The sequence below is a fragment of the Phyllostomus discolor genome, chromosome 1 (assembly GCF_004126475.2).
Source record: "Phyllostomus discolor isolate MPI-MPIP mPhyDis1 chromosome 1, mPhyDis1.pri.v3, whole genome shotgun sequence".
NCBI lineage: Eukaryota > Metazoa > Chordata > Mammalia > Chiroptera > Phyllostomidae > Phyllostomus > Phyllostomus discolor.
In genome coordinates, this window is record NC_040903.2 from 125665093 (window position 1) to 125737181 (window position 72089).

The following is a 72089-nucleotide window of genomic DNA, read 5'->3' on the forward strand; positions in this document are numbered from 1 at the left end:
TCATGAAATATCTACCCAAAATGGGCAAAACTGTTAAAGTAATAGCAACATAAGACCTTTTGTTCTTATGGGTAGTTTGGTTCCAGTTTCTAATTGTATACATAATTAATGAAAAGTTTTCAGTCAATTGATTAAAAATACAATATTTAGTTTTTTACTCCACTCATTTACTATGGTACACTTACACACTGGAATACTGTGTAGCAGCAAGAAATAAGCATCCCTTATCCTTTGTGACAGCATGGATGGAACTGGAGAGCATTATGCTAAGTGAAATAGGCCTGGCAGTGAAAGACAAATGTCATATGATTTCACCTATAAGTGGAACCTAATCAACAAAACAAACAAACAAATGAGCAAAATGGAACCAGAGACTTGGAAATAAAGAACAAGCTGACAGTGACCAGAGGGGAGGAAGAAGGGGGGTTATGAAGGATAGAAGGAGAAGGATCAAGTCAAGGAACATGTATGTGTAAAGGACACATAGGCAAAGCCAAAAGAAGTAGGCTGAAGGGTGGTAGGGGGGAATGGGTGGGGCGGGGGCCATAGTGGGGTGAAAATGGAGACATCTGTACTTGAACAACAGTAAAAAACTATAAAATATACTAAGTCTTAAATGCTAGTTATCAGCACAAAGTTTTTAGTCATATTTGAGTTTTTACTTAGGTGCAATTAATTTGTATTGCAGTTTTTATAAACTGAAATAGGAGATTGCGTAAACATTAGACATTCTTGTTCAAGAAATATGGAAGTCATGGCATTGTGAACAAAACAGATTGAAAGATAATCATGAACTCTTAACATGCTCAAAACAATTGGTAACATTTGTTAATATTTATTTTGGCAATCAAAATAAACACAGAAAATAAGAAAGTATGGGCTATTGGTACATATCCTGAATATCTAAAGGTCAAACATAATGAGGAAAATACCTTTGTATATCTCTGAATATAATTGTTTTCTCTGGAACTTTAAAAGATCTTTAAACTTTTTCTGCATTCATTATGTGTGTGTATATATGTGTGTGTGTGTATTCTATATAGAGAGGATATATAGTTATATATATATATATCCTATTGTTCTTAAATGTTTCTTAAAAATGTAGTAACCTTAGATTGAATATGTTATTATATTTATTGTTCAAGTACAGTTACCAGGGGCTTGAGTGTGAGGAAAGCTGGGGGATTGGTCTGAGGTACGAAGGGCAGTTATGCAGGATGTGTAGGTCTAGAGATCTAATGTATAAAATGGTGACTATAGTTAATAATGCTATTGATAATATAGTTTAATACTGGAAATTTGCTAAGAGAATAGATTTCAGGTGTTCTCATCAAATCACATTATATATCCAAAGAGTATGTATATAATTATATACATAATTTATATATAATATATAATTTTTGTTAAAAAATAAATACATTGGTAGTGTTAAATATTTCTGTTTTGATAGACTTTTGAATCAGAGTAAAACAAAGTAAGAGGTCATAAAGCACATGTACTCACACACACATTTGATTAAATGGGTTTGGCTCTACTCTTTTTGAACAACAGTCTAAATTATGAATACACACTTATTTGCATTGCATAACATGTTTTGCCTTAATAGGTTGCCATTTTATTTGACAGATAATGTGAAAAAAGAATTGCTTATCCAGAATGCCACATTGATTGATTATTCAGTATTTTTAGCTTTAAGAAGTGAGTGATAAAAAAATGACTATAATTCAGACTCCAAACAGTGACAGATCTCAAGTGATTTACATGATTGTTTACATACATTGGTCAAATGAATGTCAATTATATTAACATGAGAAATAAGCAAGTCCTTTGTTTTGAATTGTGTCAATTTTTTGACAGCATACATTACATACAGTGGGTAGGTCCAAACATTTAATTAATTTGATTTTTGAAATACCAGATATGTGTCACATCAAAACAAAATTGACTTTACACTGTGCCAATGGTTCTTCATTATCTTAGCAAAACAAAAAATATCAAAGTTTGACAAATATCTTATTTATTTTCTTAAGCCAAGGAATTGTTTCAAGCATGTCTCTGATTCTGATGTATGAGAGAAGCCAGTTCAGTTCCTTTCTCTTCTTATTGAATGGATTTTCTCTTGTTGCATGGATTTGCTGACATGGAGTTGCTTTTTTCTGGAAGCAATATTTAAAATTATTTCCAATATTTAAAATTATGAAGTACAAGCTCACAGTAATGCAACCAAGTTTTCAATAAAACAACAACAAAAATATAAAGTGTAACAATGTGAACTTCTATTTGACTTTTCTGTGATTTCTTTTCCTAACATGATATTAAATTTACTGAGTTTTGCCTCATAATTATCTTTTGTTATAATTTCTTCCCTGTCTTCCCCAAAAATTTCCCATCTCTATACTAATTTAAAATCCCATCTCTCAAATCTAGCACTGGATGATTATGCAGCTTTCATTCTATTCTAGTCTGATATATAGAAAGAGGTGTCCTGGGTCACATAGCCAATACGTTCTGCCAATTCATACAAAGAAGAGAAAGGGTTATTTTACCTCTAGATAAATACAAATAATACTATGGAGATTATCTTTTTAAATATATCTTTTTACCTGCTAATGTTCTTAGAAAGGAATATATCATGTCCAGACCTGCCACTACTTTTTCTATGGGGTGGGAGGAAGAGGGAAGTAAGCTGAATTAGAGTATTTGGACATGCAATTTTACTAGAACCAAATTATCATTATAACTCTATATTTTTTCTGTAAGCTATTATTAAGTAGCAGCTAGGAGCCACCAGAGGGGACATAAAGGCAGGACTCTCACCATTGCAATCTAACAAAGAACTTAATACAGGGACTTCCAGCCAAGATGGAGGCATAGGTAGACACACTGTGCTTCCTTGCACAATCAAAATAAGGACAACAAAAATTTAGAAACAAAAAACAGCCTGTATTGAAAGAAAATTGAACTATATGGAAGTCCAACAACCAATGAGTTAAATAGACATATGCATTCAGACAGGTAGGGGAGTAGGAGTCAGGCAGCTGGGTGGAGAGGGGTCTTGACAGAAAAAGCAGTGGCTGGCAGACCCCATGCATGTGGTGGCAGCAGGCAAACTCACTGAGGCGGCAAATTGTCTATGGGCACAGCAGCTCAAGACGTCTGACTGACAGTGCAGTTCCACATTCACACACAGATAAACCAGGCAAAACTGGGGAGTGAGATAGACCTCGCAACCCAGGGCTCCAGCACAGGGAAAGAAAGCCTTCAAAACACCAGTTGAAAACACCTGTGGGGATTGAGGTGCTGGGAGAGACTCCCAGCCTCACAGGAGAGACCCACAGGATCCTAGAATGTACGCAAGCCCACCCACATGGAAATCAGTACCAGAGGGCCCAGTTTTCAGCAGCAGAAGGGACTGAAATCCATCAGAGAGCAGAGCAAGTGCCATTGTCTCTTCTCTGACCCCTCCCCACCATAGAGCAGCACAATGCAGCAATGTGGGTTACCGTGCCCTGGTGAACACCTGTGGCTCCACCCCTCACACATAAGAAGTATGTCAAGATCAAAAAAAAAATGGCTCAAACAGAAGAACAGATCAAAGCTCCACAGCAAATACAACTAAGCAACCAAGAGATAGCCAACCTATCAGATGAACAGTTCAAAGCACTGGTGATCAGGATGGAATAGATAGAATAGATAGAATAGAATAGATAGATAGATAGATAGATAGATAGATAGATAGATAGATAGATAGAATAGATGGAACAGGATAGAATTGGTTGAATTTGGTTGCAAATTAGATGAAAAAGTGAAGGCTATGCTAAATGAAATAAAGGAAAATGCACAGGGAACCAATAGTGATGGGAAGGAAACTGAGACTCCAATCAATGGAGTGGACTAGAAGGAAGAAAGAAACAACCAGACAGAAAAGAATGAAGCAATAAGAATTAAAAAAAATGAGGAGAAGCTTAGGAACCTCCAGGATATCTTTAAATGTTCCAATGTCTGAATTATAGGGGTACCAGAAGGGGAAGAGGAAGAGCAATAAGTGGAAAACTTATTTGAACAAATAATAAAGGAGAATTTTCCCAATCTGGCAAAGGAAATAGACTTCCAGGAAGTCAAGAGGAAGTTCAGAGAGTCCCAAAGAAGTTGGACCCAAGAAGGAACACACCAAGGTACATCATAATTACATTATCCAAAATTAAGATGAAGGATTGAATCCTAGAAGCAGCAAGAGGTAAGGAGACAATTACCTACCAAGGAGTGCCCATAAAACTGTCAGCTGATTTCTCAAAAGAGATCTTGCAGGCAAGAAGGGGCTGGAAAGAAGTATTCCAAGTCATGAAAGGCAAGGACCTACATCCAAGATTACTCTATCTAGCAAAGCTTTCATTTAGAATGGAAGGGCAGATAAAGTGTTTCTCAGATAAGGTCAAGTTAAAGGAGTTCGTCATCACCAAGCCCTTATTATATGAAATTTTAAAGGGACTTATCTAAGAAAAAGCAGATAAAAAACATGTATAGTAAAATGACAGCAAACTCACAGTTATTAACAACCACACCTAAAACAAAAACAACCTAAGCAAACAACTAGAACAACAGGAACAGAACCACAGAGATAGAGATCACACGGAGGGTTAGCAACAGGGGAGTGGGAAGAGGAGAGAGGGGGAAAAGGTACAGAGAATGAGTAGCATAGATGGTAGGTAGAAAATAAACAGGGGGAGGGCAAGAATAGTATAGGAAATGTAGAAGCTAAAAAACTTATAAGTATGACATATGGACATGAACTAGAGAGGGGGATGTGAGAGGAGGTGTGTAGGGTGGAGGGGACTGAAGTGGGAAAATGGGACAACTGTAATAGCATAATCAATAAAATATATTTTTTAAAAAACAACTTAATAAAGCAGGCTAGAAGCAAAAGGAGACACATCTCACCAATTAACTCAGCAGTCTTAAGCCTGGTTTGATAAGATTGCCAGGTGTCCTGAACATCACCAGCAGGAATAGCACAGAAGGAGGTGAGTCCTACAGATTGGGCCAGGAAAGGGGAGTGCTCAGTAACAATCTTACTAAGATTGCCGGTGTTCCAAACATCACAAGCGGGGATAGAGCAGGGAGAGGGGAGTCCTTGAAACTCTGTGCTGGGAAAGGGAGCCTCTGTAACAATTTCACTAAGACAGAGAGCCTTTCCTAACTGAGAAAGAAATGCTTTGTATCTGTGCATTAATTATTCCCAAGGTTTAGAAGAGAGAGGTGAAGGGGAAACCTAATGGCTAACTGAAGTGTATAACCCCTGAACCCCATTACCTGGAATACTTAGATTAGCTAAGTACCCATTTGTAACCTTGGCTCAAGTGTCCAGAACAAACTAACAACCTTATTTCTTCTATACATAGGACACTATGGTAGCTTTTTGCTCAAGTGTATTATTTAGTGGATAAACTTGCCATCTCATTTCTATTATATGTGTTTGTCTCTTGATTGAATTTTTCTCTGGTGGGCACAAGAACTGAGGGGGAGGGAAGGGAAGTTTCCTGACTCTGGTCTCTGTCTCTGTAACACTATCATGGCTTTTCTTTTTTAATATTCTTGAGACTACTGCTCTCTCCTCCTAGTCTCTATGCAATTTTTCTGTAACACAAAAGCACAGGGTGGTTGCAGAGCAAGTGAAGTGACAGATTTAGTAAGAAAATGTTAAATGGTAGTAGCTTGTGGTAAAATAATAAAGCAGTAGAGGAGAGTAAGAAGATAAAATATGGATGTAACACTCATGATAATAATTGTATAAAAGTGACTCCTCACTTAGGAGACACCTATGAGTTGCCAATAAATGTTGTTCCATCTTGTTCCAAAATCTCAGTTGAAGTCTAATTGGACATCATAGCTGGGAAATGAGAATAGAGCCACGTAATGGAAATTAAAGTTTTACCTAGAGTTTGACACATGTCATCTTTCCTCAAAGCTCGTTAGTGAAACTAGTCAATGGTTTTTCCTAACTGTAATGGATCTGGAGAGTGGAGTCTGCCATGTATCATGGAACTGGCATTGCAAGGTAAAACATAAGATGCTCATTTAAATTTGATACACACACACACAAACATTTTTAATATACAATAGGATGTGCAAGCATGTACACCATGACTCCACAGCAGGAAGACAAATAATCTAATTAAAAAATGGACAAAGGACCTGGACAGATAATTCTCCAAGGAGGACATACAGAAGACCCATAGACACATGAAAAAAAGCCATCACTATCCATCAGAGAGATGCAAATTAAAACCACAATCAGATACCATTTCATACCTGTCAGAATGGCCATTATTAACAAATCAACTAACAGTGAATGCTGTTGAGGATTTGGAGAGAAAGGAATCTTAGTATACTGTTCGTGGGAATGCAACTGGTGCAGCCAATGTAGAAAACAGTATGGAATTTCCTCAAAAAACTAAAACTGGAACTGCCTTTCAATCCAGTGATCCAACTGCTGGGACTATACCCTAAGAATTCTGAAACATCAATTCAAAAGGAACTATGAATCCTAATATTCATAGCAGCATTATTTACAATAGCCAAGTGCTGGAAGCAGGCTAAGTGCCCATCAGTAAATGAATGGATCAAAAAATGGTGGTACATTTACACAATGGAATACTATATAGCAGAAAGAAAGGAGGATCTCCCAACACTTCATGACAGCATGGATGGAACTGGAGAGCATTATGTTAAGTAAAGTAAGCTGGGCAGTGAAAGTCAAATACCATATGATCTCACATATAAATGGAACCTAATCAACAAAACAAACGAATGAGCAAAGCAGAACCAGAAACTTGGAAATAAAGAACAAATAGAGAGTGGACCAGAGTGGAGAGGGGAGGAGGATAACAAGGAAAGGAGGGGAAGGGGCAAAGAAAGAGCACCAATAGAGAACTCATAGTTGCACACAATGAGGGGGACTGACTGTGGGAGTGTGGGGGAAGGGGCAGGGGTGAGCAATGGGAAAAAGGCAGTACAACTGTAACCAAATAACAATAAAAAAATGAAATTCAAATTTAACAAGCTGCTAAATTTTGCTACCCCACTGAGAAATCAAGATTAACTTGATATTGACAATCACCATTAATGTCTACCACAATCCTTTTATTATTATCATTTTTAATAACAAAACATTTGGTTCACTTTCTTCTCACACGTCAAGTACACTCACTTCCCCACATGGCAGACAACCCACATCCTATCCAGTCACAGTTCAAAAGTCCTGGTTAGTAGAAATGCTGTACTGTCATCAGGTATATCAACCAGGCTTATGCACTAAATAAACAAACTTTTGGACCCTCACACACTCAGTGTACAATAATGGAATATGGATACACCAACTGCAAGAAAACCTTAGGTAGATAAGTAAGAATGGGTGACACAGTAATTACAGGTTCTGATATCACACCAGACAGAAAATATGAGGTTACCTGTCTTGGCATAGGGAGATTCATTAATCAGTTCCTGTCACTCACTGTTCAAGGAGCGGCCATTTGCATTGTTTTGATTTGTTAATCTGTTTCTTTTGACTCTTTCAGTCTTTTCAGTTTCCTCTTTCACCATTAACTTCATTTAAAATATGTGGAGCAAGGGACATAAAGGAAAAAATAAATGAACTGGATCTCATCAAAGTAAAAAGCTTCTGCATGGCTAAAAAATAAAACAGCATTAAAATGAAAAGAGAACCAACCATATGGGAAAACATATTTAACAATGATACCTCAGACAAGGGTTTGAGCTCCAAAATACATAAAGAACTCATCCCAACTCCACTCCAGAAAGAAAAAAAATTAAAATAAGAAATGGGCAAAGGACCTGAACAGACACTTCCCCAAGTAGGACATACAGAGGGCCCAGAGACAGATGAAAAGATGCTCAGCATCACTAGCCACCAGAGAAATGCAAATTAAAACCACGATGAGATATAATTTCACACTGGTCAGAATGGCCATCATAAACAAATCAACAAACAACAAGTATTAGAGAGGATGTGGATAATAGGGAACCCTAGTGCACTGTTGGTGGGAATGCAGACTGGTGCAGACACTATGGAAAACAGTATGGAATTTCCTCAAAAACTAAAAATGAAACTGCCTTTTAACTCAGCAATTCCACTGTTGGGATTATATCCTAAGAATCCTGAAACTTCAATTCAAAAGATCCCATGCACCCTAATCTTTATAGCAGCACAATTTACAATAGGCAAATGCTGGAAACAACCTAAGTGTCCACCTGTAAATGAGTGGATCAAAAAACTATGGTACATTTACACAATGAACTACTGCACAGCCCAAAGAAAGAAGGAGCCCCTAATCTTCTGTGACAGCATGGATGGAACTGGAGAGCATTACGTTAAGTGAAATAAGCCAGCTGGCGAAAAACAAATACCATATGATCTCACCTATAAGTTGAGCCTAATCAACAAAACAAACAAGCAAACAAAATATAACCAGAGACATTGAAATTAAGATCAAACTGACAATAACCAGAGGGGAGGTGGTAGGGGATTATGGGGGGGATTGGGGAAGAATTTTCAGGAACATGTACAAAAGACACATGGACAATACCCAAGAGGGGTAGGATCAGGGGTGGGGAGTGGGGATAGCTAGGGTAGCAGGGGAGTGGTGGAGGGAAAACGGAGACAACTGTACTTGAATAACAATTAAAAAAATAAAAGAAATAAAATATGTGATGAGTCTGTCCTTTGGGTGAGACTTCATAAAGTTAACAGTTATATTCATATACATTCAAATATTAAGAAATACACATATGCATTGTCTTCTGTTTGTGATTTGTAACTTAATGATGACCACATGAAGATCCTCAAAAATATTCAGTTTGGGTGCCAAAGTCCTGATCAAAACCTCTCAAAGTAATACAAAGTAACAGTCAAAGTGACACTTAGCTGAAGACACAAGAGTAATCAAAGCACAGCAACATTCTGACTCCTTCCATATAGCTACAGACTGAGTAGGTTCCTGAGAGCCTTCTAATTTGTTGAAGATGAAAGCTTTTGTTTTTGCTTTTGCCTTCAATCCTTCCTCCAGCTCTATATTTTAGAGGAAATTGCTTTGGAAATAAAATTATCCATTTTTCATGTGAGATAATGTCACAATCAGAAATTGTCTAAGAATATATATAAAATCTAATATATAAAACTACAAAAAAAGATAGAAGATTGAAAATTCCTGTTTCCTGAGACATTAATATTTCTCATGAATTAACCAATATTTTAAAAATTGTTCAGAAGAATTTTCTTTTTTTAAAGTTTTTTTTAAAGATTTTATTTATTTATTTTTAGAGTGGAAAGGGAGGGACAGAGAGAGAGAGAGAAACATCAATGTGCGGTTGCTGGGGGCTATAGCCTGCAAACCAGGCATATACTCTGGCTGGGAATTGAACCTGTGACACTTTGGTTCGCAGCCCAAGTTCAATCCACTAAGCTATGCCAGCCAGCCAGGGCTCAGAAGAATTTTCAATAAAAATATACCAAAAAATCAAAGGAATCATGCAACACTCTTTTAAAAAATATATGACAATAAAATATTTTTTTTACAATTAACTAATTGCATAGGGAATTAACCTGGCCGCATAAGGAGAACAGAAGTCTTTTAGATTTGACTCACTAAGATCATCATGCTTTTGTGATGGAAATTATATTGCAGAGCTTAAGTGCAGTTCTTAAGGGAAGGGCACATTTTACTGAACAATTTACTAATAACTCTTATACTATTAAATGTTTTCCCTCTGCAATTTAATTGTTCTTATTTAAATATATCTTCTCAGTTGTAAATAGAATGACACTATTGCAGGTGTCAGTGGAAGAGGCATATTTTATATGAATAAGTCACTAAATTTTAAATGAGAAATATTTGGAACAATTGTGATGAATATTTGTAAGAGTGTATGAATTTTTTTACATCTTAAAAATGCTGCTAAGAACCACAGGGCAAGAGTTTTACAATTGATGAAAGTACATTTAAGGTTATCTTTATAATGACTTTCAAATTATTTAAATGATAGGATTTATAATGTAGAAAATCCTGACAAATTCTGGTCACACTAGTTTTTCAAGTGGAATTTTCTACCCCAAAAGTCTGTCACTATCTAATTAAAATGCTAATTAGTATTGACAAGACTTGGAAATTTTACCTAGCTATTATTGAACCCTAGTCTGGAAAATGATAGTTATGAAAAAGTCTCATATTTCCACACAAGACAAACTGCTGCTTTAATGCCTGCTTAGAGAGGTATTTTCCAGTTAATATTTGATTTTAGCATTAAACTGTGAAATCATTTAAAAATTACTATATTTTATAAAACAGATTGTCATAAATTGCTAACATCAGACTATCCTTTTATTACTCATATTGAGCTGGGGCTTTAACAAGATTGATTCTAAGATTATTAAAAGAAGCTCCTTTATATTCTTGACAATTATGTCAAATTACATGCAATTGTAAAGACTTATTGTATATTATTTCCCTTAGTTGAGTCTATTCTTTAGTTTTTCATTCTATAACATTGATTTCTCTCCCCTACTCTGTCACCGAGCTCCACATCATTGTGTAAATCATGGTGGATTTCCAGCACCTGAAAAAGTTAGCATTCATTCCCTCATTCTTCCTTTTTGAGAATTATGTGAAAAATCTTCCATTTATATTTTCCTTCAGGTTGATTGTGTACAAATACAGTTCTGTATTTTTATTGAAATCTGGATCATGTATAGGTTCATATAATACTTATTTAAATGTATTGAATTTGAATTTTTATCTGAGTAACTGTATTTCTATTTCTTCAAGACTTTGTTAAGAATGCCCCTCTTGCCCTGTCTGGCGTAGCTCAGTGGATTGAGCACGGACTGCGAACCAGGCTTCTCAGGTTCGGTTCCCAGCCAGGGCCCGTGCCTGGGTTGCAGGCCATGGCCCCCAGTAACCACACATTGATCTTTCTCTCTCTCTTTCTCTTCCCTCTCTCTCTCCCTTTCCTCTCTAAAAATAAATAAATAATCTTTAAAAAAAAGAATGCCAGTCTTTAAAGTTTTTACATAAGTGTTTACATTTTAAAATTTATTTTCATGCCTTTATGATTTTTGTTTTTTTAATTGCATACATTATTTTTTTGAACAGAAAAAACAGTTAATTTCAATAATTCTTTTGGCCTCTTTAGTGAAAGTTTCTATTCTTACAATATTTCCAGTGTTCTCAGATTTCTCAATCATATAACTGTACCCTAGTTATTACTGTCTTTAGATAATAAAACATTTAAACCTTCCGATTTTTTTTTGCTCATTGTCCTCTTCCATTCTCAAAGCCAGCAATGGCCAGTGAAGCATCTCTCATGCTGCACCAGTCTAGCACTAACCTCTCTCTCCAGCTTTCGTATGTAAAGGAGGCTTGTGCTTGCAGTGGGCTCATCCAGGTATTCCATGAAACGATCTCCTTACTCTAAGGTCAGTAGAAGGGTAACCTTACTTCTACTTTCGGCTTTAATTCTTCTTACCATGCATGTAGCATAACATAGTCATGTTTTCTAGGGTTTAGGACTTGGACATCATTGAGCGGCTATAATTTTGCCTACCACACCCAATTTTTATTTTATCTGGTCTGTTTAGGCTGATAGGTAAATGTCACCAATGTTAACAATCTGCCTGGCTGGTGTAGTTCATTGGATTAAGTGTGGGCCTGCAAATCCAAGGTTTGCTGGTTCAATTCCCCATCAAAAACATACCTAGGTTGTGGCCTGGTCCCCAGTTGGGGGCACGTGGGAGCAACCACACATTGATGTTTCTCTACCTCTCTTTCTCCCTCCCTTCCCCTCTCTCTAAAAAATAAAATCTTTTAAAAAGTGTTAACAATCTGAGGTGAAAGGAGCACTCTATTAAATTTTGTTTCATGTATATACATATTAAAATGTAAAGACATTTTCTATAATTCTACTTTTGAGTTCTATATAAATAAAAACTAGGTGTTGAATTTTAACAGATATAATTTCAGTACATACGCAGATTACTTTTTCTTTTAATGTGAAAGTTGTATTGCTAAATTTCCTAATATAGAGCTATATATTTTTTCCAAGCAAGAAACCTGTTTCATCCTCTAATACTATTTCAAAGGTCTGTTTTAAGTTTTGTTAATTTTATTTTATATTCTTTCATTAATATTTATAGGTAAGACTGACTTACTGTTTCTCGTTTAGAACTATCTTCACTGCTTTTGATGGCAAATTTTTTAAAAAGATTTTATTTATTTGTTTTTAGAGAGGGAAGGGAGGGAGAAAGAGAGAGAGAGAAAAACATCAATGTGCAGTTGCTAGGGGCCATGGCCTGCAACCCAAGCATGTGCCCTGACTGGGTATCGAACCTGCGACACTAAAATTTATTTTTTTCAATAGAAGATATAAGCAAGTCTTGTATTCCCATTCTCCACATTAGTATAGAGTAGTAGAACATGAACTATGTATTAAATACCAGTATATGCTACAATTCTGTAAAATAATCTGGACCTGGACGCATTTTTAAAGTAAATTTTTGGTATTTTTTTCCATTTCTTCTATTGCAATTATCTTGTTTTTTGTTTTAATCACTTTCCTTTTATTTCATGTAATTTTTAGCCAAATACTGATCAACCAATTACATAAAGGTTTCCAAATTTTTGGTAAGTATAAAATGAAATCTAATGATCTGCTTCTCAGTGACAATCAACCAACAAGTCTCATCACAGTATCTGCATTTCTATATTTGATGTCAATCTACATAAAATTTTGAATACCTGCCAATAACTAAAATCCTTACTTATCAAGGTCATGTGGAATGTCAGCAGCTTACCCTACTGAGTGAGTGTGCCTCTGACTGGCGAGTGTAGTTCTCTTTTATTACAGTAAGGATAGATTCAGTTTGTCTTTGGAGTTGAGATATAAGTGTTCTTAAAATTCTTTGATATGTAAAATAAATTTTAAAAGATGCTAAAATAAGTGGAATAAAATGGCAGTAGATGATGGTATCGACATGGAATAACAATGAAAATGATAAAGCTGAAATTATTGTTTATTTTAGTACATTGAGGATATACTAATTAGAAATGGTCTCTTTAAGCAGAATAGCATGGTGACTGGATATTGACTTTTTTGACACCACAAAGTTCAAATATTGCTGGATTTTCTGTAACATTGGAGGGCCCCATCATTTATTAAAGTGAATTTTTTTCTGATATGATTATTTATTGGAGGCCACATAAAGATATATTTATGAGAATAAGGGCATCCGTAGTTGGCTGACTTTCAGAAGGTAAACTGAAACTGATTTTTTGTTTCATGAAAGTCATATTCACTGAGCTGAGCTGTCATTGACTGAACAGTTTGAAACTATTTGAGTGAGTACTTGTTACCATAGCTAAATTAGATATTCTTTTCCTATTTTGGTGGGATATTTTTGTCCTCAGTCACTCCTTTTGTGCGTCAGCACAAACTATCAAGTATTGTCCAGCTCTTCATTATTGTCAATGCTCTTTGTAGGGGAGGTTTCAAATGGCTTTTGAGATTCAGTGTGTCTATCATTAGCATTTCATCCCATTTTAAAAAAACAATTTGCTTTTCTAAGCCATTTTATGTTCACAGAAAAAATGAAAGGAACATACAGAGATTTCCTATACCCCATCTGCCCCCATATATGCATAACTGTTCCCATTATCCATTTCTTCCTTAGTTTCTTTGCTCTAATTTATTAACCTACACAGATGCATCATTATCACAAAAGCCCATAGTTTACTACCCCATCCTTCTTCTGTCACTATAGTCTCGCCTTTTCTGGAGTGTCATCCTGTACATTTGGAATCATGCAGTATGCTCCTTTTACATGGTGACTGGTATTTCCCCATGTCTTTTCATGGCTTGATAGCTCATTTCTCTGGGAAATAAATAATATTTCATTGTCTGGATTAACATGTTTGCCTGTTAAAGAATATCTGAGTTGCTTCTAAGTTTTGGTATTATGGATTCCAAATAAATAAATTATGAATAAAACTGCTATAAACATTCATGTGCTGGTTTTTGTGTGGACCTAAATTTTCAACTCTTCTGGATAAATCCCAAGAAATGACTGCTGGGTCTTATGGTAAGAGGGTGTTCAGGTTTTTTCAGAAACTGCCAAACTACCTTTCAAAATGTCTGTACCATTTTGCATTCCCATTATTGAAACTGTGGGACAGTTAGCACATAACACTTCTACCCAAACCTCTGCACTAAGAGATTTGATTAAATCTAGACTGGCTTCTACTCACATAAGGCTGTGTTTCTAGGATAATACCAAGAGTCTCATTAAAATACTTGCCTGAGAAAAGTCAACACTGCCAGGAGAATTTACTGTTTGTTTTGGCGAACTTCTGATGATAGGTACATGACCACCCTTTCTTAGAGAATTTCCTAAAAAGGGCTTACAATTGTGAATATGTATCTCCTATAAATCAGTAATGTATCTGTTAAGGACCTGGGGGCCATTCCTTTGAAATGTAATAATCAAGAAGTGTAGTTCTGTCTCTAAGTCACTGTTATGGTATAGATTTCTAACTTCTATAGAAATAGAAATGGAAGGCTCTGTGGTTTAGAAGGGTTTTATTTCTTTCAACAAGAGCAATATCTGTGAGGCTCAGCAATAGATTCCCTCTCACTCACAGCACCTCAATTTTGAATACAGAGATTACATCCCAGTAGTCACTGACCTATTTCAGCACAGAGGAGCCTGCCCACCCTGGTTATATACCCAGGGTCACTACAGTCCTCTCAGATCTAGCTTACTAGTATTCAGGGTATATTGCTACAAATTCTTTGTTGAGGACTGAGGATCCTGTACAAGGACACCAGTTCACAGGAGTGGACTTAACAAGTATTACATGACACTGCTGCTCTAGTAAAAGCTTCCTGTGGCAATATGTATCTAGCCTGTTCCTGTACTTTGAAATATTTTTAGGTTGTAGTGATGTAAAACATGGATAAATTTTGTTTCTCCCATAAATTCAATACCAGAGAGAGCCCTTTTGCTAAATAGGGATTAATGGAACCAAAACAAATTTCCAAAGTCAAAATGTTGAGCCCTTAGTTCTATACTCTGCATATTAAGTATTCTTACTTTTTATAAATATTACAAAGTTCCTTGATGTGACCACTGCTCTAAAATGTAATAGCCAAAACTACATTGCCATAATAATCCCCGATGTTCCTTAATTTTCTTGATTTCTTATTCCTGCTAACAGGCCACCTCTATTCACTCCTGACTGTCACTTTTATGGTGATTTATGTCTTAGTCTGTTTTTTCTCCATTTTCCAATTAATCTAGCCTACATCCCTATTCATGAAGCAGCATTGACAGCTTTGCTATTCTGTTTTGATCCAGTCAGAAGGAAGCAGAAGTAGGGCTTGTGGGATTGTATTTATCAACTCTGCAGAAGTGAAGAGTAGTGCCCTACACCTTCACATTCACTACTCACTCACTGACTCACTGAGAGCAATTTCCTGTCCTGCAAGCTCCATTCCTGGGAAGAGCCCTATACTGTATTTGTATTGTATCTTTACTGTACCTTCTCTATGTTTAGATACACAAATACTTACTTCAGTGTGACAGTTGCCTGCAGCATTCAGTACAGTAACATGTTATACAGGTTTGTAACCTAGGAGCAAGAGGATGTACCATATAGCCTAGGTGTGTAGTAGGCTGTACCATCTAGGTTTGTTTAAATGAACTGATGATGTTCACACAACAAAATTGCCTAATGAAGGAGTTTCAGAACATAGTCCTCTTAAATGATGCATGGCTATAGTTGATGTTTCAGTATGCTCATGCATTTCTTCTTGTTAGAACATAGTGGTGACTTCCAAGCCTCTTAAATGCTGGGGTAGTAACTAGAAGCCCTACTTGTTTTCTTAACCACTTATTGAAAAATGTGCCAGGATAGTGGCTTGTCAGAGACATTTAGAAATCGGGGAAACAGATAGAGAATGCCTGTGATACAAACAAATATGGACGGAAAAACTATATAAGGCAGGGGAAGACAATCCAGAATCACAACTGAAGAATTTCCAGGCTTGATTTAATAAATAAACTCCATTGAATCCTTGAATCCATCTTCAGTAGCTAGGTTGTTTTTTTAATGGAACCATGAAAAGGATGTTCATGAAAGGAAAATTAGGGAGGAGTCTGAGAAAACATCTTAGTAATAATATAAACACTTGGAGACATTGAAATAATGAGGCTAATACTCAAAGTTTAAAGAAAGAGGAGAGGTAAAAAAGGTCAAGTTATGTGGGCATATTTTACACACTGTTGGTATCAGTGGTGTAATTACTTTGCAACATGTAATGCAGCACAGGAAGATTACCTTTATGTTGGATTTTTGGATTTTTGGTTCAGGATTTTATAATATTTTAAATCTGATTAACTCATAATTCTCTGTAGGAAGATTCTGTCTTCTAGTGTGATTAGCAGTCACTAGCAGTGTGACTGCTGTATATATTGGTGACTACTATTTTCAAACTAAAACTCTAATTAATTTATTGCTATATCTGTGCAAATATTATTTTGAGAATATTTTTTAATATTTATTCTTTCCCCTTTAAATAAAAATTTTTAAAGATTTTATTTATTTTAGAGAGAGGGGAAGGGAGGGAGAAAGAGAGGGAGAGAAACATCAATGTGTGGTTGACTCTTGTGTGCCCCCAACTGAGGACCTGTCCCCCAACCCAGGCATGTGCCCTGACTGGGAATTGAACCAGCAACCTTTTGCTTTGCAGTTCAGCGCTCGATCCATTGAGCCATGTTAGCCAGGGCTAAATTAAGTTTTTAACTAATTTCTGCTAGTGGTTGTTTTTTTAATGAATTTTTTGTATCTCTCAAATTAAGAACAGTTTTCTTTGATTTTATATAATACAGATTCATCTATTCAAAATGTGTCTAAAAAACTGGTTCCTTTACACAAAAGAATACTGCACAGCAGAAACAAGGAAGGGACTCCTACCCTTTACAACAACATGGGTGGAACTGGAGAGCACTATGCTAGTGAAATAAGCCAGGCTGTGAAAGACAAATACCATATGATCTCACCCATAAGTGGAACCTAATCAACAAAACAAACAAATGAGCAAAATAGATCCAAAGACTTGGAAATAAAGAACAAACTGACAGTGACCAGAGGGGCAGATGGAGGGGGATAATGGAGGAAAGAAGGGAAAGGGGTAAGCAAAAGAACACAAATAGAAGACTCATTGGAATGGAAAATAGGAGAGATTGACTGTGGAGTAGGGTGGGATGGAAGTTGGAGTGAGAATAGAGCAAAGGCTGGACATTTGTAACTGAATGACAATAAAAGAATGCACCTCAGTGATTCCACAGTGCGGTCTTTTTACATAACAGAAAATTCAATCTTTATAAAATGGAGAATAATTTCTTCATTTTATAAATTATTTTTAAAAATCATATACATTTTAGTTCCAAAAAATTTGATCTCTGTATCTGTCTATAATTTTTATTATGTTTTATAATGAAATACTCATTTTCTCCTCTAATTGGTTATTGCATATATCATTGAGTTAAAAGTATTCAACCTGCAGTATGATTTGATAACTATAATATACTGTAATATGTAATTTGGAGAGATAAATAAATTCAATATCAATAACAGAAGGTGCCACTTTAGAAGTCGTACACTGAAAACAATTGCATTATGTATTTTATAAATACTATAATTTATACTGTATATTATATAAAGATGATCAGTAGAAATCCTATAATATCATCTTGGATATAAATTTTTTTTCTTCAAAATTGATTGGTGTTGTCATTAATTTAATTTTCTTGTATTTCAATCCCTTTTTGTTGTTGTTGTTGTCCTTGTTGAATTTTACAACCTACCTTTGTGTTACTTCAGTAGAAAGTTGGAAGATGTATAATTTTTTGACCACCAAATTTTTATTTTAAAGAGCAGTAGCTTATCTCCTTAAAGTATGCTTACACTTAGAATTTAGTAATATGCTAATTCTCACCATACTTACCGGATATTTATTTCAGTTTCCATTATTTGTATTATTCTATTCCTCCTTTGTGTCTTTCTTAAAATATTAATATATTCAAACATAGACCTTTTAAATTATTCTCATACTACAGATTCTCTCATTAGATGTTTTTGTCTATCATTGACTATTTGCTCTTGTCTCATGCTTTTGTATCCATGTATATACTAAATTCTCTTGGAAACTGCAGATACTTACATACATATACCTGATAGATATTTACCAATATTTCAAAAACATATATACATACAAGTCCATATATATACATATATATTTAAAATTTGGTTATTAATTATACATTTAAATATAGTGTATCTTTGAACCATATGGAAGACAATATATGTACAAGAACGATTTGTATATAAAGCATTAGAATTTATGTTCAGAAGTTCTATGCATATTTGAAACATTTTCACCTATATGATAAATGCATAAAATCATGTAATCACTGAATATTATTTAAAAGTTATTGATTTGTTTTTATAATGCTAATTGTTAAGGTAAGGTATTTTATTTTATCTAATACATTTTATTGTATATATAATGTTAAATATCTATTAATAGTTAATTGACATGTCCATATTTATTCACTTTTTTTGGCAAGTTTTAGAAGAATTGCTGTATTCCCAAATAATCATGGTTAAGCTCAGACAAGTTTCTTCTACATAACTTGTTTGAGAATTGTTTATGTGTAGTTCTTCAACACAACTTAAAATTCATTGAATTTTGAATTCAGTTAACAATGGCTTTCCTGCACATTAATATGGAAAGACGCATAAATTTAATATTAAGAACACAAATACCCTGGCTGGCGTAGCTCAGTGGATTGAGCATGGGCTGCGAACCAAGTGTTGCAGGTTCAATTTCCAGTCAGGGCACATGCCTGGGTTGCAGGCCCCCAGCAACTGCACATTGATGTTTCTCTCTCTCTCTCTTTCTCTTTCTCCCTCCCTTACCTCTCTAAAAATAAATAAATAAAATATTTTAAAAAAGAACACAAATTGACACATTTAATTTTTTATTTAAATTATTTTATTGTTGTTCAATTATAGTTGTCTGTATTTTCTCCCCACTCCTCCCTCTGACACCCTCCAAACCCACTTCCCTCCCTTGCTTCCACCATCCCCCCTTGATTTTAACTATGTGTCCTTTATAGTAGTTCCGGAAAAGCCTTCTCCTCACTGTCCCCTCCCCGCTCCCCTTTGGCTATTGTAAATATTAAAAACAAACCTCTCCTGTCCCGACAGATGTGGTTCAGTTGGTTAGACATTGTCCTGCAAGGCAAAAGGTTGCCTATTCAATTTCCAGTTAGGGCAGGTGCCTGGGCTGGGAGTTTATCCCCAGTCGGGTCCTATATGAGAGGCAACCAATCAATATTTTTCTCTCACATTGATGTTTCTCTCCCTCTATTTCTTCCTTCCTCTCCCTCTCTCTAAGAATAAGCAACTAAACTCTTTTTAAAAAAGAAAACAAATCTCTCCCAACTATGCTAAAAAAAGAAATCTAAATCAATAAAAAAGCTATATCTTAGTGAGTATGACTAGGCTTATGATGCAAACAATGTAGTTTGCAGCCTCTTAAACAGGTGATTGAAGAAACAGAAAGTTCAGTGTGTCTGGAAAGTTGATGGTTCTGTCAGAATAATATTACTAAAGATAAAAAAATGAATAAACACCAAGAGATAATGCAAATGGATAAACAAATAATTCTCAAGACTACAAGTATATTCAGAATTTCTGTTATGATGAATTTCTATTAGCATATATACTTAGATATGTTTGTCATCATTATTTAATACAATATGAGCATCTCTCATATAAAGTTCCCTAGAAGATAACTCTAGATATACACTATCATAAGACATTAAAGTTAAAAAGTTTATAAAACTTTTAAAACTTATAAAAGTGGAAACATTTGTTTTTATTTAAAAATAAACTATATTTACAATACAGCATCAATAGATACTGCAATTAATTTAATCACAATGGAAGCCATAGCTAATATTTTTAATAACTTTAAGTAGTTTTGAAAAGTCTACAATTCTTATCAAAGTGGAAGAATATTTAAATTCTATATTAAAGGAGAATTGACACCCCTGCCTGGTGTGGTTCAGTGGATTGAGTGCCAGACTATAAACCTAAGGTCACTGGTTTGATCCCCAGTCAGGTCACATGCCTGGGTTGTGGGCCAGGTCCCTGGTGGAGGAAGCTTGGGAGGCAACCACACATTAATGTTTCTCTCCCTCTCTTTCTCCCTCTCTTATTCTCTCTAAAAATAAAAATAATAAAATCTGAAAAAATATAAAATAAAAAATATTTTAAAATAAAAAGAATAAAGGAGAATGATAATGTATCTCTAATAATCAGGAAGTTTTCAGGATAATTAGAGTATTGGTCCTTCAATAGAGAGAGAGAGAGAGAGAGAGAGAGAGAGAGAGACCAAAAACATTATCAGTAAAAATTATAACCATAATTAAATATCATTAGTAAATTGAGGAAGTGCTTTGTGAGAAGAATAGATACTGAGACTATTCTCAAATTAGATCTCTCAAATATAATTTAAGTGCATGTCTCTTAGATAAGATATTGAGAAAATAAAGAATAAGAACTCCATGGCTCTATCAGAAATGTAGCATCGGATTCTGAAGATGTCAGCCAAGTTTCTGGAACCTGTGCTCACTTGCTTATGACCTCAGCATGGATTTTCAGCTGATCTTCTGACCATTGACCTGAACAATTAATGAAATCTCAGCTGATATGAATTTTTGAATCCAAGGAGTACAGAAAATGCTTTGCACTATCTAGTAAGAGATTTTATAAGTTGAGGGGGAAATGCCTGTGTGAAACACTTACAGCAAAAGAGAGAAGAGACAGAAATATGCAGCTTAGTGGCTCCCTCCCCTCCTGAAGCAGGGTGCTGGTTCTTCACAAGGAAACCACCAACCCTAAGTGGGAGAGACTTGGAAGGATATACAAAATCTGAGAGACTTAGGCTTCGCACAGAACAGGCATCACATCCATACCTGCAGTGCCAACCAGGAGAGTTCCAGAGAGAAATTCTATCTCCTAAAACTGTCATAGACACTGGCACACTGTGGACAGCCTTCACCTTTACCAAGTGAGACTGTGTCATTTGGGGAGGTGGAACATGTGGAGAATTGGCCCAGAGCTTGATGTTATGGAGTGGGAGCCACACGGAGACTCTTAAAAGAGGAGCTGAGGCAAGGCTTGTCAGGGACACAGCATGCTCACAGCAGCTTTACCAACAAAGATCAGAGTGAAATTGCAGATTGACCCCACTGAATCCAGCTGCACAAGAATAACAGAAAGTAGGCTGAAGGGATGGTGGGACCCGATCCAGCATGGCTGGTGAGCAGTGGGCTATGCAGAATGAAGAGTTCAAGTCCAGTCTGCAAGAGTGTCAGGCTGGGGACTGGAGGGCCAGGAACTGAATGCCTGCAATTCACTGCAACCAGACAGGTCTCTTCTCAGGCAGGTAAGCCCAACACCCACCTGTGGGACTGTAGGCTCTGCAGATCAGTGAGACCAGGCTCAGGAGCCCTTGCTTAGCACATATATGCAGGAAAAATGAGGACAAGCTCTGAAAGGGCCCTTTTTGAACTTGTATCACACACCATGAGCTACACTGGTTCCTCAGGCCCTGATCCACCAAAACCAGCAGAGCAGAGAGATTAGAGACAGGTACAACATGGAGTGTTCAGGACCCCACCCATCCTCACTCTCATACAGAGCTGCTGTCAACACCAAGCAGGAAAGAGGCTTGGTGTTGACAGCCCCTCACAGGAAATAGATAGCTAATTCACCAGAAACTATACATTATTGGAAAAAATTGAGGACAGAAAATAACCTATGGCAGTGGGGTGGGGAAATGCTCCCATCATCTTAGAAAACTGAACAGCACCCCTGGCGGCAAACCAGGGATTCCGTGCTCCCAATCTCACTAGAGGCCCCCTCTGGAGGCAAATGGAGGTGGTACTGGAAGTGCTCTTTGACATTAGATGAACAACTGCTGGAACATGGGCTGATGGAAGGCCAGCAGGGCAGAACAGTGGGGATCAGCCAAGCCTGAAGGAGACAGCAGCAGACTGTGGATCACTTGTAGTCTCAAGCAGGCTCCTAGGACTAGACTAGGACACCATCTGACATTACCAGGGGTGGATCCATAAAGAGAAAGCAATGGCAAGCATTAGACTGTGCTGAAATGAATTCTTCCATGGTCTTCTTCATTATTTGTGTTATTTTTTCCTCCTGCATAGCTTTCTAACATTTTTCCTTTTTTTTCAAGTTTGTTCCTATTATCTCACTATTTTAATTTTATTTTATTTAAAATCTCATCTTTTACTTTTCCCTTTCCATCTTGTCTTCTTCCTTCCTCTGCTTATTTTTGTTTTAAATTTTATTTTTTTCCTTTTCTATGACTTGTTTGTGTTTTACACTCTTACTATTTATTTTCCCTCTAGTCTCTGTTTCTTGCCATTAATCATCTCACATTATTTTCCTTTTCTTATAATATCCTATTCTTTCTCCACCTTTATTAATCTTTGCTCATTGATTGTTCATATAGTGGTTATTTTTGCATTTCTTTAGTTTTATTCCTACATGTTCACTATTGTTGTATTCTAAATCTCAAATTTTACTCTTCCCCTCTCCTACTTCATTTTGCCTTCCTCCTGCCCTTTCTTTTTTTTTTTGTTTTAAATTTTATGTTTTCCTTCTCTTAGCCTGGTTTTAATTCCTCATTCTTATTATTTCTTCTCCCTCTATCCTTTCAAAAATCAATTTTCCTTCCTTTAGGCATCTCATAATCTTTCTTTCTTCCTCTTTTCCTAGTTAATCCCTTTTAACTTGTATTAATCTTTGTTCATTTGTCATTGACATTTTTGTGGTGGACATTTTTCTTCAATTTCGTTATTATTTTTTCAGTATTTTAAACTATTTTAATCTCACATTATACTCTTTCTTCCCTTTCCTTACCTCATTTTGCCTTCTTCACTCGCTTTTTATTTATAATCTAAAATTTATTTTCTTTCTTTTTTGCCTTGTTCTATTCCCTACTGTTATTATTTTTCTCATTCAACCCTCACAAAATGATTCTTCTTTCTATTAGTCATCTTATATTTGTTTTTCTTTATTATATTAGCCTTAATATCTTTCCACCTTTATTAATATTTTCTCATTTATTGTTAATAGTGTGGTTGTGGGTGGAAGTCACTTTTACAAGTGTGGGTTTTGTTTCATGGATTGATTTGTTTTGTTCTGACAGCACCTGTACAAAAGAACACTAGATGTGGTGTGCAGTGTGACCCTCAGTCAGCAGGCCAGAGAGAAGACCCAAACAAAGAATTACCCAACAACAATCAAAACCCAATTACAACAGGAGAGTCAACATAAATTGCATAAAGGGCATTCCTAGAGTACTCAGCTCAGGAGATCAAGGAGACTGCACCACTAAGTTCCACAAGTCTCCTAACACAGAAGTCCACACTATGAGGACAGGGGGCCAAGTAGATCAATGTAATATGCAGAAACAAAAAAAGTCACCTAGAATGGGGAGACAAAGAAACAACCCACAATCAAAAGGAAAGGAGGAATCCTCTGAAAGAATGCTAAATGAAATTGAGTCACATAATCTATCAGACACAGAGTTCAAAATGATAATAATAAGGACACTCAAGGAACTCAGTGAGAACTACAAGGAACTTAGCGAGAACTACAACATCATGAAAGAGGACATAGAAACTGTGAATAAGACATGGGAGGAAACGAAGAACACAATATTAGAAATGAAGAATACACTAGAAGAATTTGAAAGTGTGCTACATAAAGTAGAAGCTTGAATGAGCAAGTTGGAGGACAAGGTAGAAAAAAACACCCAGATGGAGCAACAAAACAAATAAACAAAGAATAATAATAATTTAAAAATCAGTTTAAGAAAGCTTCAGGACAACCTGAAATATAAATATTTGTATCATAGGGATACCAGAAGGAGAAGAAAAGGAACAAGGGATAGAAAAGCTATTTGAAAAAGTAATGAGATAAAACTTTCCTAACTTGGTGAGGGAAAAAGTCATGCAAGTCCAGGAAGCACAGAGGGTTCCAATCAAGATGAACCCAAAGAGACCCCCTTCAATAGACATCATAATCAAAATGACAAAATTTAAAGACAAAAAGAGAATCTTAAAAACAGCAAGGGAGAAAAAGCTAGTAACATATAAGGCTATCAGGTGATTTCACAACAGAAACACTATAAGCCAGAAGGCATTGACAAAAGTTATTCCAAGTAATGAAAAGCAAAGGCCTGCAACCAAGACTACTCTACCCAGCAAGATCTCATTTAAACTGAAAGACAAAATAAGGGACTTCCCAGATAAAAAACAAAAAGGCTAAAGGAGTACCTCTCCACCAAACCAGCATTGCAAAAGGTGCTAATGAGACTGCTTTAAGAAAATGAAAAAAGAGAGACAGAAGAACACAGATACAAATGGACAAATGGCAATGAATAAGTACCTTATCAATAATCTCCTTAAGTATAAATGGATTAAATGCTCTAATCAAATGGCATAGGGTAGCTGAATGGATAGCAAAAAACAACACACATATATGCTGTCTACAAGAGATCTACTTCAAGAACAAAAGATCTACACAAGCTGAAAATGGAGGGATGAAAAAAAATATTCTGGGCAAAGAGACATTAAAAAAAAGCAGGGGTAGCCTTGCTTATATCAGACAAAATAGACTTCAAAACAAAGGCCATTACAAGAGACAAAAAGGTCACTATATAATACTTAAGGGAGTATAGTCTGATAAGAGGATGTAACACTTATGAACATGTATGAACTGCACATAGGAGCACCTAAATGTATAAGGAAAAGTTTAAAAGACTTCAAGAAAACTATTAACAGCAACACAATCATCAAAGGGGATTTTAACACCCCACACTCAACAATGGAGAGATCTTCCAAACAAAGAATCAACAAGGAATTTGTGTCATCTAAACTGCACTCTAGATCAAATGAACCTAATATATACAGAATTTTTCACCACAAACAAGCAAAATATACATTCTTTCCAATGCAAATGGAACACTTTCCAAGACAGACCACCTGGTAGGACGCAAAACAAGCCTAAACAAATTCCACAAAATTGAAATTATATCAAGCATTTTCTTGGATCATCACAATGGCTTGAAACTAGAAACCAATCTCAAGGAAAAAAAAGAACACAAAAATGTCCAAAAACATTAAGACTGATTAACATGTTATTAAATAATAAATGAATTAACACTGAGGTCAAGAAAGAAATAAAAAATTATCTGGAAAAAGTGAAAGTGAATACACAACAACCCCAAACCCATGGGAAACAGCAAAGGCAGTTCTGGGAGTGAAGTTCATAGCACTACAGGCCTACTTAAAGAAGATAGAAAAACATCAAATAAACAACATAATCCTACATTTATGATAATTAGAGGAACAGCAGCAAACAAAGTCCTGAACAAGTAGAACAAAGGAAATAATCAATATTATGCAGAATTAAAAGAAATGCTGACCAAACAAACAAACAAAAAAACAATTCAAAGGATCAACAAATCCTGGAGCTGGTACTTTGAAAGATAAACAATATTGACAAGCCTTTAAACAGACTCATCCAGGAAAAAGAGAGAGAGAGAGAGACTCAAATAAATAAAATAAAAAAAATAAAGAGATATTACAACCAATACCACAGAAATAAAAAGGATTATAAGAATTTATTGTGTATAAGTATAAGCCAAAAAATTGGATAACCTGAGTAAATTGGACAAATTTCTGGAAACATATAATCTTCCAAAAATGAATCAAGAAGAAGCAGAAAGCCTAATAACTAGTGAAATTGAAGCAGTAATCAAAATACTCCTGACACACAAAAGCTGTGGACAGGATGGCTTCACAAGCAAATTTTACTAAATATTTAAAGAAGAACTAACTTTTGTCCTTCTCAAACTATCCTAAAAAATTCAACAAGAGTGGACTCCCAAACTCTTTTTATGAGTCCATTAATATCCTAATTCCAAAATCTGCTAATGACACAACCAAGAAACAAAACTACAGGCCAATATCTGATTAACATAGTTGCTAAAATCCTCAAAAAATTATTAGTAATCCTGATTTAGCAATACATTAAAATAATCATACACCATGATCAAATGAAATCCATCCCAGTGATCCAAGGATGGTACAGTATTTGCAAATCAATAAATGTAGTTACCACATAAACAAATCAAGGACAAAAATCAAATGATCATATCGATAGGTGCTGAAAAAGCAATTGATAAAATCCAGCATTCATTTATGATGAAAACACTCAGCAAAGTTGGGAGAGAGGGAGCATAACTTAAAATAATAAAGGCTATACATGAGAAACCTACAGCCAACATCATACTCAACAGGCAAAAACTAAAAGCTTTCCACCTAAGATCAGGAACAAGACAAGAGTGTTGTGTTCACATCTCTTATGAAGCAGTACTGATCATTCTAGCCACAGCTATCAGAAAAGAAAAAGGAATAAAAAAATATCCAAATTGGAAAGAAGTAAAACTCTCATTATTCACAGACTACATGATAGTATATGTAGGAAATCATATACTCTCCACCCCAAAACTATTTGACCTAATAAGTGAATTTGGCAAAATAGTGGGATACAATGTTAAAATTCAGAAATTGAAGTCATTTTTGTACACCAACAATGAAATATCACAAAGAGAAACTAGGAAAAAATACCCCTTCTACTATAAAAACAAAATAAATATATAGGACCTAGGAATATATTTCACAAAGGGGGTAAAACATCTGTACTTGAAAAATGATAGAACACTGAACAAAGAAGTTGAGGAAGATACAAAATAGTGGAAGCATATACCATGTTCATGGATTGGAAGAATTAATGTTATTAAAATGTCCACACTACCCAAGACCTATAGTTTAATGCAAATCCTATTAAAATACCAATGGTATATTTAACAGATGTCGTATAAATGTTTCAAAAATTTATATGGAACTAGAAAAGACCCTGAATAGCTACAACAATCTTGAAAAAGAAGAACAAAGTAGGAGAGATCACAATACCTGATATCAAATTATACAATAAGTCAACTGTAATCAGAATAGCCTGGCACTATCATTAGAACAGACACATAGACCAGTGAAAGAGAATAGAGATCCCAGAAGTACTCTCATGTCTCTATAGTCAATTAATATTTGACAAAGGGGACAGGAGCATACAATGGAGTAAAAATAGCCTCTTCAATAACTGGTCTTGGAAGGATTGGATTGGTAAATGCAAAAAAATGAAACTAGACTTCCAACTTTCACCATGCTCCAGAATAAAATCAAAATGGATAACTTAAATATAAGTCAGTGACACCATAAAAGTCCCAGAGGAAAACATAAACAGGAAAATCTCAGATATCCCATGTAGTAAGGGAAATAAAGAAAAAAATACACAAATGGGGCTACATTGAATTAAAAAGTTTCTACACAATTAAGGAAACTATCACTAAAATAAAAGGGGAACTGACTGTATAGGAGAATATATTTGCCAATGATATAACAGACAAGGGTTTGATCTCAAAAATATATAAAGAATTTGCCTGACTCAATACCAGGAAGAGATACAATCCAGTTAAAAAATGGGCAATGGGCCCGGAGAGACAAATCTCCAAAGAGGACACACAGAGGGCCTATAGACATGAAAAGATGCTCAGCATCACTATCCATCAGAGAGATGCAAATAAAAAACACAATGAGATATCCCTGGTCACACTGGACATCATTAATAAATGAACAAACAAAAAATGCAGGTGAGGATGTGGGTAAAGGGGAACTGTAGTGCACTGTTGGTGGGAATGCAGACTGGTTCAGCCACTGTGGAAAAACAGTATGGAATTTTTTAAAAAATCTGAAAATGAGCTGCCTTTTGATCCAGTGATTCCAGTGCTGGGAATATACCCTAGAATCCTGAATCACCAATTCAAAAGAATATATGCACTCCTATGTTCATAGCAGCATTATTTGTAATAGCCAAGTTCTGGAAACAGCCTAAGTGCCCATCAAAAGATCAGTGGATCAAAAAAAATGGTGATACAATTACAAAATGGAATACTATGCAGTGGAGAGAAAGAAAGAACTCTTATGTTTTGTGACAGCATGGATAAAGTGGAGAATATTATGCTACATGAAATTATCCAGTCAGTGAAAGACAATAACTGTATGATCTCACTTACAAATGGTGTCTAATGAAGGTAATAATCATCAAAATAGAACAAGAGGTAGGGAAACATGAAACAGACTTACAATAACCAGAGGTGTTGGAGAAGGGAGATAATGGTGGAAGGAAGGGGAAGGGGCTATTCAAAAAACCTATATGAATGACCTATGGACATTGATAACAGCGTGCAGTTTGACTGTGGGTCCAGGGGGTGGGCTGAGCAGATAAGGGCAAAGGGGGGGAAATCGTGACAACTGTAATAGAATAACAATAAAAATGTAGAAAAAAGATGCAAAAAAATCAGAAAAAAGAAGTGTAGCATGAAGAAAAAACAGAAGTGCTTTACTGAATCATCAGTAGCTATTTATCATGATTATTTTTTTAAATGATAAAATAACATTGAATCTTGGCAAGTTACAATTTGGGGAACAACACTATTTTCATACAAGGAAGCTACACATTACTTTCATAATTTGGAGTAAAGTAAACCACATCAACATTATTACTTGTTGAAATGAATTTTTTCACATGGGTACAATAAATGGGTTTCAATAATTTGCATACAATTAGATTGATTAATTTTTGGTGTACAGTTTGATGAGATTGACAACTGTATACAGTCATGTAACTTACTTCCAGAACAATGAAGCAGACATAGTACAATTTCATCAGTGCCCAAATTTCTCTTATAATCCTGACAAGCTCTTCACCTGTGCACTGACATCTTGGAAACACTCATCTCTATCTGCCTTTAATTTGTGAAATCTCTTTTCCTAATGGTATTGAAATGATGATACCTCTGTTCAGTTGATTTTTGTTATTTAAAAATTTTGACACAGTACAGGTCAGTGCTATACCTACAAATTTAATGATCAGTCACTGATTGGTCAAATGTTTTGATTAATCACCTCGAGTGAGTAAAATGTCCACATTTTAACCAATGAATCTATGGATAGATCAAGTTTTGCATTTTCCCATGAATTTTATATTTTACTGAATCCTCTCATGTTTTGCTTGCTTTGCATTCAGCTTCAAGATTAGTCATAAGTGTGTGGACTTTTGCCATTTCACATCTTCCCCTTTCTTGCATGAAACCTCCTACTCAGCTATGGTTGTGTACAGAGCTTGGTACTTAACCAGTGGTTTCCCTTGATTGTGTGTATAGTCACTTCATAAGTCAAGGATATAGGATAGTTATAAGCCTCTCTCAATGGCTTTTTTATTTTCTGGATCCTCCTGTTATATTTCTGGCTAGTCCTCTGTCCTGTCACTGCCCTACTAGAACCACAATCTCAGGTTAAGTGAGCTGCAGACTTTTCTTGTTTGCTATTTTTTCCAAGTGTTTTGTGCCATCTGGTCCAAATCAAATCAACCAACTCAAGCAGCTTTGTTTCTTTTCTCATGGCCAGATCTGCCTCAGTATATTTAAAAGCATACCAACCAAGCTGGATTGGGGCATAAGAGTATTACTGGGCAATAACATTATAGACTCCCTCTATTTACACTACAGATTCAGCAGTTTTTCAAGAATATTATTTTGTAAAGTGATTTTTACATTTATTACATTTTCTAAACACTAAATGTTTGCATTTTTTTCCAAAGATAATTGCTCAACTGAAGGAGGCAGCTATCTTGATATCAGAAAGTGCTCATCACTAGATGAATGGATAAAAAAAGCTGTGGACACAAACAACAATGTGCTGATGATCAGGTGGAAGGAAGCACAAAGGTGGGGGCAGGTACACAAAAGGGAGTAAACGGGAACATCTGTAATGATATAAACAATAAAAATGAAGTAAAAAAATAGCTACGGTACATTTACACAATGGAATAGTATGCAACCATAAAAGAAGTAATTGTTATTTCTTGCTACAGCATAGATGAAACTGTAGATTATTGTGCTACATGAAATAAGCCAGTCAGAGAAAGATAAACAACATATGATCTTGTATATGTGGAATCTAATGAACAAAATAAACTGACAGCCATCAGAGGGGAGGGGGGACTGGAAGAAAGGAGGTGAAGGGATTAGCCAAAGAACATATATGCATAACCTATAGAGGGAAGTGGAGATGATGGTGGAGGGAGGTGGGCAAAAAAGGTATGGAGACATCTATAATAGTGTAAACAATAAAAATAAATAGTTCAGTTCATGAGATTCCACAAAAGAATGAATTATATGGTAATTGTCTTTCTCCAACTGGCTTATTTCACTTAGCATAATAATATCTAGGTCCATCCAAAATAAAGACATATTCATACAGAAAGAGGAGCATGACAGCCTGGAGCAGTGGGAAGTTAGGGGGTGAAGGAGTTAAGCAAAAAGAAGGAAGAACTCATGAACATGGACAACAGTGTGGTGATTGTGGGGAGGAGATATAAGGGGACTAAATGAATGGAAAAATATAATAAAAATAAAGTAATGTAAATGCAAAAATTAAATAAAAATAATGGATTAAAAATAAAATAAAATAGTGAAACTCTACTTGAAATGTTTTGAGAGGAAATGATTTTTAAACGCAATTTCTGTATTCCACCATGAAAAAAATTACAAATAGTCACTTACAATTTAATCACTGAACATATTCTAGCAAGATGAATACCTCTTCCAATATTTAACAAGATGTCAATAATTGAAAGAATGATGGCAAAGGGAAATACTAGAACTCAACGTTTGTCTAGATAGTCCTCAATAGATAATATTAACACAAATTTAATCATTTCTTTTTTTTTTCAGCTAACCTGTTTTCAATATAAATGGTTCCAGATGAAAAAAAAAAAGAAATCAAGAGTGGTATAAATTTCATGTCTCATTTAGATGGAATATGATATATACTAACTCCAGAAATAAATGTCAATACACATACAGCACTAAAATTTAAATGAAAAAAAATGTGTGTTAAAGTAGAACACATTCAACAAAAATGTAAAATACTTAAGTATAAATATAAAAACTGTACTCTTTCTGAGGTAAATTATAACTAATAAACAAAATAATAGAAAAAATGAAGAATTGAAAAGATACTCAGTTTTCAATACATTTAGAGTTAATGTCAAAATACCAGCTCTTCCTAACTTGATCTATATTTTAAATGGAATCACAGTAAAATCTCAGGAATTATTTTGTGGATATGACAAACTGATTTTAATCTTTATGCAGAGAGCCATAGGATCCAAAATAGCCCATGTAATATGGAAGAAACATAATGAAGTGGGAGGACTAATGATATCCAACTTCTAGTCCTACTGTAAAGCTACAGAAATCAGGACAGTGTGGTAACAATGCAATAACAGACAAATAGATAAATGGAACTAGAATAAGGAGCCCAGAAATAGACCCACACAGATGTATTCTGATCTTTGATAAAAGACCAAAGAGACTAGAATGGAGGAAAGATAGTCTTTCTAACAATAGTGCTGGAACAACTGGATATCCATGGGCAAAAGAAATCAGTCTAGACACAAGCCTTAGACCCTCACTGATATTAACAAAAAATAAATCATAGAATTAAATGTGAAATACAAAACTATAAAGCTCCTAGAATACAGGAGAAACTCTAAATGAAGTGGATATTGTAATGACTTTTCAGATACTGCAGTAAAGTCATGATCCAGGAAAGCAATAACTGATAGGTTGAACATCATTAAAATTAATGATTTCTACTCACAAAAAGCAATGTACAAAGACTAATACATCACCTAAGTTGATGTTAAGGTGCATAATAATCAGTATGGATAGTGATGATTTTAAGGGACTGAAATCTTTCAGTGGATCCATTTTTAATGGATTATTTATCTATTTACTCACATCAATAAAAGTCTAATTTAAAGATAGCTAAATTTAGGAATTTTAGAATTCAGTTTAGTTACATAACTTTCAGCAATTATATAGCACAAGTAACCAACACACAAAATGAAACAATAACTCTTTCAGTATAGAAAATTCTTTCCTGCCCCTTTAAATTAATCCCTGTCCCCAGTTTATGTAAATACTTTCTGACTTCTAACACTAAGAGTTTTGTACCTCATAGATGTTTCATGCAGAAACTTTTTTGAGGGAACTAGTTTCAGTTATTTAGTACTTGTTTATGCAGTAGCTCCTTCCCCTTTTCCACAGAGGCTATGTCCCAATACCCTCTGTGGATACCTGAAGCTGGTGATAGTACCAAACGCTATATATTCTATGTTGTTTCCTGTACATACATACATATCTATGATAAAGTTTAATTCATAAATTAGGCACAGTAATAAATTAACAACTATAATAATAAACTAAAACAATTATAGTAATATGCTGTAATAGAAGTTATGTGAATGTGACATTATTCAATATGATAAAGGTGACTTTAACACAAGCACTGTGATATCGTGATAGTCTATCTGATAACTTAAACAGCTACTAAGTGACAAACAGGCAGGTAGCATATACAGTGTGGATGTGCTGGACAAAGGGATGATTCACGTCTCTGGGCAGGATGGAGTGGTATGGTGTGAGATTTCATCACACTTCTCAGAGTGCCATATGATTTAAAACTTATGAATTATTTATTTCTGGAATTTTCTATTTGATTTTTTCAGCCTGAGATTAGTCATAGTAACTGAACTACGGAAAGTGAAATAGAAGATAATGGGGGGGCTACTGTATTTTCCATTAATATGTTGAAATTACTTATCTATTCATGTATATTGCTAATGTTTTCTCTTAGATCATTTAGCATATTTACCCCAATAATGTTAAAATCTTTGTCCAATAGTTTCAATAACTTAACCTATGTATGGGTCTATTTCTGTTGACTCTTTTTTTCTCTTTTGAATGTGGTTAACATTTTCCTGCTTTTCACATTTCTCATTACTTTTGATTATATGTGAACTATCAAATGTAAAAGAACAATGGAGGATTCATGAAATTCATTTGTCCCCAGAAAAAGGCACACACACCTATGTCAAACTGTTTATATGGGTAGGGAGCATGGTGGACCAATCATATCTGTAGTTAACCTAGATTTTTTGCAGGTTTATTTACATTCAGTTTAAAACTGACATTAGAAATGATGAGTAAAGGGTCTTCATTTCCCTTTAAGCAGGGATCTGAATCTTTGTTGTGGTGAGATTCTACAGAAATCTTTGTACTTTGCATCCAAGCCATTTGGAAGTCTAGAATATCCTTCTCTTTGTTTTATATCATGATATCTAGACTTGGGGTTCTTGGATAATTCTCTTTACACAGAGAAACCTTCTTGAACTTTCTGGTCCTCAGGGGATTTCTCTTTGTCTTGCTATCTTGCTCCCCATCCCACTTGTGTTTATCTGCTCATGGTAGTGCACTTTACAAAAGCCCAGGGTACCTTGGAAAGATAGCTCTCATTTCTCCTCTATTCATTTTTATATTTCATATTAAATGGAGACTTCATGCAGCTGGGACAGTCTTTCTCAGCTTTCCTGCTGATCCTCAATCTTTTATGGCCACGATCTTGTAATCAGTAAAGGAACTGTACAGCTCACAGGGAGAATCAATCTTAGTGAGCTAGCTCTCCTACACAGTTTTCAACTTATACAGGTTATACCACATGCTCTGAAAAGGGCAGTGGAAAGGAGTTGGCAGGTGGGTGCTGGCTCAGTGTGTAATTATGGCTCCTTCTCACATTGATTAAAAGATGGGGTGATTTCTCCTTACAACTGTTTAGGTTTTATTCATCCCTCTTCCTGCTGAACTTCTAGGCTTTGAAAACAGCCAGCAATTGTTATATAATGGAAAGGTATAGTATTATTCAAAAACTTTATTTATTTAGTTTAGATTTTTTATTTTTATTATCATGATTATTTTTAGATATTGAAATTTTCTAATTTATCTGACTTATCCTCATTGTTAAATGGTGGTCATTAGTGAAGTTCTACATTCTTATTGAAAATGGAAAACCATAAAATCTACTCTTAATTATTTTTTAGATTAAACTTAATTTTAGTGTAGAATACAAAAGGACAATCCTGAGTTACACAGGACAGGAGAAAAGTTCATGGCCATCTGTTTAATGATACTAGCCATGATCATTTTACTCCCTCGTGTACACCATTTGTAATACATAAAGTTACACTAGCTAATGTACAGATGTCCTCTTCCTATATGAGTGACTTCCAATTCAATAATGTGGATGTCAACTTTCCTTATAGTGAGTATGTAAAATAGCCATTAAATCTATACCATATAGCAAGTTCCTAAAAGAAAGAATGAAAAGAAAACCTTACACACAAAGATTTAAGAAATAACAATTTTCACCTCATATATACAGTTTTGAACTTATTATGTTTATAACATATAAGATAAAACATTTCAAAAAGGTAAAATGTTTTGAATGACTTTCTTCATAATAATTCAATGAATATTATTTTCTTTAAAGAATGTTAAAATTTTTCCTTTAAAATTAGTTTTGTTATTTAGGGTTTTTGTTGTGGTTAGCCAGACAGTGCTCTGTACATGACAAAAACAGTATCTCAGAGGAAACTGGAACTTTTGGTCCTTTCAAATTCTTCTGCAGTCATAGTTGTTCTAAGGAAATGTTAAATCGGCCAAAAGCACTTTTCAAGTGTTCAAAGCATGATAGTTACTATTCCTACTGGTTGTATTGTTCCTGAAATAGGAATGTTTTTTCATCTCTGAAAGAAGTTTTCTACAGTAACAATGTTGATGAAATTACCATAGCTTACTTACTATTTCAATCATCAGTTTGTTTTGTGTTGTATTAGAGTAATATATTTAAAATACTATAGTTAAATTCACATGCTAATTATTTTAAATTTGATTTTTAAAAACCTTATCAACAAAATATTTTAAATATCCTCTAAATATATTCTAAAAATAAATTTAAGTTTCATATTCCTTTGTTGTGTCCAAATCATTATTTTTCTGAGTATTGTATATTACTCTTAAGTGACTGAAATCCAGGGTGACAAGTTTAAAGAAATAGTGAAAATATCTTGAAAAGTTAATGTTTTATATGCATATATCATACATATAAGTGATATTATTTATAACTGTATATAAAGTTTATTAAGTAAGGATTTGAACATTAAATGATATTCTTGAGTACTCCTGTAAATTAGAGGGGGAATTGAATTATTGCATATCACACATGCAGCATAACAAAGTTTTCCAAGACATCTGATTGGAGCATTTGCATGTCATTATGAAAATTTACACTACAAATTGTACATTATACCATCTATAGCTGACTCTGCAAATGACTTATAGAATAAAGTGTGTTTGGTCAAATACAGCAATATAAGGCAATGTTCATGAGGGGTTAGGATTTTGGAGTGAAATAAAAAAAAGAGAGCATTTATTTATTTATTTTTAAAGATTTTATTTATTTATTTTTAGAGAGGGAAGGGAGGAAGATAGAGAGAGAGAGAGAGAGAGAGAGAGAGAGAAAGAGAGAAACATCAATGTGTGGTTGCTGGGGGTCATGGCCTGCAACCCAGCCATATACCCTGACTGGGAATCGAACCATGTGAAACTTTGGTTCACAGCTCACGCTCAATCCACTGAGCTACACCAGCCAGGGCTGAGAGCATTTATTTTAAGCAAAAACTTTTATGCTCAATTCTATGCCCTCTTGTATGTTTGTATAATTTTTATTGTCATCAAATTTAAACTATTGTTAGAGTCCAAGAAAAATTTTAAGTCAATTTAAAAAGTATTAATTATGTCAAAATTTCAAAAAAGTTTAAGTGTAATAAGATATATAATTATGGTATTATTTTTTCATTATATATCTCTTTGAATTCTACAAAGTATATTCTTCTATATTACCCTAGGTTAATCAAATTATAATTTATATATTATATTCAATTATTTTACTGTTTATTTTTTCAGTTTCTACTTTTTTCAAAATATTTATGACATAGACTAAATTATTAAAAGAAATTTTATGAAATTAATCAGATTCAATTGAATTTTATGTAAAGCCTGGTCAGAATATTACCCATATAAATTTCATCTGGACCTAGGAATTATATAATTTTAAAGACCCAAATAATCAACCAATATGTTAATATGACATCTATCTCATTGCAAAGAAATTTTTTTATATAAAAATAACAATACTTTCTTATACATATACTAAAAAGTATATGTGTAACAGTAAAAATTAGTTGCAAATATTTTATATTTATTTTGCATATAAAATAAAAGTGCCAATAACATTTTTAGTATATATCAAACATAGGAGGCCTGTCTGGAAAAAGTCCAGCCATTTTTAATATAATGACAATGGTTTGCATGACTTCAGTGCAACCTGGTAGTCAAGGAGAGTGGACTGGAATGCATACGTGTGAACAATGATGACTGCATTGTACTAGTCAGTGGGGGTGGTAGAAGCCATTGAGTGAGCATGTGTACTGTGTGACCATCACATTCAAAATGACTGAGTAAGTAGAGCAACGAATATGTATCAAATTTTGCAAAAAGATTGAACATACCTCTATAGAAACTATTCATATGATACAGAAAGCCACAGCTATGTTCAACTGATGATTGATAGCTTCATCATGACAACATGCCCAATCATGCATCATGACTTGTGCAGATTTGTTGGTGAAATATCAAATCACCCAGGTGACTAAACCCCTCTATAGCCCGGATTTTGCACACTGTGGCTTTTGGGTTTTTCAAAACTAAAATCACCTCTGAAAAGGAAGAGGTTTCAGAAGTTGATGAAATCCAGGAAAATACAACAGGGCAGCTGATAGCATTTGGGAGAACTGTGTGAGGTCCCAAAGTGCCTACTTTGAGGAGAACTGAGGCATCATTATCCTATGTACAATGTTTCTTATATCTTCTTCAATAAAGGTCTCTATTTTTTAATATTACATAGCTGGATACCTTCTGGATAGACCTTTATGTAATATGGCACAATGTATAATAATATAACTTTAATTCAATGTACTATGTAAAATGCATATAAAATTATATGTTTATATGATACATATATATGTATGCCTTTATATATTATTTATGTCAAATGGAATAACATTTATATTTAGAGTTATTTCCTTTATCCTCACATGTCACACTACCAGCCAAGGATAACTTTAGTGTTTAGAATTCATTAAGATATGTTTTGGCTGGTGTGGCTCAGTAGTTTGAGTGCCAGCCCGAGAACCAAAGGGTCACCCATTCAATTTCCAGTCAGGGCATATGCCTGAGTTGCAGGCTGGGTCCCCAGTGGAGGGTGCACGAGAGGCAACCACTCATTAATGGTTCTCTTCCTCTCTTTCTCCCCACCTTCCTCTCTGTCTAAAAATAAATAAAATCTCTAAACAGTAAAATTAGTGTCATTTTTCTTTTTCTTACATTTCCTGTTTTAGAATATTGTCACACAGTTTATACACATAACTAACAAAAAACAATATTCAGTCAAAATAGATGACTTATAGGTGATGGTTAATTCAAATCATTAAAAAGTAGAAAAAACTCACTACTGTCAGTTGTAATTACACAAATTTGACAAAATCTGACAACATGTTACAAGACAATTTTCCCATAGATTTTGATAGTCTACTTGTGCTACTTTAGTTGGTTTACTTGACCAAACATCGTTTTATTATTTAAGTAAATTAGAACATATAACAAACTGCATCTTCAAAGATTATACCCACACACAAGCATACACATACTTGCGTGTATCTGTGAATAAATTAAAATGTTAGCAGTGGGCCCAAACTTTCTTTTTAGACCCTGGGTATTCATACTAGGGAGAGCCTAACTCCAGAGTCTTCTATTTTTCTGCTTTCTATTAGAATAAAAATATGGTCTTCCTGAATAACAAATCAGTGTAAAATTCTTTCTAAAAGTCTCTGGAAGAAAATGGGAAGAACACATAAATCACTTGTTTTAGTCTAAGAAAGACATATTTTTTAAGCTGTGAGCTGAATAAGCTGAGGCTTTTGCTTTTTGTTTAATTTTATATAGAACACCATTTTTATGGAAATGAATGATAGTGTAAGTTTATTTCAGATTTTTAGCAGGATATTTTCCTGAAAATGACTGAAGTGCACCACTTTCAGAAAGATAATTGGTACTATTTGTTTCCAATAATGAAATTTGAGTGTTAAAATGAAAATTAAAATTTTGGAAAACACATAGATCACTGAAGGTTTATAAGTTTACTAGTTCTTAAGCTGCTTTAAAATGAGATCATCAGTGATTTTAACAAATGCAATGACTTATACTGAATAATGAAATATGTCCATCTATAAAAGCTTGGTACATATCAGTGAGTTAATATTTCCTAAATGACCAGGGTATGATCTTGGGTAATAATACATAGGTGGAAGTCCATTCAAAATTCAAGATAGACCAATAGGATATAATTTAATTAACAATTTTAATAGCATTCTTTCATATTTTATACTTCAGTTACTTTTAATAAATGACCATTTATCAAAGTTTATGTATTATCTAAGTATAGTCACAATTCACTGGAAAGGCTACTAACACATTTTATGCTTTTCCAACTACATAATTCTTTTTCCTTCTAGCTTTATTGAAGTATGATTGACAAATAAAAATAGTGTATATTTAAGGAATATAACCTGATGTTTGTTATAGATCTACATTGTGAATAGACCAATATAAATAGTATTTTTGGTCTTTTATTTTGGCTCCAAAATTTCACTCATGGAAATTGATGGCAAAGTTACACCTGCAAAAATATTACTAACAAGGCTATTTATCGTGTCATAATTTATAATATAATAATGTAATCATACTGCAAATATAAATATAATGTATTATGAGATAAAGCAAATGAGTAAATACATTATTGTAGCTGGCACCCTAGATTTTGGCAGGAGAGGAAGGAGAAATAGTATAAGTTTAAGAAAAAAATAATCCTGTAGTCTTTAATTTGAATTGAAGGTATCATTGTATGCAGGTGATGTATTATAGAATTGTACACTTTATAATTTTATTAACAAATGTCACTGCAACACATTTAATTAAAATTAAAATTTAAAAATTTATCTTTAAAAATAAGGTTTTGTTGCTTTTTTAAAAGATATTATTATCACAAAACCAACCTTGTCTTTATACCTACCTAGAATGTCAATATCTATAAATACCATTTCTCATTTAAAAAGTCTTATTTATTAGTGAATTAGTTGATTTTTAAGGCTTCAGTTGGAAATACCCAAGATGAGCCTGAAATGTGCTGTGATTACCAAAAGCAAGGGTGCTTTTAAATATTACTAGGTACTTATTAAACTGGCTCAGCAAACAACTTAAAGCAGTTACCTGGCTGATGATGGGCCATCTCAGCATTGGTATGATTAGTGACAATGGACTAAGCACTTTAAATACGTAATACCAATGAGGTCATAATATATTTTTAAAATAGAAACAAACAGTTCATTCACACCTCCGGATGATGCTAGACAACCAAATTAGTATTTTTAAAACCACCTATAAAAGAAAATATCAAGTATCAATATTTACCTTCATATAGGAATTTAATTAAATTGTTAATAAAGGGAAGTGTAAAGCAGTACCTGACTCAGAGATAAAGAAGGAATGATAGTATTAGAACATTCACTAGTAAATGCAATGATTAATCTACACAATAGTCATCAGCGATTGCTAATGTCTCAAAACATAAAATACTGAGGCATTATTTGCAACTTAACAGAAGCACAGAATAGAGTTATGAAAATATCTTGAAGCTAAGTAACAATGAGTCTGTGGACCTTACCGAAAAGATTATCCTTTCTCCACTGAATTGCTTTTGCTCTTTTGCCAAATAGCAGTTGACTATATTTGTGCAGCTCTATTTGTAAACTCTCTGTTCTGTTCTATTGGCCCTTTTTTCTCTATCACACTGTATTGATTTCTGTAGATGTATAGAAAGTCTTGAAATTGGGCAATCTGAATCCCTCAACCTTCTTTTTCTTCATTGTTTTGCTGGTTATTCTAGGTCTTTTATCTCTCCATAAATTTTCAGAATTAGGTTATCAGTATTTATTAATGGTTTGGGGGAATATTAAATAATATTTCACAGATTTTATAAAACATGTGTGAGATAATTGGCATCTTCACAAAACTGAACCCTTGAATTTGTAAACATGGGACATCTCTTTTATGATTTTTTTATTTCTTCCTTCAGAGTTTTGTAATATTTAGCATATAGAGCCTCTTTCTCCATATATGCTGTTAGACTTGTACCTGAGTATTTAATTTTGAGGAAGCTATTTGTATTGTATTTTACTTTTCAATTTCTATGTCTTCATTTCCAACATATAGAAAATGATTGATTTGTGAATGTGTAACTTGTGTTCTGTGACCTTCCTAAACTAACTTAATGTTATAATAGATTTAATAGGATTTTATACACAGAAAAACATGCTATATGATTATAGAAACAATTTTATTTTTTCCTTTTTCAATATGTATGCTTTTTATTTCCTTTAATTGTTTCATTTTAGTGGCTAAATTTACTGATACTATGTTGAATAAGTGGTGAAAGCAACATCCTTGTCATTTTCCTAATATTAGGAGAAAGGCATTTAATATTTTACCATTAAATATAATGTTAACTGTGGTATTTTTATAGGGATTTTTGGTATTAAATTGAGGAAGTTTCCCTCTATTTTTTGCCTTGGCAGGTTTTAGTCTGAATGAGTCTTCTATTTCATCAAATGATTTTTCTGCATTGATTGGAAAGATCATGTCATTAAAAAAATATATTAACACTGTAATATAGTAGATTATATTGATTTTCAAAATTTGACCCAGGCTTGTGTCACTGGAGTAAATTCCATTTGTTTGATAATAGTGGATAGTATAATTATATATAATTCATATATATGAACACAAATATATATGAAGTATATATTTTGTTATACATTTTGTTAAGGATTTTTGTGTTTCTGTTCATGGGGATGTTGGACTGTAATTTCTATTCCCTTTTCATTGTCTTGTGCTAGTCCTAGAGTAATATCAACTTTATAAAAATCAGTTGGAAAGGTTGCCCGTTTTATTTGATGGCATATTAAATGACATTATATAAGTATTATTATTTTATGGTAAAATAATTTAAAACATTTCATTAGTCTTTTAAAAAAGTAATTGCATTTTAGAATCATATGATTGAATAATGTAATAATATGCTTTATTGAACTTGGCTCAAAATAATTCTAGTTTAGGAAACAGAAGATGGGCAAGTAGGTGATTGTCCAGGTTGAAAATTTTTTAATTTGGATAATGTGTACAGTGTGGTTTATTGTGTGTGTGTTTCTCTCTCTACTTTCTAACATATTTAATCTTTTAACACTGAAGTTTTATTATGCAACTTCTTTTACTATTACCTTTTAGCTAGTTTATAATTTATTGGCTAGGATTGTGTCAGTTGTCTAAATTGAAACAGTTGTTGTATATTTGTTTGAAATGAAAAGTGATTTCTGAAATAATTTTTCACTGTACAACCTTTTTAAAAATTATCCTCCAAATGTATGCAACACAATTATGGAAGCAGTGGGCCACATGGCATCTGTTGTGTGTTTTATTTTTTTAAAGGCCATTCAATTTCTTCTCATCTGCTGTCACCTTCTTGGAACAAGAATAAACATGACATACTTGTGGTTAGAGCACATGGGACAAAGAACTTGTCAGTCATTCTCAAGATTCTACTTGTGTCTTAGTACACAGAAGAGCCTGGCTTGTTATGAAGACATTTTTTAATATTATAATTTTTAACTAGAAGTATACGCAGCATTTTTATATGATTAGGGATTTTTATATGAATCATATAACATATTATTTTATTGTTCCTCCTTTTTAAAATACTTCAAACCTATAGATTGATAAAAAGAAACGAAATAAATAAATAAAAATCTGAGAGAATGAATAAGGAATTTGGGGTGTAGTCCTAGCTTAGCCAAGCAAACATTGTGTTTCTGCAGCAAGACTAGCCAATTTCTCTCCATTTATTTACTCACACAGCGCAGGGTAGTAATAATAAATAAATAAATATTATTGGAGAACAGGACAATACTCCAAATTACACAGGAAAAAATATTAACATATGAATATGCAATAAGAAAGGGATTCTTGAACCAATTAGAAAACAGGACTAGATTAATAAGAAATGTTTGCCAAAGTTTTAATCAGTAAAGCTGCTTTGATTTACATGTTTAAACACAATTTACATATGATTTTCTTTCAAACTAACCATAAACAATTGAAAGACTAAAATCAGAAAGCCATGATTGGTAAAAACAAAACCATGACTAAAATCATTATCTTTCAGGAGAAAAAAGTGAAATTAAATACCTATGTTTGTATCAGGTACTGGAATTTAATATCAGGTTACTTTTCTTCCTCTTTAGATATATATTTTTTATGTATCTAAAAGCCATGATTTGTTTTGTGAAATGCATAAAGTAGAAATTAGGAATAGAATATTAAATAGAAAACATGCTGCTGAATTTTATTTAACAGGCTTGTCTATGTTCACTGAGAGAAAAATTATTTAAAAATCTGTTTAGTTTTAACTCTGTGATAAAGCATTTCTAAAATCCAGTGTTTTATCAATATTTCATTTCACCATATTTATAAAACAATAATAATTATTAGAATATAATTATCTTCTGCACATATCTAGGAAGTACTAATATAATTTTACTAAGGGAAGATGACTAAAGATACATGTGTCTATATTTAATTTTATAAATTATATATTGATAGATTAAAAATATACCCATGTGCTAATCCCTGTTATCATTATCATACTGATCACAAAGGCTCTAACAACAATTATATTATATACAATCGATCAGAAATATGCCCCAAACTTAATATAATACTATCAATTATGCAATGATTACATATATTTGTGAAAATATGAATAATATAGAGTTACAAATACTACTTTTAAAATATCTGAAGCCCCTGTAATAGTTTTTGAAACAAGATGGGGTTGTATGTGTGGCAATGTGAAGACAGAGCATGTACATTCTATGCTCTGTGTATGTGGCATCATCTATCTGCTGTACTTTTGTTGTAAATTTTACTAAATGCTTTCACTTTTGATCAGAAAATATAGAAACTAAAGTGACTTTTTTCAAGTTGTAATTATGTAATACAGCTCTTATATTTTACAGCTTTGGGGCCTCTCTGTTTCAGCTAAAATAAAATACAGAGTAATTATAATGGCCAGCATGTTCTCTCATGACCTGACACACATTTTTTCTTTTAGAAGGAATTCCAAATGGATCATCTACCCTAGAAATCAATTTGACAATTTTTAGAAAGCTAAACAAACAATTACCACTTGAAATAGCAATTCCATGCTTACTAGGCATCTACTCATGGGGAATGAAAGTGTGTGCCTATACAAAGACAACAACACAATTATTTATGTCATCTTGTTTCTTAATGACTAAAAACTGGAAAAAAACACAGATGTCTGTCAGCCAGCTAATGGATGAACAATTTTAGTACATCTGTACACTATTATACTAATCTGAAGTATGAAAAGAGCAAACTGTTGATGCACCCAAAACATGGAAGAAATTTAGATTTCTTGGGGGAAAAAAAAAGAGATTTCAAACACCATGTAATGCATGATTTTATTCATATGACATTTTGGAAAAAGAAAAAGCAAGAAGGATAGAGGAAAAAAAGATCAGTGATTGTTAGGAGTTGAGAGGTAGGGCCAAGAATTGACTGCAAATGGTCAATACAAATAGTTCTGATGTGAACCCAATGTTCTATACAGTTCTATAACATAATGGAGGATTCAGGTGGTCATGGATGCATGCTTATATGCATTTGTTTAATCTCATAGATATTTACACCACAAAGAGTAAATTTTAATTGGCATACATTTTTTTTTACTCCTTACCTAAGGACTTTTTTAAAAGTTGATTTTAGAGACAGGGAAGAGGGAAACAGAGGAGGAGAAAGAGGGGGTGGAAAGAGAGACAGACAAATGGAGACTGATGTGAGAGAAACAATAATCGGTTGTCTCTCATACCAGCTCAGAGCAAGGATGGAACCAGCAACCTAGATATGTATGCTGACTGGAAATCATACCTGCAGTCTTTTTGGTGTAGGAGACACCGTCCTCCAACCAACTGGGCCACCAGCCAAGACCCTTCTATTGTTCACTTCCTTTTTGACTGAAGGAGAACAAAGTTTTGTCACCCCCAAATATGCATTTAGTGATATTGAGTTTGGTTATTAAGAAACAAAAGACTCAGAAAGAACATTTTAATATAGGAGAAAAGGCCACAATAATTAAACAAATAACCAAGATGAAGCCATGCCAGACTCAGAGCTAGCTATTGCAACCAGATGCAGAACTTGGTTAATCAGTCATGAGATCAGACAACAAGGAACTTTCAAAACAAAGAAAATTCTCCAGCTCCATTATTGCTGTGGCATAGGAGTTCCAACTATGCTGAAGGGTAGGAGGTCCTTCTAGAGAACATTATGCTAAGTAAAATAAGCCAGGTAGTGAAAGATAAATGCTATATGATCTAACCTATAAGTGGAACCTAATGAACAAAAATAACAAACAAGCAAAACAAAACCAGAGACATGGAAATAAAGAACAAACTGATAGTGACAAGAGGGGAGGGGGCAGGGCGTAATGGGTGGAAAGAAGGGGAAGGGACTAGTCAAAGAACATGTATAAAGGACACATGGACATGGACAACAGAGTAGGGATTGACTGTGGAAGTGGGGATTGGGCAGGGCAGGGGAATGTAATGGAGGAGAAGTTGGGACAACTGTAATTGCACAATAATAAACAAAACCAAAGAACATTCTCATAAAGATTATTATCAATAGTTTGCCCATACCCCAAATGTTTACTCATACCACAAAAGAAAAAAAAAAGACCACCAGATATACCTTGTAAAAAGTTAAAGTTAAACACAACTCTTTTTCCACCATTTTCCCCCAGCTCTTCTTCCACTCTTTCCCCATACCAGTAATTTTCCATAGAAACTACTAACAGACATAAGCTCAACCTCTAGAGTTGGTTGTGGTCTCTCCTTTCTCTTGTGAGGAAAGATTGACTGTGGAGTAGCTTTTAAAGTTTCTCCTTTCTGCCCAATATGACCTGCTTTTCCACTTCCCTCTAAGGCTCGTTCTTCAATTTTTCTTACATGAGGCCAAGAATCCTATAGACTTGGGGATCAGACTCTGTTAGGGACTCACCACTCTGGCATCATTTTGACCCTTCCCATTACCTGAATAAAAAATTCAGATAGAAAAACCTGCTTATATAAACTAAATATGGCAGGGAGAAACTTAGAAGAGCCTGTTTGTTAGACTAACCTCTGTGTCCCATTTTTTTCTGGGTGGCCCAGCAAGCATGTATTTTTTCTGTATTCATGAATAACTCTCAATTTTGCTTTGAAGTCTCAGACAGTTGTTTGTCGTTCACTTTCTCCTTACTCCAGAATAGCATGTAAACCTTAATGACCCAATGGGTCTTAAATTTCATATCCTTAAGCACATCTATAATTATTTTTGGACTTTTTTTCTCCTGTTAGTCTCTCTTATATTAAGTGATTAATAGCCCAATCAGAAAAATAAAAAAGGTGAGAGAAAAGGTGTTTTTTCTTTTTCCTTTTTCCGTTTTTTGACACCCAGTGACCATATCAGGAAAAGGTTTTCTGCTTCTAAGGATTTAAGCAATCAGCTTGGATTCACGTGGATAATCCAGGATAATTGCTCTATCTCGAAGTTAGCAAATAACCAACCTTAAACACATTTGCAAAGATAACTCCTTTTTACAGGTTCTAAGGGCTTTCTTTCTGCTTTTCTTGAGGTTGGGCCTGTTGAGTAGAATCAGGTCTTTTTAGGCAGCCATTTAAGATAAAAGCCTGAAAACTCAATTGTCTTTCTTTATGTCCTGAAATCATTGCTCAATAGTAAGTCCCTGAATGCTTTCGTAGAAAAGGAAAATGGAGAGTGGCTGATTACAACACTTATTTAACTATATTTACTAATACTTGCCCAGAATTGCCACTTGCCACCAGGTTAAAATCTATAAAACTCAGTCCACCTCACTAAGCTTCTTTCCTCTCTGTAGTCCTTACCTCCATGAGGTCTCTGCCTTTGCAGTTTTCTACTGCTTTCAACCAACTGATTTCTGTGTTTTAAATATATTTTTCTAGTGGCTTCGGTGGGAGTGCTGATCCCCCACTAGCTAATAATCTCTCTTGGAAGTTGAAGCCTCCCATTATTTCATTTTTTTCAACCAAAAATTATGTAACACAATCTTTTCAATTTGCAGATTCTAAATGAACAAGCAAAGATCAAAAAGTCCAACCATGGCCTGTCTGATATTTCAGAGTTTAGGAGATAAAACTAGTATTGTATTATCTTGATTTTTAGCCCTCAGCTCTTACATTAGACCACTCTGATGTAAATATCGTAATTCATTCACTGCCTATATAAGGTGCTCAGAAATCCAAAAGGCAATTTATAACTTATTACCCAAGAAATTCACAAGTTCAGAATAATAATTGTTAATTGAAGAGGAGTTTATCATGTAACAGATCCTGTAATTTTTTTCTATTTTAAGTATTCCATACATAAACAATAACAACTGGAAATTAAATTAGCTATGTTTATCTCAGTTAACTAAAACATTACTAACTATAGAAAGAAGTTTTTACAACTAACATTCTTTTCAAATATTATTTTTGTGTAATTCACATATTAAAAATCACATTAGCTTAATGTTCTATTCTCTTGAAATGGCAGTCACTAAAGGGTAAGAGATGTGTAGAGTTTAGATCAGTAATTTAACTTTACACAAAGCACAAGCAGTGCTGGAGTATCGAGATGATGGCCCTCAGCTCAGCTGTGTCCTCAGCATTCAAGCGTTAGAAATCCTTTGAGGAATTCTGTAATCATTTCTATAAATTCTTCAGATGATTTAAAGTTATTTAAAAGCCACCACTTTATTCTTTATATAAATGTATTTTCCTTTGCTTTAAATTGGGCTTGTGTGGTAGAAACAGGTCTTTTTAGGCAAATATTTGAAATAAAAGCCAGAATACTCAATTGTTCCTCTTTATGTACCAAAGTTACTGATCAATTGTAGACCTCTGAATGTTTTTTTTTCTTTTTATTTTTGAAAGGGGATATGAAGAGTGTCTGGCCACAACATTTCTTTAACAATATTTACTGCCTTGAACAGTGTGGCTAAGTTGGTTGGGTGTCATCCCACAAAGCGAAAGGTCACTGGTTTGATTCCTGTCAGGACATGTGCCTGGGTTGCAGGTTCAGTCTCTGGTCTAGGCTCATAGGAGAGGCAACCAATCAATGTTTCTCTCTCACACCTATATTTCTTTCTCCCTACCTTCCTCTCTCCATAAAAAACAAATAAGTAAAATCATTAAAAAACAATATTTACTAATTATTTTTCAATCACTACCTTGAGGATACATAATTTTCATTCTTTATCTTCTTTGTAAAAAGAATACATATACAAATCTCATTAGCTGAAAAGTAAAGAGACAAGGTGTGCTTCTATTTCCTTCTGATGTTATAATTCTCAAAGGTTAACAATTAAAATTACCCTATAAAAACAATAGACAATAACACTTAAGAATATAAAGGCTGGAAGCCTGATAGAATATAATGCAATGCCTATACTCTACCTGTTAATTGTGTGACTTGGGGCACAGTTTCTGACTGCCTATGTCTCACTACTCTAATTGTGAATAGAGGTAGCGGTATTAACTTATTTAATCAGTTTGTTGAGAGAATTAAATAATTTAAAATTTTAAATATCTTAGAACATTACTTAACACACAGTAAGTGTGCAATAGGTGACAGTCATTGCTTTCTGATTTGTGGTGTATATGTTGAAAAGCTTTTGACTATATATCACAAAGCTTCTCCACCTTGGCAAAGGCACAATTATCACCGTCTAACTAAAGACAACTATGTTGATGCTAGACATCAAATATTTGGCATCACACATACACACACATAGTTATACTTCAGTGTTCTGTGACCAATGTGTGTGTGTGGTGTGTGCATGAGGTTTGTCTGGAAAAAGTCCAACCATTGTTAATATAACAAGAATGGTTTGGGCGACATTGATGTAACCAAGGAGATTGGATTAGAATGTGTGCGCATGAACAATGATGACTTCACTGTGCTCATCAGAGGGGAAGGTAGATGCTGTTGAGTGAGCATGTGTACTGTGTGTCAATCGCATTTAAAATGACTGAGTGAGTAGAGCAATGAATCTGCATCAGATTTTGCAAAAAGCTTGAAAATTCCTCTGAGGAAACTTCAGATGATTCAGAAGTCCACAGCTGTGGGCAACTGGTGATCAGTAGCTTCATCATGAGAATGTGCCCTCTCATGCATTGTGACTTGTGCAGAGTGTTTTAGGCAAAACATCAAATCACACAGGTGACTCAGCCCTCTACAGCTGAGATCTGGTGAACTGCTACTTCTGGCTTGTCCTAAAACTAAAATCACCTTTGAAAGGGTAAAGATTTCAGACATTGATGAGATTCAGGAAAATATGTTGGGGCAGCTGATGGGGACTAGAAGAACTGTGTGAGGTCCTGAGGTACCTACTTTGAAGGGGGCTGAAGGCATCATTGTCCTATGTACAATGTTTCTTGTATCTTGTATCTTCTTCAGTAAATGTCTCTATTTTTCATATTGCATGGCTGTATACTTCTGAACATAGCTGTGTGTGTGTGTGTGTGTGTGTGTGTGTGAAAATCATCATTATCATCATAACATTTCTCCTTGCTGACAAATATTGAATGCTTACCACACTTACAAATTGACAGGTACTCTTGCTAAGTATTGTGTTAATATCTCTTTTTTATTCTTAAAGCAATTGTTCGAGGTGAGAACTACTTTTATTTTTATGACTTTATTACTGAGGCATTGAGAGCCTCAGTAATTCTCTTGAAATAACAAGGCAAGGATTCAAACTGCCCTACTTGACCCCAAAGCCAGGGCTCATAACCATTTCACTGCCTAGGTAATGGAAAGGTCCGTTTTTCCAGAAAAACAGTTGAGGTGAGTGACAAAAGTTAATTGTTAAACAGAAGACTATAAGACAGTTTATTCTCCTGCTGCGAGTAAAAAAAAATCATACAAAAATGATAATTTCCCACAGAACAGAGATGGTTTTCCACTCTTTATTTTTTTTTTTTTAACCAACTTGTGCACAATGTATTTGTAACTAGTTCCCAGCCTTACTTTGGCAAGCATAGTTTGGAGTTTTCACTTTTATTCCTTTGGTCCATACTTGGAATTATTCAGACAGAGGTCTGATTTTTTGACACCATCTCTCCTGTATAAATCAATTTCTGAACTAAAATAAATTGTTGTCTTCCCAACCATATTTCCTTTAGCTTTTCAAAGCTACTGTATTTTTTAATTAGTTTTTCCACTTTAAACAGCATATTTGACATACATTGAAAAAGCGATTGTTTTCTCTTAATCAAGGAGACTGGAAGCAGCATTAAAACCTGCAGATCACCTAAGTACTTTGAAGTTTTACACCCTAAAGTGTCCGGCTTTATTTACCCAGTTAATATCATAGAAACTTCATGGCTCTAATCCCCAAGGAAGAAGATTATTCAGGTTGGGACTGCATTTTATTGCTACTGACAGAGATAAATAAAAAGAAAAAATGGAGTGTCATATCTGTCTCAATTTCAGTATTTACAAAAAAAAATAATAGCTACATATTTTCCCCTCACAATAACTTTATTAAAATTTATTTTAACACTTTTAGGAAACTTTACATTTATATTTTATATCAGAAAAGGAAATAATATAATTCCTATTAAATGACACAATGACCTATTAAATAGTGAAGGAGGAACTAACTTTGGACTAATTTATTACTTCACCCACCCACTTATTATTCTATTGTCTAATGTTTAAAGTAACCTTTGGAAATGATCTAATTGTCTTGGGTTCCATGTTTTTAAATTAAAAAATTCTCCTATAGACCCAGCCAAGAAGCCCAATTGGTTAGGGTATCATCCCAACACAAAGGTTACATGTTTGGTCCCTGGTCAGGGAACATACATGAATGAACCAATGAATGCATAAATAAGTAGAACAACAAATTGATGTTTCTCTCTCTCTAAAAATAAATAAATAAGTAAATAAATAAATAAATACTGTCCTATAATCTGATCTATACATTCATGACTGTTATGATTCTTTCTATGCATAAGTGACATAACATTGTGACTAAGAAAAGGGCAAGAAGCAAAGAAATATTTAGGTCTACCCTTTGCTTGTCATGCAATCAGGTAAGCTACAAAACTAACTAAAAACAACAGACTTTTTAAAAAATATATTACTACAACACTTATAGGGCACTTACAAGAAGGGACACTCAGAATATGGAATAAAATCAGAATTTGTGAGTAAAATAAGCAGAAATTAAGAATTACGGATGGCATTAAGCATCTGCCTAAGAAGTTCATTCTAAGAAAAAGCTGAAGAAAGTGTAGCTACTGAAGATTTCAGAAACTTTACCACTAAGGTACATGTTTTGGAGTGAAGTACAATTGAAAATCTCAATGCAGAAGGATGGACTTCAGCATTAAATAGTCTTGGATTTAAAACAAAGTGTGCCCACCTTGTAGATTAATGGGAGGTTAAATTTGTTCTGTGCAATTTTCCCTGGCAGGTTTTTGCCTATTTTTATTAAAATGTGGATATCAGTTTGTCACTATTCCTGTCACTCACTGTTGCCATGTATCTTACCTGAAACACTTGTATCTTTCACTGAATCCAGTGTCACTGGTTTGTCTTCTCTTGGTATTCTAGCTTCTGGTCTGAATAAATTTAAAGGCACTAGAAAAATAACTATAGTAAATATTAAAATTCACATTTTGTCCATTTATAATTATTAAGATAGAGGTTGAGAGATTGGAACATATATTTTCTGTGTTTATATATTTAATAATATATTAGTATATATGTTATTTATGCAATACTGATATTATTGCATATCATTATGCAATAAGTATTTTAATAGACACATTTTATTTAGGATATTAGACAAGAGCCCTGGCAGGTGTGGCTCAGCAAATTGCCTGCCAGCCTGCAAACCTAAAGGTTACTGGTTCCATTCCCAGTCAGGGCATATGCCTGGGTTGCAGACAAGGTCCCCAGTAGGCGGCATGCAAGAGGCAACCACACATTGATATTTCCCTGTCTCTTTTTCCCTCCCTTCTCCTCTGTCTAAAAATAAAAAGTCTTGAAAATAAAAAAAAATCAATCATGCTAGTAAATAGAGAAAACTACTTCAGCCAGAATGGAAATAGTTGAGTTGTCCTTAAGCACAACAGCTGACTGAAATGCCAATTGGCAACAGAAATCATTTTTATAAATTTTATCATATTACATTAATGCCACGAGACAGTAATAGTACACTGTGCTTATTACAGCAATGTGCAAGGGAACCCAATTCCCAATTTAGCATTTTACCAAATGATTAGCACTTTGGTTCCTCTAATGGCTGAAGATTTATTTCAAATTTAATTTCATAATTCATTTCTCTTTCATACTGAAATTGAATATTATTCTGTCATTTGATAAATAATTAATGGTAAAAGCCATCTTTTTTGTAAATTTATTGTTTATAACCATTTTATATTTGATATTTACCCAGTACATTTTTCTTTTTTTGTAAATTACATTTTATTGATTATACTATTGTAGTCCTGCTTTTCCTTCCTTTGCCCCCCTCCACCCAGCACCTCCTACTCCCTCAGGCAGTACCCCCCCTTATTTATTTCCATGGGTCCTGTGTGTAAGTTCTTTGGTGCCTTCCTTTCCTGTGCTATATTTTACATTCCCATAGCTATTCTGTAACTACCTAGTTGTGCTTCTTAATCCCCTCACCTCTCACCCATTCTCCCACATCCATCCTCCCATCTCTTTATCTTTAAAGTTTGGACTTTCAATTATGATATGACGTAGGTTGGGCCTCTTTGCATCCATCTTGTTTGGGACTCTCTGTGCTTCCTGGACTTACATGTCTATTTCCTTCACCAAATTAGGAAAGTTTTCTTTCAGTATTTTTTCAAATAGATTTCCAATTTCTTGCTCTCTTTTCTCCTTTTGGTACCCCATGAAACAAATGTTGGATTGCTTAACATTGTCCCACAGGGTGCTTACACTACCTTGTTTTTTAAGATTCTATTTTCTTGTTCTGATTGGTTGTTTTTTGCTTCCTTATCTTCTAAATCATTCATTTGACTCTTGGCTTCATCCACTCTACCGTTGTTTCCCTGTAATTTTTTGTTTTAATTTCAACTAGTGTACCCTTTGTTTCTGACTGGATCTTTTTTATGTTGTTAAGGTCCTGACTAAGTTCCTTGAGCATTCTTATAACCATGTTTTGAATCTGTATCTGATAGATTGCTTATCTCCATTTTGTTTAGCCCTTTTTCTGGAGTTTTGATCTGTTGTTTCATTTGGACTATGTTTCCTTGTCTCTTCATTTTGACAGCCTCCCTGTGTTTGTTTCTATGTATTAGGTAGAGTTGCTTCAGTTCCATATCTTGGTAGTGTGGCCTAATGCAGCGGGTGTCCTGTAGGGTCCAGGGGCACAGCCACTGCTATCATCCACACTAGGTATTGAGGTGCACCATTTTATGGGCTGAGTACACACTCCTCTTGTAGTTGAGTTTTGGCTGCTGTTGGCAATCAGTGGGAGGGATTATCCAGACCACTTAGCTACAAAGACTGGCTGTGACCACTTACTACTAACCTCCAACCTCCTTGAAGGATCAGCTGCCAATGCATTTTTCTGATTTATTTCAACTTCTTTATCTTCTATGAAATTATTCTTGTTATTTTTTCCCAGTTTGGTTTTGTCTTTAATTCAGGTGTTGCAATGTGATTTATTTTTTGCCACAGTCAGTTATTTAAGAAAATATTATATATCAAATTTTTCAATCATAACATTTCTGGAATTTTTCTTCATTTTTGTCTTGTTATTGAAGACTTCCAAATTCTGAGATTAAAAACTTTACTACTATTTCTTCAATGATTTTATTTCTTTATATCCTCCTCTCCTCTTCCTTCCTCTTGTCTTCCTCTACTGCTGCTCCTCCTCTTTCTTATTCTTCCTCGCGTTCTCCTTTTTATTTTTAATATTGCTTTAATTTAATTAGAATTTATCTCAGTTTTGGGGTGAAATGGGGTTCCAGAATAATGTTTCTGTTAAATTAATATGAAGATGCACGCATTACTTTTTTGAATATTTCATCATTTCCCATTTATCATAAACACCAATTTTATCATGCTGTAAATAATTTATGCATCTGAAGATATTTTAAAATTTTAGTTTTAATTGATTGATTTTCCTCTTCATGTATCAGTATCATGGATTTAATTGTTATGGCATAATATAATTTGTTGTCTGTTAAGAGTAGCATTGCTTTATTATTTTTAATTTTTAGAATTTTCCCATATATTTTTACTTGATTCCCTCATTCCTATAAAAGTTGTAGTCACCTTTTCCAGCCAAGATCTCTTTTAGTTATTTTTATTGAGAGTATATTATATGTATCAATTAACATAGGGAGAATTGACATTTATATGTTGAATCTTCCTGTCTATAAACCTAACTTAAATATGTCTTTGTTCTACTCTATTTATTTAAGGAGATTTTAAAATATTTTAGGAAAATTTTATAGAAATTATATATTCTAGTTTTATTTTTAAATACATTTTATCATTTTTATTAGTATAGTCAAATGTTTTATTTTTATCTTGTAATAGGTGGTTGTTTCTATAGGAGGTTGTTGACTCCTGAATAGTATTTTTTTAAGAGAGAGAGGGAGACAGAGACATCAATATGAGAGAGAAACACTGACTGGCTGCCTTCCCACACACACCCTGACCAGGGATCAAACCCACAATCCAGGTATGTGCCCTGACCAGGAATTGAATCTACAACCTCTCAGTTTATGGGATAATACACTGGCCAAGGCAATAGTATTTTATTTTTAACCACAGAACTTCCTCTAGTTTCTTGCTCTTTTGGATTATATTATTTAATTAACCTTCTTGAATTTTTCAATTATCAAAAAACTATTTGCAGCTAATGATCACTAAAACTATTTCTCTCAAATTTTTGTATCAATTATTGTGTTTTCTTACCAGGTGATATAAGCTAGAACTTCCAGGGCATTGTTGAAAAAAAATTGCTGGTTGAAAAGTATATTTAGATTCTGCTGAACTCATTGACACTACTTCTGCTATTTCTAATTAAGCAAGATGCTAGATTTTTGTGTGTGAAACTAAATATGCTATCCATTTAAAAAAATGTAACCTTATGTCATTATTTTACTTGGATTTTATTTCTTATCAATTACCTGATGATGGGTATTATAAAATGTTTCTTCATAATATATAGAAATAGATCGGCATATGGTCCTTTGTTCTCCTTAAAATATGCGTTGTGTCTTGTTTCCTGATTGCTCAGTATCTCCTGATGCCTTTGTTGGGAGAATTCCCCATTTTATGATAGCCATCTTTCACCATCAAAGCCTCTTGAACTTAACTTAACTTGAAGTAACTTAACTTCAAACCCTCTTCTCCAACTTTACAGTGTCTTAGTAAGATATACAATATCCCTTTCTGTTAATTGTTTCCAAAAATATGTTTATTAAAATTAAGTAGTCTGATCTATATAAATTGGTTATATATATATATAACCATTGTTTTTACATATATATATATGGAGAGAGAGAGAGAGAAAGAGAGTAAAAACAACTGTCTTCCAAACTGTCTTCCATTGTATGGTCAATGTCTGGATTGGTCATCTGGCTTGGTTTGGGATTCTTTTATTTAAAAAAGTAATTAAGATAGGGATTCACAGCATCCCATTGCATGCATTGGCAAAGGAACTAAATTACCACCTGTGGATAGCTGTAATAAAGTCCAAGTGAAGCCATTCCACAGAAAGATATAAAAGATAAAAAGAATCCAAGGGATTTCTGCAATAAGCTGGTTCCTTTTTCTCTACTACACATATTAAAGAAAGAGAACGGAAAGCTCAAAGCCCCAATTTCTCAGCTCAAGTGAAAGACAATAAGCATTTTATGACTACATTTAAATAATGTCTTATCAATTCCATATTCTGATAATATACCTGAAAGCTGAAATTAAAATTTGATCCTATGGGTTTATGAATTAGAATGCCTTATGAACTCTAAGCATTATCATAGTGGGTAAATGTAAGAGTTGGGCTACTTTGGCTTATTTTTTCATTCTACTACTTTCTAGTTTTGTAATTTTGAGAAACTTGACATCTCTTTGCTTAAGTTTTTCATTTTAATAATAATACTTTATAAGGTTTTGTGAAAGGTAAAAATGAGTTGATACATGTGATACACTTAAAATAGTATTTAAAAGATTACTTAATGAAGTTTAGCTGTTATTATTTTAGGAAATTATTGCATGTTAAGTTTAGGAAATGAATAAAGTATATGAAAGGGTATGAACATGAAAGCAGAAATGGTTGCATAGGGAGTAATATTAGTGCTGGACTTTTAAAAAAAATCTGCTGTCTATACCTCCCTTGCCAGCAGAAGCAATGTTGCTTTCCCAGGGTCCTGTGATGTTCTTGCCTTGCGTGAACACTCTAAAACAAGCCCTAGAGCAGTTAAATCTTCTCATGCACACCTCCACTAACTCTAGTTTTGTCATTTTATTCAGATCTGTAATGAGACCCAGAATCCAGCATTCCCCAAGGGGCCAATTATAAAGTTAACACCGGAGAAAAAAAATAAAGGAACAGCATTGTAAGGCTTTGCTAATTTATATTAGAATAAATCCATGAATGCTATTTGTAACTATGGATTCTGAAAGCATTTGACCAAAGAGAAATAAACATAACTTCAGTAAAGCCAAGCTTTTAAAGAGTACATTTACTGAGAATTTAATATTCCAACTAGAAAAAAACATTGTTCACGGTTCTAGTTGTTTGTTGGCTGACTGAGCTTTGGATTCAAAATTATCTCTCACTAAATAACTATGAGATGCCAGGAATTACTTGGACTAATGTAGTGGAAGAAACAGAAAAATGTATTATTTATGAATGTCAAAATATATTTAAGATGTGCAATCTACTGCTACATAGTTCCTATCTAATGTCCCCAAAGGTATTGGTTTCAAGGTATTGCTTTCATCAAAGTATGGAGAACTGCATTTTTTATGAGAATGATGATGTTGAAATTTATTGAGGTGGTGTTTTATTGGCAGGCATATGAGTTGCTACAAGGCACCAGTATTGTGGTAGGGTTCCATGGTCATATTTGGAATGGTGTAACTGCAGGGTAACAGAGGCCAAAAAACTTCATTTAAATACAAACACTATTAATTGATCATGGAATTCTTACATCTGAAAGAAATAGACAACTCATTAAAGTCCAATTGGATTCTAAAAGGATAACAAGTTGTACAAAACTAAACAAAGAATCTAGATCTGTCAAGCAGAGGTTCGTCATGAATTACTCTGAGACTTAAAGCATCTTGCCCACTTCTCAGAAATTAGTCAGTTCACAATTCCAGACACCCCATGAAGTTAATATCTGTGTAGAAAAGATAAAGTTTCCTACAATAACATAATAAGTGCATATTATAATTCCTCCTTTTTGTGTTTCCCAGAGATGTGTGAAGTGTGCACCATGGTAATTGTTCAGGGATTGTTTGACATGGGTCTAAGTAAGTGAAAATGGCTTGGGACTCAGAATAATAGTGCTCTACAGATCAAGATAGAGAGTGAGCATGATCTAGCAACAGAGTTTTCACTCATGATTGCTACAGACTGGTATTTGGTCCTTTGGACCTCAAATCCATTCTTTGATTACTTTTCCTCTGCCTGAGTACAGGATTTTAATAGACTCACTTGGTTACTGGTATATTATCCATATTAGCTTATTGATTTATGGGGCAAGGGCTATTATTCTAAAAAGAAACTTATACTATATTGGTTAATTTATCCATAGAAATCCCCATTTAGTTTATTTTTGAGTTGTACTGAATAAGGATTGGACTTGGGAAATGACAGTGAATTATGATCATTTAATCAAGTGGTAATCCCTGTTGAAGTTTCTATTTTGGATGTGTTCTCTGTTGCAGTAAGTTAACGTAGTCAATGTTATTGTATTTATTGTTCTGGAAGTTGCCTTGTTTTTCTGTACCAAAATAAACTAAAATGCTGCTGATGAGTACCTAAAGCTTCTATAAGCTAGGTAATATTTTCAGAAAAAAAATAAGTTTTTAGTATAAAGTTGTTCAGGCATCTCTCAGTTGTGGGCAAAAAGAGAGTTCTATGAAAAGTAACCTCAAAGGGTGATCTCATCATAAATTTCAAATGTGCTGGTCAGGGTGAGTGGTCCTGCTTCAGGCAAAACTTTTTAGTAAAGGTTTATCTTTACCATAAGCAAGTATTGTCCATTGTTTCTGTGAATCTAGGTTAAAACATCTTTGAAATAAGCCATGATCCTGTTCAAGAAATCACATAATCTTGTTAGTTATTCTTTACTTCAGTCTCTTTCTTACTTTTTACCACCTCCCTGTAATCTTCCTTATTTTACCTACTTAATTTCAAATGCATAAAACAAGCTGCAAAACTGTTATCTTCAGAGCATTTCAGATCTTGCCTCCTGCCATATGTTATCTGTTTGTCTCAAATAAACTCATAAAACTTCTCTACAGGTTTGGAAGTTCCTTATGTGGACACTGGGCTGGGAGATTACTTGTCCTAATTAGGAGTCCTGAAATTTAAGCTTTATTTGTTTCCTGAGAAATCTGTCTCTGAGGATATCACCACTTTGCTTCAGGACTCCATGAACTCTCCTTCTCTCTTACACAACTTCCTCTAAACAGGCCTTCCTAATCTCCATATTTTACAAGACATGATGGTGGTCCAGTGAATGATCACCATGTTTTTCAGACTATAAGACATACCTTTTCCCCAAATTTGGGAGGAAAAGGGCGGGGGGGTGCATCGTATTGTCCAATGTTGCTTTACATTTACATTGGCGAAATATTATGTTATTTATGTTATTAAATATTTTATCACATTTTTGCTTCAAATTTTTTTCCTATTTTCCTCCTCTAAAACCTAGGAGCAACTTTGCTGGGGACCACCCCGCCTGGTCTCAGGAAGCTGTAACCCCCCGTGACTTAGGCTAAGTGAAAGACCTCCAGACCAGGAGCCACTGGAGACAAAACTTATTTCCCTGGCATGAACGCTTCCTGTTCATATGTCTCATTCCTTTTCATGCTTGAATGGCAGTCAATAGTGGGTAACAATTCTCTTGGATAGAGAATGAATCTAAGGCAGATGCGTTCACGAAGGAATGACAGGGACAAGACTCACGGGGCTGTGGAAATAACAGGATGATCAATATCAACCCCTGCCCCCTTTGGCTTTGTCAAAGCCTGAGTCTTTGTTCTTGGATGTGAGAAATCCAAGTCTCCTGGCTGCCTCTGTCTCCTGCCCTTCTCAGGTCTGCAGGGGCAAAATAGCCCAGACCGGAAACGGCAGACCCCCCTCGGTAATCAGGCCTGGAACATAGAATATGCAAGATCCTGTGAGATCTGTTTGCTGGAGGATGTTATTATCTTGGAATTTAAAGGCACAGACAGGAAACCAAAACTCCCCTTTGAGCCCTGTTAGATAAAACCCCAATCTCTGCCCAGAATCACAGCGGGGGGGATGCTGTCTGCACCGTTGTAAGTCACCTACTTCTTTTGATCTTTTCTGCCAGACTGTGAATCCACAAACTAAGTCTGTTTTCTCAATAAAAATCTGCTTGGGTATGGACACGGGGCTCTCCCCACGTGAGGAGTGGCCCTTCTGTTCCTATTCTCCCACAGGACCTGGTTGTCTCTGTGTATGTTTTTCTCGTGTTTTGACGAACATCCACAGCCGAGATGGATACTACTGGCCGGTATCTCCACACATCTTATGATCCAAAAGACTCTTCAAATGTAGAGTCATTATACATGTTAGGTATGAGTAAAGATATCAACAAAGTTTTCTCCTCTTTCATTCTATCTCAGTGCAAATGGGCCCTAAATTTGCCTTCTTCCACATACTAGAAATCTGATAAAGGTAGGATTTCAGCTGTGTTACTAGGCAACATTTATTTATAGTAAAGACAAAAACACTGATTGATAAGCTGCATCTGCACTAGGGGAGTATTAAAAACAAACACAGAATAAAAACCAAAGTGAAGGGTTTTCTTCAGCCTGATGATTCTTTTTAATATGTCTCCCTTTTGGTAAATTAAAACTTGAACTCATGAAACTGTTAGAATAAATACTGATTCTTATATGGAACTCAGATTTTTAAGTCATTGTGAACCTCTGTACCACTCCTTGGCCTCACACCCTCACACTGAGCTTCAGGTTGTTGCGCTAATAACTAGTTCCTGAACATCTGCAAAAACAGGCATGCAAGTGTTGCTCTTGATGCTGTCATGCTGAGTTTTCGGTTATGTAGCTTTTCTACATTTGAGGAAAACTAGTGCTAGATGTGCCTGTTTCAACCTTATGAGTGTGAAATATCCAATTTAACCTAAAATTGTCAAGACTTGTTGTTGCAGTTGACGTTTCAGGAATTTGAGAGCAACATATGCCATGTCTAGCCATGCTACTCAGAAAGATTATTAAACAATCTGCTAGATTGAGTGGGTTGAGTGCAACCCAGAGGACATAAGGCTCTTGACTGAGTGGAGACCCATGTGCACCTATAACCTGCCATTTGTGCCTTTGTTTCAGTTGATCAATGTTGATACGTGTGAGGAGAACCAAGATGTTGAATGAGAATGTGCCCGATTCTATAAGAGTTACATAGGAGACTTTTAGGGTATTGGAACTATTATGCCTTCTTTCGTAAGTAATTTTCCTCATAAAAATACATCAGTGTTTGCCCTTGGGCTAGGTGACCATTACTATGGGTCACAAGGTGATGCTGTTACTTGAGCTACCAATGTAATGGAGCAGAAACTCCATCTCACATGACACCTTCTTTCTGCCTGACTATTCTCTTCCTTGATTGTTAAATCCTTAGGACATCAGATTCTGATCAGCATGAAACTGTCTTAACAAGAGAGCCTCATATATGTTAACTACAGAACAAGAATTTTAGTCAAGCTAAAGGTAACATCCTGAATTCAGTTGTGGTTCAGACCCAGGCCCATGAAAGTAAAATGACCTAAAAACCATACCCCATGAAATCAGACAGAACTGATGCCATAGTTTACTATCAGGACCTGAGACAAGCATCCACTGTTCTCTACCTTGGCCTCAACCAATAGGGGAACCCATAACCCCAACTCTCATAGCTACATTGATTAATGATTTTTCTCATTATATAAGTCATCCTCTGGGAGCCATTAGGGAACCAAATATGCATACATTAGTTTACCTGTGAGTCTGGTCTTTACACCATGTCTTGACTAATAAATTCTTATTTTCTTGGCTGCAAACTCCTGTTCATGTTCTACTGGGGTTTGTGCACACAGGCAAGTGGGCACCTTTAATCCAGTAACACCAATTATAAACTGTATTATATAATCTACTATGCCATCTAGTATTATCATCTACCATTACTTCTCTTCCTTTTTTTCAGTTATGCTTACTCTATTGTGTTTTAATATATTATATTTAATGTTTAATATAATTTCATTACACATTTTATTACTACCAACACACAAGGCTTTAAATTGTCCCAACACTGATTTAACTATGACATGACTCTTATATTTAGGTTTCACATAATCCTAGCCCTTCCATTTTGTACCATTTTAAATTTCACCCAAAATATACTTGGAGGGGATATAGTTATTGTGTTTAGTGTAACTTCCTTGAAAGAGGGGCTTTTCTGATTTCTGGTTTTCTCTGATTTATCACATTGTGAAAATATCTTTTCTACCTACTTTATTTATTTTAGTTTATTTTATAACCTATGATCAATCATCATGAATGCTCTGTTGCCACTAAAAATAAGTTTTATCCTTGTTTTCATATAGTTATTGATGTTTACCTAATTGTTTGGCAATTTAGCTTTTTAAAAAATTTTATTTTAATCATTGTTCAAGTACAGTTTTCTCCCTTTTACTCCCATTCCAGCCCACCCACCCATCTCTCCCCACTTCCCTCCCATTACCACCCTCCCCTTAGTTTTTCTCCATGTGTCCTTTAAATTTGTTCCTGTAAACCCATCCCATTCTCCCGCTGAAATTCCCTGTTCTCTCCCCTCTGGTCACTGATAGCCTGTCCTCTATTTCAGTGTCTTTGACTATATTTTGCTTGTTTTCTTTCTTTTGTTGTTTAGGTTCCTGTTAAAGGTGAGATCATATGGTATTTGTCTTTCACTGCCTGGCTTATTTGCTTAGCATAATGCTTTCCAGCTCCATCCAAGCTGTTGCAAAGGGTAGGAGCTCCTTCATTCTTTCTGCTGCATAGAATTCCATTGTGTAAATGTACCATAGTTTTTTGATCCATTCATTTACTGATGGTCATCTAGGTTGCTTCCAGCACTTAGCTATTGTAAATTGTGCTTCTATGAACATTGGGGTGCAAAGGTTCTTTTGGATTGGTGTTTTAGTGTTCTTAGGATATAGTCCCAGCAGTGTAATTGTGGGTCAAAAGGCAGATCCATTTTTAGTTTTCTGAGGAAGTTCCATACTGCTTTCCATAGTGGTTGTACAGCCTACAGTTCCACCAACAGTCATTAGGGTCCCCTTTTCTCCACGACCTCTCCAGCACTTGTTGTTTGTTGCTTTGTTTATGATGGCCATTCTGACTGGTGTGAAGTGGTATCTCATTGTGGTTTTAATTTGCATCTCTCTGATAACTAGTGATATTGAACATCGTTTCATGTGTCTTTGGATCCTCTGTATGTCCTCCTTTGAGAAGTGTCTGTTCAAGTCCTTTGCCCATTTTTTAGTTGGGTTGCTTGTCTTCTTAGAGTGGAGTCATGTGAGTTCTTTATATATTTTGGAGATTAAACCCTTGTCTGAGGTATCATTGGCAAATATGTTTTCCCATACAATTGGTTCTCTCTTATTTTGATACTGTTTTCTTTAGCCATGCAAAAGCTTTATATTTTGATGAAGTCCCATTTGTTTATTCTTTCCTTTATGTCCGTTGCTCTAGGGGACATGTCAGTAAAAAAGTTTCTGTGTGAAATATCTGAGATTTTCCTACCTATGTTCTCCTCTAGGACTTTAATGGTGTCACAGTTTATAGTTAAGTCTTTTATTCCACCTTGAATTTATTTTTGTATAAGGTGTAAATCAGTGCTTGAGTTTCATTTTTTTGCACGTAGCTGTCCAGTTCTCCCAACACCATTTGTTGAAGAGGCTATTTTTATTCCATTTATGTTGCTGCCTCCTTTGTCAAATATTAATTGACTGTAGAAACTTGGGTTATTTCTGGGCTCTCTGTTCTGTTCCATTGGTCCATGTGCCTGTTTTTATGCCAGTACCAGGCTGTTTTGATTACAGCGGCCTTGTAGTATAGTTTAGTGTCAGGTATTGTGATCCCCCCTACTTTAATCTTCTTTCTCAAAATTGCAGCAGCTATTCGGGGTCGTTTATTGTTCCATATACATTTTTGAAGTGTTTTTTTCTATGTCTTGAAAATAAGCTGTTGGTATTTAATGGGTATTGCGTTGAATGTGTAAACTGCTTTGGGTAGTATGGACATTTGATGATATTAATTTCCAATCCATGAACACGGTATATTCTTCCATTTGTGTTGTGTCTTCCTTAAGATCTTTCTTCAGTATTGTGTATTTTCTGGAGTACAGGTCCCTTTTACATCCTTGGTTAGGGTTTATTCTAGGTGCTTTATTTTTTCTCTTTGCTATATGAAATGGGATTTTGTGTTTCAGATATTTCCATTGTTTGGTGTACAAAAATGCCTTAGATTTCTGAATATTGACTTTGTATTCCACTGTTTTGTCAAATTCACATTATTAGCTCGAATAGGTTTTTGGTGGAGTATATAGGAGTTTTCTATGTACACTATCATGCCATCTGAAAAGAAAGGACGATTCTGCTTCCGCCTTTCCACTGGGAGGGCCTTTTTATTTCTGTTTCTTGTCTGATCACTGTGGCTAAGACTTCCAGTACTATGTTGAATAAGAGTGGTTAAAAGAAGGCATCCTTATCTTGTTCCTGATCTTAGGAGAAAGTTGTAAGATTTTGCCCATTGAGTATGATGTTGGCTGTAGGTCTCTCATCTTTGGCCTTTAATGTATTGAAGAAGAATGCTCCCTCGACTCCCACTTTGTTAAGTGTTTCCATCATATGTGGGTGCTGTACCTTATCAAATGCATCTTCAGTATCTATTGATGTGATCATGTGATTTTTGTCTTTGCTTTTGTTTATATGATGTATTACATTCATTGATTTGTGAATATTTTACCATTCTTGCATCCCTGGAATAATTCCAAATAACCATGATGTATGATCTTTTTAATGTATTGCTGAATGCAGTTTTGCCAATATTTTGTTGACGATTTTAGCATCTGTGTTCACAAGCAATATTGGCCTGAAGTTTTCTTTGTTATATTTTTATCAGGTTTTGGGATAGGATGATGCCGGCTCATAAAGAGAGATGGGGAGTATTCTATGTTCTTGAACTTTGGGGAATGATCTGTGAAGTATACTGGTTAGCTCTTCCTTAAATGATTTGTAAAATTCTTCTGTGAAACCATCTGGTTTAGGGCTTTTGCGTGTCAGAAGATTTTTGATTACTGCTTCAATTTCATCAGCAGTTATTGGTCTGTTCAGGTTTTTCTGCTTCTTCATTCAATTTTGGGAAGATTATATTTTTCTACAATTTGTCCATTTCACCCTAGGTTTTCAAATTTCTCGGCATATAGTTTTTTGTAATTTTTTTTACAATCCTTTGTATTTCTGTGGTATCAGTTGTAATCTCTCCTCTTTTTTTCTGATTGTGTTTAGTTGGGTCCCTCTCTCTTTTATCTTGATGAGCCTGCTTAAAGGCTTATCAATTTTGTTTATCTTTTCAAAGAACCAGCTCCTGGATTCAGTGATCCATAGAATTGGTGCTTTTAGTCTCTATGTCATTTAATTCTGCTCTGATCTTGGTTATTTCCTTCCTCTCTACTTGTGCTGGCCTGTATTTGTTGTTGTTCATCTAGTTCTGTAGGAGTAGCGTTAGGTTGTTCACTTAAAATGTTTCTATCTTTTTTTTTTTTTGGTTAGGCCTATATTGCTATGAACTTCCCTCTCAGGACTGCCTTTGCCGTTGTCCCATAAGATTTAGATTGTTGTGAGCTCATTTTCATTTGTTTCCAGAAACTTTTTGATTTATTCCTTAATCTCATTCTTGACCCATTCACTGTTGAATAGCATGTTATCAATCTCCATGCATTGGAGTGTTTTGGATTTTTTTCCTTATGGTTAGTTTCTAGTTTAGTCCCTTGTGGTCAGAGAAAATTCTTGATATGATTTCAATTTTCTTGAATTTGTTGAGGCTTGTTTTGTGTCCTATCATGTGGTCTATCTTTGAAAATGTTCCATGTGCATTCGAAAAGAATGTGTAATTTTTCTTCTTTAGGGTGAAAGGCTCTTTATATGTCAGTTAAGTACATTTGATCAAGGACATTGTTCAATGCCACAATATCTTTGTTGATATTTTGTTTGAAGATGTGTCCATTTTGACATTAAAATCCCCTACTGTAATCGTGTTGCTGTCAATATCTTTCTTGAAGTCCTCCAAATTTTCTGTATGTTCAGGTGCTCCTATGTTGAGTGTATATATATTTACAATGTTTATGTCTTTTTGATGGATTCTTCTCTTGAATATTATGAGGTGACCTTCTGGGTCTCTTTTAGGGCTCTTTTTTTGTAAGTCTATTTTGTCTGATATGAGTATTGCTACCCTCGGCTATTTTCCTGTACATTTGCTTAGAATATGTTTTTCCAGCTTTTTCACTTTCAGTCTGTGTAGGTCTTTTTTTTTCTGAGGTGGCTCTCTTTTAGGTAGCAAATATGTGGGTCATGATTTCTATCCATTCAGCTATTCTATGTCATTTGATTAAGGCATTTAATCCATATACATTTAAAGGGTATTATTGATAGTTATTCTTCACCAATTTTTTATACCTGTGTTTCACTCTCTCTCACTGCTTTCCTTTCCTTCTTTCTTAAAGTAAACCCCATAGCATCTTTTGCAGAGCTGGTTCGGAGGAGGTACCATATTTTTAAGACTATAAGATGCCCTAGACCAGAAGGTGCACCTAGGTTTTAGAGGAGGAAAACAGGGAAAATTCTGAAGCTAAACTGGTAAAATATTTAATAACCTGTGACCCCGCTCCACCACCACCACCCTCACAGTGAGCAAGGTAAGCTACATTGAGACTACAAGATGCACCCCATTTTCCTCCACAATTTGGGAAAAAAGAAGTACTTCTTATAGTCTGAAAAATATTCTTTGAGGATTCTTTTGTCTGGGAAGCTCCTTATTTGGCCTTCCATTGTAATTGAGAGCCTTGCTGGATAGAATAGTCTTGGTTGCAGGCTCTTGGTTTTCATTACTTGTAATATTCCTTGCCATTCCCTTGGGAATGTCTTAGAGTGTTTCCTTTGAGAAGTCAGTTGCTAGTCTTAGCAGGGCTCCCTTGTATGTACTTCCTGATTTTCCCTTGTTGCCTTTAAGATTCTCTGTCTTGGAATTTTGCCATTTTAATTATGGTGTGTCTTGAAGTGGGCCTCTTTGCATTCCTCTTGATTGGGACTCTCTGTGTTTCCTGGATTTGTGTGACGTTTTCTCTCATCAAAATTAGGGAAGTTTTCCATCATTACTATTTCAAACAGGTTTTCTATCCCTTGCTCTTCTTTTTCTGGTATTCCTATTATACAGATATTATTACATTTCATGTTGTCTTACAGTTCCCTTGACAGCTCTTCATTCTTTCTGACTCTCTTTTCATTTTCTTCCTCTTTCTGTGTGTTTCTTTGTACCTTGTCCTCTAGCTTACTGATTGGATTCTCTGCTTCATCTAGCCTGCTTTTGATTCCTGGTACTGTGTTCTTCAATTCAGAAATTGTATTCTTCATGTTCTCTTAGCCCTTGTTTGTAGTTTCTATTTCCTTTTTCATGTTGATATAGTTTGCAGTGAGTTCAGTGTAATTCTCTTGTAGTTTTTGGTAATTCTCTGTGATCTCATTGATCGTCCTTATAACCACTGCTTTGAACTCAATATCCGATTGTTGATTTGCTTCTATTTCATTAACATTCTTTTTGAGGCTTCCTCCTTTCCTTTCATTTAGGGATTGTTTCATTGTCTTCCCACTGTTTGTGAGACTCTTCTTATTAGCCTCTGCTTCTTAAATTGATCTATTTTGACTCCTGATGTTTATGGTGTGGACTTCTATGGCAGAAGGCCTGTGAGATTATTGGTGCAGTTTCCTCAGTGTCCTGAGCTTGCTGGTCTTTTGTTGTCATTTATGTTGGCTCTGTGTTTGTCTTTGGGTTTCGATTGTTGTTAGGTCTTTCTTTGGTGGATCCTTCCCTCCAGCTGGTTAACTGAGGGTAACTCCTTCCATCATGTCTTGTATTCTGTTGTGCAAGTGCAGACAGGTTCTGTTGAAGCTTGTTCTTCTCTCTGTACAAGATTTTGAGGCTTCTCTCTTGCTATTGTTCAGTTGTTTCTTCTGGTTAATTTCTCCACCATTTAGTTATATTTCCAGCTTGGTCCTTGGTGGACGTTAGTGTGGCTTCTGCTCCCTTCTTCACTTTCTTTTGTTGTTATATGTTGGTGATCCCTTTATTGGTGGGCTCTCAACTGGTGTTGCATCTCTCACCAACTCTTTTTTGTGATCAGTTGGAGGGGGAAGGCAACAGGGTTTAAGACAGAGGGAGTATATTTTATGGTATTTAAAGTACCAACCCATAGAGAAGAGATAGGTGATCCAGTGGGTATGTATAGTGTTAACTGTGATATTTCACCAACTAGCCACTTTTTGAAAGGGTAGAAAAAAAGATAGGACTCTTGTTGGGGTGAAATTGTGAGTTGGATCTTGAAAGCAGCGAGCTTGAGAAAGGTCAGATTATGGGGTAAAGTGAGAGTGAAGTATAGCAAATAAGTGTAGTGTGTGAGAGAATGGAATTAACCATAACAGTAATAGAGTTCAGGAAACAGTGAAGTGGGATAAGACTTGGGAGGGGTGCTGTGTAGTATTTATAATTGTATGGAATGGTAATTATTTATAATAATATGGAGCAACAATCATATGACAGACTCTTTGTGGTCTGGATAACAAGACTTGGAAGTATAGGACCTAGAGTAGTGTGGTAATGGAACATAAGTGAAGTGAAAGACAGTAAATTAAAAATACACTATGAAAGAGAGAACAGGGGACACCAGTCAAACAATGCAATTTAACCAGTGAAGTGAAGAAAACTAAACAGAAAGAAGAGAAATACAAAACTACTAATAAAATGAAAGATGTAAGAATAATGAAAAATAATAATAAAAATATACAATAAGTTGCAATTCTCTGGAGTAGCAAAGTGAAATTTATGTCAGTTTCTCAGTTGTTGGAATGACTCCTCTTTGGGTCTAAATCTGGTCTTTTCACAGGTTGAGGTTTTATTGTCTCACTTGTGGGAATAAAAAAAGGAAGGAAGGAAGGAAAGAAGGAAGAAAGAGAGGGAGGGAGGGAGGGAGGGAGGAAGGAAGGAAGGAAGGAAGGAAGGAAGGAAGGAAGGAAGGAAGGAAGGAAGGAAGGAAGGAAAGGAGGAGGGAATTTAAAAAAAAAAATGAGGCCTCCTGCTGGATTTAAACAAGCCAAGCCAGTCCTGCTGGTCTTCCTGGCTACAGCAGGCTGAGGGGGGCTTGGTTTATCTTTTCTCCCTAACTGTGTTTTTTTTGGGATGAGGGCCAGGTCAGAGCTGCACTCTTTGCAGTTGCTCAGCCTCCAGCCCAGTTCCTCAGTTTGCTGCTGCCCCCCCAGTGTACTTATGTGCCCAGCCTATGCCTTCAGTCCAATAGTGTGTTGTCCTTGATGTGCACCAGTTAGGGGCAACTCACACACAACCTTCTTGCTCTTTGCTGTCCTAGATGCTAGGGTCTCTCAGAATCTCTTTAGGGTAGTTCAGCAGCCCCACTGAGTTAACTTTTTGTGGGGGTTGCTGACTCCCTGAACCCTGTTTCTCTCCTCTGTTGGGGTATCTCCACCTTCCTCTTAGAGAGTCAGTAGGCCCTGTGCTCTGTCCCCGAGGCTGTGGGCATGAGTGCTTGGCCCCTGGTGCGGTGGCAGGATGGGCAGCCACTGGGCCACAGGGTCAGGTACAGGCAATCCCCGGGGCTTCAGGTATAATCATGTGGCCTCTGCTGCTGTGGCAGCTGGGGCAGCAGGGTCAGGTGCTTTGTTCTCCTGATGCTGCAGGGTCAGTGCTCCACCTCTGCTGCTAAAGCAGGAGCATAGTCATGGGGAGGTAGTGTCAGTTGCCTGCTAGCTTCTGCTGCTGCATTGGCAGCCATGGCAGTTGGGGGGCAGTTGGGTTGGTGGGGTGCCACTAGGGTCATGGCTATGCCAAGGTTAGGGGTGTAGTCACAGTCTTGGCAGCAGAGGTGAGCCCATGGAGGAGGATGTGGAGGCTACAGGTGCCTGGGGATGCGGGGGCAGCTGCTGCAGGAGAATTCCCTAAACAGCTGCTGAGTGCCTCTTTTTCTTTTTGAAAAATTCCCCCTATTCAAACCTACTGTTCTAAATAAGCACCTGGCCTCTCACACAGCCCAACTCTTCAACCAGACCAGGGACTGTCCGGGTCAGGGTCTGCTATGACCCAACTTTTCCCAGCCAGGTCCACAGTCTCAGTGGGTGCACAATGCCCCTGTGTGTTTGCCACTTTGTCCTTATCCCCCCCCCCACCCCCAGTGACTTCAAGCATCCAGGTCCATCCTGGTGCCGCTAAAAACTTGTTTGGTATGGGAGGGAGTCATCGATTCTGCCTCCCAAGAATCCTGAGGCAGACCAGGCAGATGCTGGGCCTGGGGATGCAGCTGCCCTGGTCCTTGTGCTGGCCCCAGGGACATTACTGTCCCGAAGCACTCTCCTTGCCATCTGAATTTTCAATGTCCTCTACAGTTTTGGCCTCTAGTATTCGCATATGCGGGGATACCGTTGGCTGTTCACTATGTTCCTTGGAAGATAGGCTAGGTCCATGAGCAGGGGGAAGTAGACTAAGCTTCTACTTACCTCACCACCATCTTCCCACTCCTGTTCATTTATGTCAGACTTTTCATTCCCTCTACAGTTTTTTCCTCCAACCTTCATATATGCTGAGATAACATTGGCTGTTCACTCTGATCCTCAGAAGATCGGCTAGGTGTTCCATCCACGTGCAGGGGAGTGGATTCCGCTCCCACTTATCTCTCTGCCGTCTTCCCTTCCAAGCTTCATATCTAAAGGAACTTGAAAAAAAAACAATAAACAATGCCCAAAGTGTGTAAAATAAAGTAAACAATAAAGATCAAAGCAGAAATAAACAGTCTCAAAAATGAGAAAAAAGTGCAATAAAGCCAAGATCACTTTCTTTGAAAAGATAAACAAGATTGATAACCTTTAACCATACTCTTCAAGAAAAAAGAGAAAGGACCCAAATACATAAAATCACAAATGAAAGAGGAAAAATAACAACTGACACAAATGAAATACAAAGGTTTGTTAGAAAATATTAAAAACTAAGATGGCGTTGGAGTAGGAAGGAGCAGATTCGGCTTTCCTCTGCTCAGGGGAGAAAATCCTGACCGATCTATGGAGTAGAAAGGCAAGCAACCAACATATTGCAGCATTTTTGAAAACAGAGGACCAAGGATTGTGGCAGAACCGAAAGAACAAAGAACAGATCCTAAGGGGAGTGCTGCAACAAGGTAGGGTCCCAGGACAAGCGTGTGGTCCTGGGGCCACAGCGCCAGGCCCGGGGCCACTGCTGGGTTTACCATAGGGTTCTTGGGAGAGAGCCAGGTCAACTGCTCCCTCCCCAGCCGAGCAAGGTCCGAGTGGCTCTGGGAGGAATGCAGGTGCTGGCAAACACACGGGGCGTGGTGAGCACCTTTGGAGGCGGTGGACACCGGAGGGGCCAAGTTGCGCAGCAGACCCGGACTCCCACGGTCACTGGTCTGGCTGGAGCTTTGGCGGTGGGAGAAGCCAGACCACGGTGGGAGACGCCAGGACACTGTGGGGAGTGGCGGGCTTGAACGGGAGGAATTTCTCAAGAGGAAGGAGTGAATAGACACAGACACTGTTTGGGGAATTCTCCTAAAGTGATCAGTGGCTCCAGCCTATCTCCTACCCAGCTGTGGGTGCGCTGGTGGGCACGCCTGCAAGGAGAGCATCCCCACACACCAGCCCTCAGCAGTAACCCTGGGGAAAGACCTGATTCCCACACCCAGGGCCCAAAGCTGAGGAGCCAGTGCGAACTCCACTGGCCAAGGAAGAAAAGCCAAACAAATCATACCTCAGCCTGCCTCAACCAGCAAGAGCAGAAAAACTGGCTTGGCCACTTTGAAATCAAGAGACTTTTTAATTTGATTCTATTTTTTTAACAATTTTTAATTTTTTAAGTTTTATTGTTTTTATTCTCTTTTGATTTCTTTTTTCCTCTCTTACCTGATTTCTTGTTTTATTCCTTCCTCTTTCCTGTCCTCCAATTTTATGTCTTCTTCCTTCCTTCGTCTGCCTTTTCTATTTTTTACTTTTTAAAATTTTTTCCTAAATACCTACAAGTGACACAAAATCCTGGATCTGTGAAAAGACCAAAGTTGAACCCAAAGAAGGGGCATCACAACAGCTGGGACAGTGAGATAAATGTCACTCTGCTATTACAGAGAACTTGCAAGTTATTGCATATTTGTATTATTATTATTTTTCCAGTGTTCCTACATCTTTTTTTAACAGTATTTTTATATCCCTCTTCTTTTTGTATAGCCTGCTTTGCTAGGCTGGATATATTGTATGACCTGACAGCTTTCCCCTGATATCTCTTTCTATACTGTATTACTAATCTACTGTCCTTTAACTCACCTGTGTCCCATCAGCACACTACTTGATGTTCTGTACTCCCTATTCTTGTTACCTAGATCTCATAGACTCTGTCATATGAATGTTGCCATAATATCATTGTAAATAACTGCTGTTCCATGCAATTGTAATTACTTCACAACATCCCCCCCCCCCCCCCGCAGATCTTAGCCCATTTCAAAGTTTCTTGAACTCTATTACTGTAGTGGCTAACTCTATTCTCTCACACACTACACCTATTTACTATCCTTTACTCTCACCTTACCCCAGAATCTGACCGCCCACAACCTCCCTGCTTTATAGATCTGACTCACAATCCTCCCTCCCCCAACAAGAGTCTTATCTTCTTTCCATTCTTTCTAAAAATTAGCTAGCTGGGTGGAAGACCACGATTAACACTATACATAGTGAAAGGATCTCCTATATCTTCCTTACTGGCTACTAATGTAAATAGCATAGAATTCTCGGTTGCTGTCTTAAACCATTTTGCCTTCCCCCTCCAACCGATGACAAAAAAGAATAGGTGGAGGAGGTGAACACCAGGATACCACTGGAAGAGGAAACCCAACAACAAAGGAACCACTAACAGATAACAGCAGAAGAAGGTGAAGGAGGGAGTAG